The 72,089-nt window shown below is 37.1% G+C and overlaps 1 protein-coding gene and 1 non-coding gene across 2 annotated transcripts; one reads left to right on the forward strand and one right to left on the reverse strand.

Annotated features, from left to right (window-relative positions):
• Positions 1 to 3,699: 3,699 nt before the first annotated feature.
• Positions 3,700 to 41,170, forward strand: LOC131146661 (uncharacterized). Its single transcript, XM_058096395.1, has 3 exons — positions 3,700 to 4,356; positions 38,742 to 40,281; positions 40,803 to 41,170. The coding sequence occupies exons 1-3, from the start codon at positions 3,961 to 3,963 to the stop codon at positions 41,036 to 41,038; spliced, it is 2,172 nt and encodes a 723-aa protein (XP_057952378.1). The 5' UTR covers positions 3,700 to 3,960; the 3' UTR covers positions 41,039 to 41,170.
• LOC131147049 (U6atac minor spliceosomal RNA) lies at positions 29,777 to 29,901 on the reverse strand. Its single transcript, XR_009134579.1, has one exon. It is a non-coding gene; the product is annotated as a U6atac minor spliceosomal RNA (small nuclear RNA).
• Positions 41,171 to 72,089: the final 30,919 nt, after the last annotated feature.

Genomic DNA, 72,089 nt, shown 5'->3' on the forward strand with positions numbered 1-72,089 from the left:
TCATAGCGATTATAAGAAATAATGTAGGTAGGAAAATATTGATGTTTAGTTCTGACAAATATTGGTTTCAGGGTATTTTGTAGGAGGCCCTGCGGGTGTTAGGCTTGTATTCCCTAGAGGCTTTCCACTAGTTAGGTAAGAGAAATATGTTATGCTAGGTATTTTTATAAACCTTAGACAGTCTATTTAAGTACGAAAACTATGTATTTATGTATAGTGTGGCATGTGATATGAATATGGTATGGGTATACGTTTTACGAATGCTAGTTTCATGATTTTATGAATTTCAGAATCATGATTTTGCAGATTTACGTATTATGATTATGTGAACTTCATTACCCTAATTATACGAATTTCAGTACCATGATTATACGAATCTCAGTACCATGATTATACGAATCTCAGTACCATGATTATACGAATTCCAGTATTACGAATATGCAGTTCCATGTTATGATTATTCAAATTTCAGTACGTTATGCAGTATCATGGTTATTTCAGTACTTCAGAATTATGGTAAATCAAATAGACATGTATATAGAAATATATTATACGATATCAAACTCTGTTGGACTTGCAGCACTAGAGCACGGTACCGTTGCTACAGATACTATGTTTCTTTATGAGTGCAACCACCTATCTAGATATACGTGGTATGGTCGACCACTTAGACCTTTAAAGAGGTTAGGCTCCCCATCCAGATATGGGTTGAGGTGGGCAGGTCGACTAATGGAGTTCAGGGATTTATTCCTGATTGGCCAGTTAGGGTAAATCCAGCCTACGTCCGTACAACCTTGTCATGAGGGGCATGTCATGACACAGATAGCCACAGGGAACAGTTTCAGTTAATATTACTTACGTTTTGATTTACAGAAATAGGGATCCTACTTATGCATATTAGAAGTATTTTGAACAATAACCACAATATTGATCTGTTAAGCAATAGGGAAAAAGGGGTGATGTATTTTATTATGGTACTGTACTTGATACTCAGTTATTCATGTTTATATGACACAAATTTCATGATATATATATATATAGTAGCTCATTTGTCACACACTAGTAATAGCATATTTTCTCTTACTGAGCGTTGGCTCATCCCAGTGCTGATATATTTTTCATGTGATCAAGGTAGGCGAGCAGATTAGGCTCAAAAATAGAAGGGTTTCAGTAGTGCCCTGACAGAGAGTGAGTATCATTTTTGGGAGCATTTTTGTATTACCCTAGCTAGATGAGGGAAATTTTAGGGATACAGTTATGTTGTATATATTGTAAAATATTTCAGAACTCTGGTATTGAATGTAATGGTTTAGGTTATGTTTATATGATTCTACTTCTCGCTGCTTAGGTTAATGTTATGGTATCAGAGTATGATAATTATTACAATGGAAAAAAAAATCAGATATTTATGCAGGTCGTTACATTTAATGCAACATTGAGCTTTTTCATGTCAATGGTAGATGATTCCTTCCTTCTGAAGTATTTTAGAATGAAGTATTTTTGTTTGGGAGAGCAAAAAGAATATTCTTTCCAGAATAAGGTCCTTATTCTTAGTAAGTCAATGAGAAATAGTTAACAAGTTTAATAAATATAGTGTTATCATGTCATTTATTTTCTATTTGGAAGATAAGGCCAAAATGAGTTTTGATGCAGCATTGAACTTTTTCATGTCAATGGTAGATGGTTCCCTCCTTTTGAAGTATTTCAGAATGAAGTATTTTTGTTTGTGAGGGCAAAGAGAATATTTTTTTCAGAAGAAGGTCCTTGATCTTGGCAGGTCAATAAGAAATAATTAATGTGTAATAAATATAGTGTTTTCATGTCATTTCTTTTATGTTTGGAAGATAATGGCAAAATGGGTTTTGATGTAGCATTGAACTTTTTCATGTCGATGGTAGATGGTTCCCTCCTTTTGAAGTATTTTAGAATGCAGTATTTTTGTTTGGGAGCGCAAAAAAAAAAAAAAAAAGATTCTCTCCAGAAGAAGGTCATTGTTCTTGGCAGGTCAATGAAAAAAAATTAATGTGTGTAATAAATATAATGTTTTCACTTTTTTATTATTGTTTTTCTTTTCATATTTGAAAGTGATGAAAAGATTTCACAAAGTTTTGAATAATATATAAGAAGGTTTATTTTTCTTCACCCTGTATTTCTCTTTTCCTTTATTTCGCTCAATTGTTTCAAGATGGTGAGAAATGTATGACATTTAATTATCGAGCTAGTTTAGAAATGACATTATTACAACTTTTATTTTACTTATTTTTTGTTTTATGAGATATTCACTTGAAATTAAATTTTTAACTACTATCCAAATCAGAGATGTCATCGATATGGAAGAAAATTACAATACTAACTAGGGTAGGATTGTTAATTTGAGGTACTGTAATTTTTTTCACTGTAAATTATCTATATCACATTTTGGAATGTGACAGTTGTACCACAATACAACTATAATAGTAAAAAACATTATAGATATATGTGACATGTTATGTTATGTTGATATGATATTAATATAGTTGTCCATTATATGTGGCAACTTTTAATGTTGGAGTTTAGGATTTTTATTATATAAGTTTCAAATTTTAAGTTTGGGAAGGAGTATAAGAGATTGAAGAAGCATGTGATGGGAGTTGAATTATGTCACGTTGTATAGCACAGGTTTGACGACTGAAAAAAGAGATGCATTGATATGAAGTAAGACAAATCAAAGGCACTTGTTTGATTTAATATACAACGTACTAATGCTTAAAAAGTTGGTACATTAATAAATTTATGATTTGCATCTCTCATCATGTAACCTAAATCTGGGCTTTTAATTGATCAAAAGAAATAACCAAATATAAAATGTAGAAGAACAATGAAATGACATTATTTACTACATAAAAATTTGGTAGATCAATAAATTTATGACTTGAAAAATTTCTTTAACCTTTTCAAGATGACTTGAAAATAAAAAGAAGTCAATAGGGATTTCGATCTTGGTCTTGCAATGAATTCATCAATTCCAATCCTCTTTATTAAAATGGGAGGAATAATTAAAAGTCTACACAAGGTTCCATCTTTCACATTATTTAAGGCAAAGAAGCATTATTATTACATAATTATTTGTATTGTTTATCATTAAGAGACATAATAACTATTTCCTTTCGGCATTAATACTCAATTTCTCACTATGTTATAAAAACATATCATTTATCTATTTGTGTTCATGCACTTTTCACTTTTGCCATTATAATTTTTAACACATTGAATTTGATTTTTTGTCACATCAAATATCATGGTTCTATTAAAAATAATTAATTAATAAACTTTCATGTGAGTGTATGTTTGTAAGTAGTGTTATATATTAATTTAAGAGTAAAAAACATTGACATTCATTGAGTTTTGAGAAAAAAATCACTTTCTACTGCTTAAGTTTTAAAAATTTTTAGGAGCTCTTATTAGATTTCAAGAATTTAATAAACCTCCATTGATGTTTGCTTAAAATAAAAAAATCTTTCCTTATATTTTATAAAGGGATAAACTTTTTGAGAGGCGGAATGGTTAAGAAAATTAAATGTTAAAAAGGAAGATTTGTGAATTTTTAAAATGTCAAAAGATAAAATTTCAAGAAGGCAATGGTTTTTTGTCAAAAAAAAAAAAAAAAAAAAAAAACACACACACACACACACTAGATGGTGGATTACCCTTTCTCTCTTTAATTGTGGGGGGTCAGGGCTCGTATGGTGCCGTCCTACAAGTTTTAGCCCCAAAGCTTAGATGGTTTCCTTCCTGCTCTCCCTTGTCTTCTACAGATCCATTTAGGGATCTTGTGGAAATGGGAAGCTGAATCTTGCGCTTTAGCCGGTGCACGAGGCCTCTTTCAATTGCAGGGTGCCATACAAAAATTTGCGAGCTTTGGACTCAATCGCGTAAACCCCAAATTCAGTGGACTCTGTCAGGCGTGGCCATTCAGGATTCATGGCGGGTAACTCAGGCTCATCTCCGTCTCCTAGCAAACTCCTCAAATCCCAAACCCTAGCCCTACCCTTGTCTTCCACGTTTTTCTCCAAAGGCAAGGACAAGCTCCAAGAACCCAAAGACGATCCTTTAAAAGAGGAAGAAGAAGAAGTAGAAGAGGAAGAACGTGGGGAGGAATTGATGCGATGTGGGGTTTGTTTATCGGAAGAAGGGAAGACCATCAGAGGGTGGATCGACAGCTGTGACCATTACTTCTGCTTCGTCTGCATCATGGAGTGGGCCAAGGTTGAGTCTCGCTGCCCCATGTGCAAGCGGCGCTTCTCCTCCATTCGCAGGCCGCCCAAGGAGGGGGTGTTTGCTTGTGAACGGATTGTCGATGTTCCTGTTCGTGATCAGGTGAGGAATATGTGGCTCTTATTGAGATTTTTTTGGTAGTTTACTGTGATCGATGGTGCTAGGGTGACTGAAAATGATAATTTATTTAAATGTTTTAAATTTCTTCGAAATGCTTTGATATAGGCATCGATTTTTGCTTCCATTTTGGAATTAATATTCTTGCTTCTGAAAGCAAAATTAACTTCGAGCGACTAGTTGTGAAAGAGAAAGTTCTTGGTAAGGGGCTTTTTGGTTCGTCGATCCTTCTTTATTTTAGGTGCCTATGAAAAAAATTAGGTCAACATGGTCCTTTCATTAACCCTCGAAAATACTCCAAATAGTGAGTCTCTTGTGGTAGTATCCACATATAATTTAATGGGATTCATTATTTGAAGTATTTTAATTGGATGAGAAGGCTTGATGAGAAGATCATATTGGTTCGTTCAGAGGACTTAATTTTCTCCGACTCAATATTTTCGACGACATCTCACTCGCCACCGACACATCCAAAGCCTCCAACCTCCCATCAATTTGGTTCACCTTTTGCACCGAAAAATTTCTATAATATTCCAAAACTCCATTCAGCTTCTTCAGAAGGCTCTCTTGCCCATTCAATGCAATTGTCAAACCATAGTTCAAGAAATCTTCACTCTCGCGCTCAATGACAATCTCGTCATTGTTGCCGGAGCATGCGCCGTTCGGCGACAGAACTTGGAGAGTGAAGAAGTAGTGAGAGCTCACTATTATTGTCGGTGGCTTCGAATCTGGTTCCCTTGCTCCTCAGTCCGCAAACATTGCTGAGGGGGAGTGATTATTATGAGGGTCACTGTTTGTAAAAGAACTCCAATCATCATCCTTGACCCATTTTGATTATTATAGGGTAAAAGTTCCTCAACAACTGCACACCCTCCCTTTATGGCTGATACAGACTCCCATACCGATAAATCTCCGCCTTCCTCCATCCTAGTTGAGTTGACCACAAAAATGATTGAAGTTTTGAGCAAAACTTCAGCCCGAACCCAGACCACTGATACTGCCACTACACCGATTGGTATCAAGTTGGATGACACAAACTATGCTCTTTGGTCCCTAGTTGTTGAGATGTATATCTCGGGCAATGACAAACTGGGGTATATAAACGGCGATCTCCCTCAACCTCCTCAGACGAACTCTACCTTTAGACGATGGAGCACAGACAACGCTATTGTTAAAGGTTTGTTGATTAATTCCATGGACTCTTTCCTTATCAGTAACTTCATTCGATTTTTGACAGCCAAGATGGTCTGAGATGCAATTACTATTATGCATTTTGATGGCAGCGACACCTCTCAGGTGTATGATCTTCAGCGACGTGTGACTTGCCTTAAATAGGCCGGCGACTCTCTTGAAAAATTCTACAATAATCTCCAAGGCCTATGACGTGAAATAGGCTTCCGCCGCACAAATCTGATGGAATGCCAACCGATGTTCAGCACTATAATACTCTAGTTCAAGAAGATCGGGTATATGTGTTCTTGGATGGTCTCGATGACCGCCTAGACCATATCTGAAGTGCTCTCCTGTAGATAAAACCATTCCCAACAGTGGAGCAAGCCTATGCACACATCTGTAAGGAAGCTCTTTATCAAACAATGATGACGACTGGTAGTCCTGATGATACACCAGGAGCGGTTTTGGCATGCAAGAGCTTCAAATATGACTCGCATCCTCCAGCACCCTCCAAATCTCTCTCTCTGCATGGTGGCAAATCCGATTCCAAATCCCGAGCCACCCCTGATGGAGCTAAGTGCTCTCATTGCGGGAATACAAAGCATACCCGTGAGACATGTTTCAAGCTACATGGGTATCCCGATTGGTGGCACGACCTCCAGGCTTGGAAGCGCTGTGATGCTGTTGGGAATGATGAAGGCACCGGCAAGGTTGCAGTGGTTGTAGGCTTGTAGCTGAACCACATCTTTCTCTCATTTCAGCCGATAGTTCAAATTCTAACCCAGGTAATACTCTCCTTAGTTCTAATAAAGAAGCTAATTGCAGTGCTTGGATACTTGATTTCGGAGCAACGAACCATATGACGTTTGATGCAAATGATTTTTCTTAGTACTCCCCTCCTCGGTGAACTAGCATCGCCAATGCTAATGGAGTCATCTCTTTGGTAACTGGGGCTAGGACTGTGATGTTGTCACCGACCCTACCACTATCTAATACTTTACTCGTGCCTTCTCTTTCTCACAAGTTACTATTTGTGAGTCTAGTCACCAAAAACCTGAATTGTGTTGTGCTCATTTATCCTGTGTTTTGTCTTATTCAGGGTATTCTCATCAAGGAGATCATTGGGTGTGGTACTAAGAGGGGGGGCTCTATTACACGGAAGATTTCAGTGTGGGCCGAGCACATCACATGCACCCGAGCACATCACATGCACCGCCTGAGTAACCTCAAATTAGAACATATTAGGCTTTGGCACTGTCGATTAGGCCATCCTTCGTTTGGTTATCAACGTATGTTTCTTGATTTATTTTCGAATTTGTCAATTTTGGACTTTAAATGTGAGGCTTGCATTTTAGCTAAAAGTCATCGAGTCACATATCTATTAAGTATCTGTTAGGTTGACAAGGCCTGTAGTGGAGTCTTAAACTCAAGAACTTTGGAGGGCATGCGGTTAATGAGATGGACGACCGTGGCAACAGTAGCATCCCAGTGGTGGTTAGGCACGTGAGCTCCAAGTAAAAGAGCTCAAATAGTTTCAAGGATGTGGCGATTTTTGCGCTCCGCAATTCCATTTTGCTGAGAGGTCTGGGGGCATAAGGTCTCATGAATCAAGCTATGGTGTTGGATATAATCGCGGAATTGTTGATTCACATATTCTGCCCCATTATCGGATCGAATGATTCGAATCTTAGTGGAGAACTGAGTTTGAATCATTTTGTGAAAGGATTGAAATACATGGAAGACTTCATCTTTATGTTTCAACAAGTAAATCCAAGTCATTTGAGTGCAATCATCAACAAATATCACAAACCAGCGGAAACCAGACATAGTAGATTTTGGGGAAGGACCCCATACATCAGAGTGAATCAAAGCAAAAGGAACGTCACTCTTATTCATACTTAACGGATACGTGACTCGATAACTTTTAGCTACAATGCAAGCCTCAAATTTAAAGTCCAAAATTGACAAATCCAAAAATAAATCAGGAAACACATGCTTCAGATAACCAAACGAAGGATGGCCTAGCCGATGGTGCCAGGGCCAAATCTGTTCTACTCGGAGGTTACTCAGGTGGTGCATGCGATGTACTCGGTTTACACTGAAATCTTCCATGTAATTGAGCCCCCCCTCTTAGTACCACGCCCAATGATCTCCTTGGTAAGAATATCCTGAATAAGACAAAACGTAGGATAAATGAGTACATCACAATTCAGGTCTTCAGTAACTTGACTCACGGATAGTAACTTGTGAGAAAGAGAAGACACGAGTAAAGTATTAGATAGTGGTAGGGCCGGTGACAACATCACAGTCCCAGCCCCGGTTACCGAAGAGACGACTCCATTAGCATTGGCGATGCTAGTTCGCCGAGGAGGGGAGTGCTGAGAAAAGTCATTTGCATTAAACGTCATATGGTCCGTTGCTTCGGAATCAAGTATCCAAGTGCTGCAATTAGCTTCTTTATTAGAATCGAGGAGCATGGTTTGAAATCGCAGTTGCGGGTAACGTCGCATGACAGTCGCGGGTGTTACGTAACGGGAAGCGGGCGTAACAGTCATGAATTTTTTTCACGCATGCACAATCATGCCAAAATTGAAAAATAAGCATGAAATCCATTAATGCATGATTTTTAATAAATTTTGATGGCTTTTATTCAACCTACAAATGCTTTTTAATAGGTAATATAATTTTTATATAAATTTTAATGCGCTGTTTACAAAAAAGGGTATATTTTTTTATAGTTTGCATTACTTTAATGGGTAAAAAGATGTAGAAATATAATTAAAATGAATAATTAATTAATTAAAGAGATAAAGTTACTAAAAATGAGTCAATACTTAATATACACATACATGAATTTGAAAAATGATTTGTCTCAAATATCAATAGTTGAATAACTGAATACAATTTTACAAATTTATAACATAGCACTTGTCACCACCAAAATGAATGACGTGGAGGGTCTTCATAATTTGCATCTCTATCTTGAGATTGGGATTGAAAATTATCTCTCCACCATTGTGGAAATACAAAGATGAAGAAACTAAGGTTTACGTCATTTTGTTGTTGCTCATGAAAATATACTAGTGGTGAAGAAGATTTAACAGATATAGGAGGTGCATAATCTCCTCCTTGACCATATCCTGAATAATATCCATAAGTTGGGGCTAGAGCTGGAGCTGGAGCTGGAGCTGGCTCTGGGTAGTGTGTAGAAGTTGACTCACTAGATCCTGAGATTTTTGATCCATTAGGATAAAAACGTGAGTTACGAGATGCATAATGTTGATATGCTGGATGAGATCCATATGATTGTGATGATGAACCATATAAACCAAAGTCGCCAAAACTACGAACCACACCATATGAATCTTTTGAAGAATTACTAGGGTTTCCACTAGCACTCCTTTTCCTGGGCCGTGAAGATTGGTTCCCTGGAGGAATACCCAAGTCATAATTTTCAGGTATATCATGTAGTTTATAACGATTAGAAGGATATATATCCCTTACAAATGATGTCCCTGTGTCATATCCGTAATCATAATCTACACTGTCGCCGCCACCACCATCACCACCACTGCCACCTGCCTTAACCCCAGCTCCAGCACCACTACCACCATCATCATCACTTGGTGGGCTCAAACCAAGATTGTCATCACTTTGTATATGTTCAAGGCTTGAACTTGAATCATCATGCACGTTTATTGGTGGTCGATCACCTCCTTCTGCAGTACCATTAAATTCTTCATTTAATCAATTTGAATTGTCTTGGCCGTCGAGTAGTGGTCTCTCTCTCTCCTCTAACCATTGACTCAAAGGATCATCTTTTTCGAAAATTTAGGCCAAATTGATAGGATTGAACATCTTCAATTTCCTGTTGGCTTCTTCTCATTGTACGTCTTAACTTTAACCTTACGTTGTAATGTATGAAAACAAGTTTTTGTAGTCTTATGTACTTTAATCTATTTCTTGTTTTCATATGGACAAGGCTAAAGGTGCTGATGCAGGACGGGAAAGGGTGGCCTAGTCCTATGGTTCAACCCTTACAATTACATACACTCAATATACTTTAAATTAAGAATTTAATTATCCGAACATAAACACAATAAACCAGAGGACATATCACATGTTTTGGGATTTTTAAAGGGTGTATGATGCTGTTCACAAATAAGTCCTAATTGGTTCTTTCACAAAGGAAACAAGTTGAAATTGTAGTAAAGATGTTATTTCAATATTTCAAGAAATAAGTTCTGTATTTCGGACAACAGTATTCCACAATTGTTTTAGACTAGTAAGCAGTAATATTGAAAGTCTAAGGCTTCAAATATGCTAATTAAGTTTTGGAATTCAGAATTTCAGGCAAAGGGTTTATCAAATATGAAAGTGCAGAATTTGAAACTAAGGTTTTAGTAATAGCAGGGGCTGTAAGATATAATGGGGGTTCAAACAGAAACTGATGTTACCATGAGAATCTATGGATGCTTGACATTGTTCAACAAGCAGTGGGATCACACCTGGAGTCCTTGGTACAAGCTTGTGATATACCAATTGAATGCAGCAATACAAAGGATTGATGGTGGTCGTGTGGTGATATGAAAGTGCTGGCCGTGTCAATGTAACTTTGGTGGTGGCCGTGTGAGTGATGGAGGGGAAATCGTGAAAGTGAGATAGGGATGGAGTCGCTGGATAGGTAGTCGTCTTTCATCACCTGATCTTCGGGAAGAATGATGTAGCCTCGCACTACACAATCACAAGGATTAGACAAAGCTAACAAGCTTCAACAAAGGAATTTCCTTTCAATATTTCAATATTCAAATTTCAACTTTCATGTCTTTGTTTTTACAATGAAAAGACTATTTATAGGCATAGCCTAGGAGACAAAATATTAAACACTTTCAACAACTCTCAACAACTCTTAGCAACTCTCAACAACTCTTGACAACTCTCAATAACTTACTAAGACATGCACATGCAAGCAAACAAATTGTCTTGCAAGATTACAAATTAAATATAAAACAAAAGTCAAAGAGAGGCCCAATTACGCGTGGGGCCCAATGGAGCCGTGTGGGGCCCACAAGATCGTGTGGGTCCCACACGGGTCTTCTTGCTTTAATACTTCACTTGGATCTTTTCGTATCTTGAAATATGATTTTCCAATAATCCCATGGGTTCCTTCAAAACAGTTATGAACTAAAGTGGACATTTGGAGGCCTTCCACGTGTTACCATGTCGGCGAAGGAAAGGGGTAAGGCCTGTTGATCCCCTTCATCTCTCCCCGGCCCAAAAGAATTCTTCTTTGAAGAATTAAAAGTGAAGTACTGGGAGTACAATTCCGGGTTAATACGAAGGAGGTCTTTTTTCACAATCCAGCTACCCTCCGAAAGTGGTTTACCCCTCCACTTGACCAAGAACTTTTGGAATGAACCTGCTCATGTGAATGTTGTCTTGTAATCCAAGATTTTTTCAATTTCATCACGGTTCTTGGGTATGGGTAAAGGTGGGGGCAAAGGTAATTTAGGGGTTTCGGGTTTATGATGAGTGGAGAATGGGGTGGGATCACCTGCAAGGTTAGAACTGGAGGGATCCACAAAAGAAGATGCTTCAAGAAATGGGTTAGATCCTCAACATTAAAAACATTGCTTATGTCAAAATTAACAGTGATATCAAGATTAACAGTGATATCAAGCATGTAAGCATTAGAACTTATTTTCTTTAAAATTTTGAAAGGGCCCATCTTTTTAGCATGTAACTTTCTTACCTTTCCTACAGGAATCCGTTCGAGACGAATACGGATCATAACCATATCACCCTTTGAAAAATCTTGTAACCTGCGATGAATATCAACACTAGATTTATAATGTTCATTGTTTAGATTAATCTTCATTCTTATTTCAGAGTGTAGGTCATGTATGTGCTTAGCAAAAGCATCGGCTTGTTCACTTTAGTTCATAACTGTTTTGAAGGAACCCATAAGATTAATGGGTTATCATACAGTTCATACTTGAAGACTTTTGGCACGCGAAAATCCAAGTGAAGTATTAAAGTAAGAAGACCCATGTGGGTCCCACATGATCTTGTAGGCCCCACACGGCTCCATTGGGCCCCACACAAAATTGGGTCTCCCTTTGACTTTTGTTTTATATTTAATTTGTAATCTTGCAAGACAACTTGTTTGCTTGCATGTGCATGTCTTAGTAAGTTGTTGAGAGTTGTTGGAAGTGTTTAATGCTTTGTCTCCCAAGCTATGTTTATAAATAGCCTTCTCATTGTAAGAACAAAGACATGAAAGTTGAAATTTGAATATTGAAATATTGAAAGGAAATTCCTTTGTTGAAGCTTGTTAGCTTTGTCCAATCCTTGTGATTGTGTAGTGTGAGGCTACGTCGTTCTTCCCAGAGATTAGGTGATGATAGACCACTACCTATTTAGTGACTCCATTCCTATCCCACTTTCACGATTTCCCCTCCATCACTCACACGACCACCACCAATGTTACATCCACACGGCCAGCACTTTCATATCACCACACGGCCACCAACAATCCTTTGTATTGCTGTGTTCAATTGGTATATCACAAGCTTGTACCAAGGACTCTAGGTGTGATCCCATTGCTTGTTGAACAATGTCAAGCATGCATAGATTCTCGTGGTAACTTCAGATTCTGTGAAATGTCAAAACATGTGAAATGTCTTCTGGCTTATTGCGTTTATGTTCGGATAATTAAATTCTTAATTTAAAGTGTATTGAGTTTATGTTCTTGTGAGGGTTGAATCGTAGGATTAGGCCACCCTTTCCTGTCCTTCATCAAGTGCTCCAATTACGCTCACAGTTAGAAGCTGATGTGGTCTGGCTAAGAACTCTGATTGCTATTTTTTGGATCTCAGGAGCATACAAGCCATAGTGAATCCACCATTGGGCTGCATGAATAATTAAAGAGAGTTTTATGTCAGTATAGCGTATTTTTCAAAAGTCAAATTTGAACATAAAGAGAGAAAATAAAGCCATTCATCTATTATTTAGCTATATTTATCAGGATTTATTTGTTTCACTGCTCTTTGAGCCAACGGGGTTCCAAATGTCTCCTGCCTCGATATAACAACTACAAAAGGATGATTGTGAAATATAATTAATTAATTAAATGTATTAATAATTATTCTAGAAAGTATTACAAAATACTAAAACAATTCATTATTCAATTTAATGGAACCAATACTTGATTAATTGCTTGAATTTGAGTATCTATATCGTGTACCAATTTGGTTATCACTTTTTTAACCCGATCCATGACTTCTCTAACAACTTCAGGAAAGGGTTGGGCACCATAAAAAAATTGTGGGTTCAAAAAAAATCTTAAAATTAAATTTAGAAACATATTAATCAATAGTTTTTTAATGCAACTATGCATAATTTAAAAGTTAAAATAATAAGAAATTATATTTGATTCACATTTACCAGCAGCATGCAAATCTTAGTACAATTGAAAACTCCATCGGTTGTCAATAATTTTCCAATAGTCTTTGTAGAACCGAGAATCTTTTTGAATGACTAACTCCGTCCTATCAATTGCCTCGTATATGAAACCCATGGTTGGTTTTTCATCACCATCAACCAATTTAAGAACTTTCACAAAGGGTTCCTACACTTTAATTATATTAGAGGCCTTTTGCTAAAACTCTTTGCCTAAGATAATCTTTTTCGAATCATATGCTGGACCTGATTTTGCCATCCCAAACTTTGAGTTTTTTCAAGCATCAGATGTAAACATTTCTCTCAATGCTTGTTTATGCTTGACAATAGTCTGCAAAGCAATGAAGTTAGTGGCAAATCAAGTGATGGCAAGTGAAGTAACTCTTTATTATTTGTGAATTTCTTCCTGAAATTCACTGTTCATGTGTGGTCGTAAATAAAGGAGGTTATTGTTCTTGCATCTTCGAAGACCTTTTTCATGTTACTTTTCTTACCAATATTTTCAAGAATAAGGTCTATGCAATGAGTTGCACATGCTGTGTAATATAGATTAGGCCTCTTTTGCATTAATAATTTTTCTCTTGCCTTCATTGCAACTTCATTATCAGTCACTACTTGGATAACATTCTCCTCTCCAATTTCTTCAACCACCTCGTCCATTAATCTGATATGAAATTATAGATTCAATAATTACTACTACTTAGTTAAAAACATACAAATTCATAATACTATTTGCATATACAATTAAAATGAGAAAATTACTTGAAATAATATTCAACTGTTCTGCTTAACACATCAGAGGTATCGACTGACTTATGAAACAAGGCGCCTCTATTGCAATAAATTAAAAAGTTTATAATGTGTTTTCTAATTGGTCATGACCAACCATCACACATAAGGGTTATACCTCTCTCCTTCCAAATTCCAAAAAAAGAAATATAATTTTTCATTTCTCGATACTCTTGTTACAAATAAATTTCAGATACCTTAAAGGGCGATGGACACTTCACCTCCTTTCTAACATCTGCAGCAATATCAAACATAGGCTGCATAAATGGAGAGTCAGTTACATTTGCTGGAATTCGATTATAAATGAGGAATTTTCCAATTGCTTTTCCTAATTTATTTCTTAAACCTTTCAGTAACTTAGTGTTGATTTTTGGTTGTTTTGCACTTTTGCTTCTTTCTAAAATAGGATTGCCTTTAGTCTAGCTTTAAGGGTATCAAGATTGATCCATTGTCGTCTACTACCTTTAGCTTCTCGACCACGATAAGATCGAGCTCCTGCTCTACTGAAACCATTGGTAGCACCACTGCCAGAGCCACCTCCCTCTTCATAAATATTACCCCTTCTAGTTGTTCCCGCTCGAAATCTTTGTCTCTCTTCCCATTGTTGCTGTGATCGTATGCTTTCTTGGCAAGCAAATCTCATACTTTCTTCTTCCAAGATTTCTTTATCGCTCAAATTCTCAAAATCTCCTCTGATTTGGGCTTCTACTTCATCTTGCCTTTTTTGTTTCTCTTTTCTTTTTAGCATACTATTGTAGATGTTTCATCATTTGTTCTCTTACTTGTGTGGTCACATTTGAGCATCTAGCTTCTTGACCTTTTTTACGTGCCAAGTGTTGTTTCAAGCATGTAATGCCTCCTTTAATTATCTTTCCATACAACTTACTCATAATAACATGTCTGTTACCGTCCACCGCAGTACCAAAATGCCATCCAATATCCTCACTAGATAAGTTCTCATTTCCTTTTTCACGTGACATCTTGATAGACTTGATTTGATGATCTCTACACAAAACACAGAGAAAATACAAAGTTACAACCTTTATAAAAAAATGATAGGTATAGTATAATTAGTAATTTAGTAAATATTAAATAGTCCTTCTAATTTTAATTACTTATTATGTAAAAATAAAATATAATATTTGATTAAAAATAATAAGTAATGTTTATTTAAAATATTTAAATAAACAAAATTATAAAATATTAGATATTTTATTTATTAGTAAAATAAGAGTGTTTATGCATATATTTAAGGGATGTATCTTTAAATTGTGTAATTACCGAAAGACATATTCCTTTATCTTTAAAAAGATATTTTCATTTTTTTCTATAATTTGATTTTATTTTCATTTATAACTATAAGAAATAAACATTGCAATTTTAAAGGTGAAAAATGACTTTTGCTCTACTTTCATATATATCACTAATAGAGATCCATACTATACAAATTGACTATTTAACTTTTTAAGCATTTTCTCAGTATATGGATTAAAATAATTTTTTTCTAGAAATTCTAGTTGTAAAAATCAGAATTATTAATGTATTAACTATTAAGTTAAAATTTTGTTTATTAAGTTATCAATTTTTACTTTATTTGATAACTAAAAACAAAAAATAGATCATGTAAATATATATATTTTTACCTAATTTCAAATTTAATGTCAAAATGTTGTTTTAAAACTTAAAAAATATTAAGAAAAAAGAAATATGTGATGGTACTAGATTTTCATAATTACTTTTCAAAAAAATAAGTCAATTAAAATATTCATAAATTAAGAAAAAAATATTTTGCATATGATTATTATTGATCTCTAATTTTTTACTCTATTAAATTACCTTTTTTTTTAAATTCAATTTAACATACATGATACAAGTTACAATTACAACAAAGTATAATTTTTTTAAAAGAAAAATATAATGAAACGTTTAAGTGGCCAGTGGGTCTTGACTCTTAAACTTACTCTCATACGTGCGCTGGAGAGTGGAGAAGTTGAGATTGGAATGCTGAGTTGAGACTAAGAGAGGAGCCTCGAAGGAGTCGAAGCATGAACGGCCGATGACTCCAAACTTTGAAGTCGAAATCGAAGGCTGGCAGTTGGCGAGTGGCGACGACTGGCGAAGGGAGCTGCTGAAGGGCTATCGGCGACTTGTAGAGGCGGCGGAGCTGCTGCAGGGCTGTCACCGGTGACTCGCGAAGCTACTACAATTTTGCAACTCTTGCAAGGCTTCGAATGTAGCTGCTTGAGGAGGTAGATGAGTAGATCTGATCTTACTCTTAGGCTTCAAAGTGAAACCTTTTATTTAGTTTCATCCAACAAAAGTTCAAGGTACGATTTTTATTTTCCTCTTTGAATGTTAGATTGAATGGCAGATCTGCCAAGGATGGGTGGTTAGGAGAGGGTGAAAGTAGCGGAAAGCTTGGATTTAGGGAATTAGGAATCGTCCTTTGACTGACAAGTTGTCGGCCAGTGTAACGGTCCATAATGGATTGTTATGAATTGTAACGTTGGGTAATGGCTGTTACGGTTGTGAATTTTTTCCGCTCCGCAATATCGTCCTGTATCGGTTTCGAGGACTTCAATTTTCGTTACGTAACGGCCGTTATTTAAAACCATGCTGAGGAGAGCATTACCTAGATTAGAATTTGAACTATCTGTTGATATGAGAGAAAAATGTGGTTCGGCTGCAGCCACAACACCCTTGCTTGTGCCTTCATCATTCCCAACTACATCATGGCGCTTCTGAGGCTGGAGGTCACGCCACCAATCGGGATACCCGTGTAGCTTGAAGCATGTCTCATGAGTATGCTTTGTATTCCTGCAATGAGAGCACTTAGCTCCATCGGGGGTAGCTTAGGATTTGGAACCAGATTTGCCACCATGTAGAGAGTGAGACTTGGAGGGTGCTGGAGGATGTGAGCCATGTTTGAAGTTGTTGGACGCCAAAACCACTCTTGGTGTATCATCGGGACTACCAGTTGTCATCACTACTTGACCAAGAGCTTCCCTACGGATGTGTGCATAGGCTTGCTCCACTGTTGGGAATGGTTTTATCTGCAGGACAACACTTAGTATATGATTTAGGCGGTCATCGAGACCATTCAAGAACATATATACTTGATCTTCTTGAACTAGAGTATTGTAGTGTTGAATATCGGTTAGGCGTTCCATCGGGGTTGGGCGGCGGAAGTCTATTTTACGCCAGAGGCCTTGGAGATCATTGTAGAATTTTTCAAGAGAGCTGCCAGCCTGTTTGAGGCGGGTCACGCGTCGCCAAAGATCATACACTTGGGAGGTGTCGCTGTCATCAAAATACGTAGTATCAATTGCCTCCCAAACCATCTTGGTTGTCGGAAATCGAATGAAGTTGCTAATAAGGAGTCCATGGAATTAAGAAACCAACCTTTAACAATAGCGTTGTCTGTGCGCCATTATCTAAAGGTAGAGTCTGTTTGAGGAGGTTAAGGGAGATCGCCGTTCATATACCCAGTTTGTCTTTTCCCGAGACATATATCTCGACAACCTGGGACCAAAGAGCATAGTTGGTGCCATCCAAATCGATACCGATCGGTGCAGTAGCAGTATCGGTGGTCTGGGTCGGGACTGAAGTTTTGCTCAAAGCTTTAGTCATTTTTGTGGTCAACTCGGCTAGGTTTGAGGAAGGCGGAGATTCATCGGTATGGGAGTCTGTATCGGCCATGGAGGGAGGATGTGCAGTTGTTGTGGAACTTTTACCTTATAATAATAAACATGGGTCAGGGATGATGGTTGAAGTTCTTTTACAAACAGTGACCCTTATAATAATCACTCCCCCTCAACAATGTTTGCATACTGAGGAGCAGGGGAACCAAAGCTAGAGCCACCGACAGCAATGGCGAGCTCTCACTACTTCTTCACTCTCCGCGTTCTGTTGCCAAGCGGCGCGCGCTCAGACAACGATGACGAGATTGTCATTAAGTGCGAGAGTGAAGATTTCTTGAACTATGGTCTGACGATTGCGTCGAAGGGGCAAGAGAGCCTTTTGAAGGAGTTGGATTGATTTTTGGAATATTACAGTAATTTTTTGATGCAGAAGGTGAACCAAATTGGTGGGAGGTCGGAGGCTTTGGATGGGTCGGTGGCGAGCGAGATGTCGTTGGAATATATGGAGTCGGAGAAGATGAAGGAGTTGATGGAAGAGACTTTGGCAGTGTACTGGACGACGTCGGCTCCATACGTGGAGGATTATAGCCGGTCTGTTGCGAGGATGATTGGAGCTGGTACGGTGTAGTTGATCAAGGGGATATTGTAGGTGTAGTAGTGTGCGCCGATAGAATTTTGTGGATGAGAAGCAAAAGCTAATCTCTCTTATTCTGCAATTGTGTGTGGAAGCCGTGAAGGATGAAATTGTGGGGTCGAAGAGGCTTATCAGCACGGAACCGGCTCTGATACCATGACAGAATATTGCAAAATTTTGTATATTCAATTTCTTCTTACAAGGATGAATGGGTATATATAACAAAAAAATTTATCTTTAATTAACTATCCATATATCAAGGCTAAATTGAAAGCTGTCCCTATAATTGAGGGATGATTCTATAATTGAGGGATGACTATCCACAATCACGCCAACACTCCCTTCCCCCCCAAGTTGGTGCATATATATTTGTAATGCCCAACTTGCAAAGTGAGTAGTAGAAGCTCTTGCAGCGTATAACTTTTGTAAGTATATATGCGAACTGATCTTCGGACTTAACGAATGGAAATCAAATTGTCTTGGCCTCAAGATTTTGTTTGATGAAGTGTTGATCAACCACCACATGTTTGGTCCATTCATGTTGGACTGAATTTTGAGAAATGTCAATAGTAGCCTTGTTATCATAGAAGGTCGTTAAATCAATGTCGGTAAGGGACAATCCAATTCCATTGGTTCCTCACCATAAGAAGAATACAATCAATAGGGATAATGTAGAAGGTATAATCATTACATGAGATGATCCATAAGAAAAAGCAAGACTTCAAAAGCAATTGGCGACATAATTCGGGATGAAAAATCTAGGAGGATTCACATATTTTCTGGGAATTGAAGTTGCTAGGTCTAAGCAAGGAATATTCCTTTCCCAACGAAAATATATCCTAGATTTATTATCAGAAGTTGGATTACAAGATTGTAAGCTTGCAGATTCACCAATAATCCAAAATCACAAGCTTGGAGAATATGCAGACCAAGTGCCAACAGACAAAGGAAGGTACCAGAGATTGGTTGGGAAACTTATTTATCTCTCCCAGACATGACCTGACATCACCTATGCAGTGGGTGTAGTAAGCCAATTCATGCATTGTCCAAGTGAAGATCATATGAATGCAGTGATTCGGATTCTCTGATACCTAAATTCCTTCCTTGGAAAAGGACTTATGTTCTCAAGAAACAACCACTTGAGGGTTGAAGGTTATATAGATGCTGACTGGGTAGGGAATATTTTAGATAGAAAATCCACCTCAAGCTATTTCACGTTAGTTGGAGGGAACCTGGTTACATGGAGAAGTAAGAAGCAAAGGGTGGTAGCATTATCAAGTGCCGAAGCTGACTTTCGTGGGGATGGCTAAGGGTTTGTGTGAGCTTCTCTAGCTTCGAAGACTATTAACTGAAATTGGCTTTGCTGCAAGCTACGAGATGGACTTATTCTGTGATAACATGACTGCTATTGACATTTCTCATAATCTAGTTCGGCATGATCGGACTAAACATGTGGAAGTAGATCGACACTTCATCAAGCAAAATATTGAGGCCAAGACAATTCGATATTCATTTGTTAAGTCTGAAAACCAGTTGACAAATATACTTACAAAAGCTGTATGCAAGAAAAGCTTCTACAACTCACTTGGCAAGTTGGGCATTAGATATATATATATATACACCAACTTGAGGGTGAGTGTTGGCATGATTGTAGGAAGGAATTGTGGATAGTCATCCCTCAATTATAGGGACAACCTTCAATTTAGCCTTGATATATGGATAGCTAATTATGGATAAATTTCTCTGTTATATATACCCATTCATACTTGTAAGAAAGAATTGAATATACGGAATTTTTCTATATTCTATCAAGACATTGACCTCCCTTGAGATTTGGCTGCCTTGAGATTTGGCGAAAAGACAAAGACTTGCTTGAGGTTTCAAAAATCTTACATACCTCTCTTGACATTTGATATTTGGAACATTTATACCCCTAAATTAATTGTATTTTTTGCCAAATATAAGGAGAGGTATGTGGAATTTTTGAAAATTTAGAGGAGGTTCCTGGAATTTTTAAAACCTCAGGGAAGATCCTTGTCTTTTTGCCAAGCCTCAGGAGAGGCTAGTGTCTTTTACCCTTTATGTTATAATATTTTATCACACACTATTATGATTTATACCGCTGTAAACTGTTATAATGCTTAAAAAATGTAAAGCAATATCATATTATTTTATATAATATGATAATATTCTTATACTAAAATATGATAACATGAGCGGTGCTATACCATATCATATTATAACACTAAAGTATTATAAAATAATTTACTTTGATATGATAATATGAAAATATGACTATTCTTCAGATATTATTAGATAGGCAGGTCAGTGATATTCTAATAATATTAATTAAATGTCTCACAAGATTCCATGTTGAACCAAACACAAATATCGGCGTCTTGTGTACGTTCTTTGGAGTCTTATAATGTTAACCAAGAAAAAATATTCTTGAATTTTTCTCGGAAGGAGAATGTTGGCCATCACGGGCCCGTGACATCATGGACCCACGTGGCAGAAAAAGAGAGGAAGATAGAAGCTTGTGGGCTCTTGTGCCTTTCTCTTTTTTGCCACGTGGGCCTGTGATGATCACTGGTCCATCATGAATAACATTACTCTTTTTGGAATAACTCAGCAATATTACTAGAAACTGGGATATGACCCAACTGCGTAGGTTCTTTGGAGTCTTATAATGTGAACCAAGCAAAAATATTTCTAAAATCTCATTCTTGGGATTTGGATTTGTGGGAATGTCATTCTAAGTGCATTTTGACTTCTTGCGAGCCAAGTGCTCCCTAAAAGCAGATTTTGGATGTATTAGCCTACTTTGAAGGTAAAGTTGCTCTTTACTTGTGCTTTTAAAAGCACGAAAAGCTGCTTTTGAAATGCTAGAATCAAATGGTGCATGCAGCATAAGAGAGTGTTATGAGTTTCAATTGCTTATTGTGTGGGTTAGAGGCTCTATTTGGTTTGCATGATAATAACACGGGAAGTAAACTTTTTTAGTTTTTTCTGCTTTTTTTTAATATAAGGTTCGAGTCTCTTTTAGAATGGAAACAAATTAGGTTTATGCAGGCTAGGATGGACACTGATATATGACATAATACCTACACAGCAATACCGAAATTTTAGAGAAATTGAACAACCGCGATACCTCGGCTAATGTGTGTGTGTGTGTGTGCAGTTCTTGTTTTTTCCCCTTTTGTACGTAAATATTCAAGTAAAATAAATTGAAGATGAATTTAGGAATTATTCTCATACACATTTTACAAATAAACATCATCCACGCCCATTGAGTGCTTTTATTTTTTGTAATTTCACGTTTCACGTTCATAAAAATACAATTAGATTTATAAAATCTAACACAAAAGATCTTGTGAAACATCAAAAGCATTGTTCCAACAATAAATTCAAACCCGAGAACAAATGGCATGAGAAACTGGAAAGATTGATAGTATGGAAATGTTTGAGATGTGTCTTTTAAAAAAATAAATTTATTATTTTCTGAAATAGGTTGAATATCTGTCCCACTGTATTGATAGCAACTTAAACTTAAGGGGTTTTGGAGTGTCATTGCTTCCTGGGGATGCAGTAAAGGAGGTTGATAATCTAATGCTTCAACTGGAATGTGCAACTGCTGGGTGATGGCGCATGTATATGTCCCTCTACTACCCCACTCCCCCCAAAAATGAGGAAAGTGCAACTTATTATTATTATTTTTTAAAATGAACATAAAATATTTATGAACATCAGAAAAGAGAGAAGATACCATTCGGAGGATATGACGTCATCCAAATAACCAAAAACAAAAGCTGCAGAAAATGAAATTACTAAGCAAAGCTCTCCAATCTCTCAGCATGTCACTTCAAATAACTTCTCTAAAATGTCATGTGTAGAGCACCAGAGTGGAGTGAGAAAGACCACCCTACACCATATAAAACAACAGGAGTACCAAGTCCCAACGCCTGTAAAAGTTCTAGCATTGAAACGTAATGTCATGTAGAAAATGTGATGTAGTAACAATAGTAAGGGTACTACCTAGAGGGTAAGTAGGGAGATAAATAGATGGAAGAAGAAGAAGAAGAGGAGGAGGAAAAAGGATGAAGGGATAAGGAAGAAGATACAAATAGAGGGTGGGGGGGTACCCAGCTTCACTTCACCTTTCAAACTCACTAAAAACTGCTCTTACAAGCTTTGACACCCTATTTACTAGAAAGCCTAAATTTTAAGAAATTATGAATAAACCCCTAAAGATACAAGAAATTATAAATAAACCCCTAAAATCATTGTATCATGAACAATCCCCCAAAAACACAAAAGCCTTCTACACATTGAACTTTGGCGAGGATCAGAGGATGTGATGATAGCTTCGTACACGTAAGCAGCTCCCTCTGAAAACAAGGCTAAATTGGTGAATTGTGAAATTCAAGAATTTTGAAATGTTGAAGACTTGATGAAACTAAAAGTTAGTACCGACCTTGTTTGTTATGATTATCATATTTTGACATATTTTGTTTGTTATAGAAGCTATCCAGGGTTTTCCTTTGATTTGAGACTTATCTTGGTTTTTAATGTTTTAGTTATGAATGTAATGCGTTTACAGCATATAATTTTAATTTTTTGTTTATCTTTATTTTGAAAATATTATAAAAATATTTAATTAGATTATTATGATCCACTGGTTGGACCACTGATCCGGTGACCCAGTCCCTTCACTGGGGCAATGGCTGGGCTGGGTTTAATGACATTGGCTGGTAGTGATGGATCCCTCAAAATGTGTGCCAAACTCAGACAATCCATTTTATCAAACAACTTCAAGATATCTTGAAGAAAACCAAAATTTTGTAGCCTTAACCATACTTGCAATTCTGGAAGTTGCAGAAGAAGAGATGAATCACTCCACATGGACGTCCCAGTGCGGTTGGGTGTGTGCACCACCAGCAATTGTCTCTCCAGGAATGGCCTTGGGGTTGCTGATGATTAAGGGTTGGTGAATCTGTTTGTGGTGATGATGTCAAGAAATTTTTTTAGGTGTGCGGGAGCTCTTCATTTATCGGATGACAACGAAACTTTGGTGAAGGGCCTTTCGGGGGTCTCTGTCTCCAATGGTGGTGGAGATGTTACAAGAATACTCTAGTAATGTGGTGTTCGAAAGTGAGGGGAACTGACTGTAATTTGTCTGAAAGTTGCAGGATGATGAACAGTGACATGATATGTTTGTGAGTGCCTAGTATGCCTTTGCAACTGTAAATTTCACTAATCTGGGACAATGTGGTGGCAATGTATACTCTGATTGTGGTTTGAGTTTGAGATTGGGATGAGTCTTCTATGGAGATTGCTCTGGGTGGATGATTGCAATTTTCTCTAATGCCAAATGATGCCATAACAGCTGTTAAGGGAGTTGGCCAGAGGGAAAATAGGGAGATAAATAGAAAGAGGAGGATGGAAGAAGAGGGAGGGAAGAGGAAGAAGGGTGGAATGGGGGCTCATGTTTAACCTGCACTTGAAATTCACATATGAAGTTGCTCCTCATGTGGTTGTCAAGAAAAACTCAAAGTTCTATTTCAGATGCATAATTTCTGTTATTTGGAAGAGGAACGCCTTATCATGGTATTTGCATACTCTCTTTAATGGTTCTTGCACTATAAACTGAATTATTAATTTCTATATTATGATCCTACCTGACATTCAGAATAAGAATGTTTTTTGTGTGTGGAATAATTATAGAATCTTTGAGATGAAGATGTAAAACAAAATAAAGGAGAATGAGGTGCTAAAAATCTGAATTGATGAGCAAATGAAATCATAGCAATGATAGAATGGAACCTCACTGCATGGTTGGTGCAGAGAAGCAGTAAGGGAATGATGTGGAGCAGCAGTAACGGGAACTGCTGGAGGAAAAATAGTCAGAGAAATAGAAATAGTGGGACAGGAGGAGAAGAAGAAGAAGAAGGAATAGGAAGAAGAGAGAAGGAAGATGGATATAAAGGTGGGGGTAAAGTACTTGCGTTAACTTCGTAATTTAAATTCACATTTACATGGATTTCACACCCTATTTATAAGAGAGCCTAAAGTTCAATAAAATTGCAAACACCGAAAGATTGAAGAAATTACAAGTAGACTCCTAAAGAAAGATCTATTACAGAATCACTCCCAGGACACAAGCCAACTATAAATTCAGCTAAAATGTGTTATAACTACTAATTAACCAAACTCATTTGGGTTTTTAGGACCCAACAATACTTCAATCATATTCTTTGGAATTGGTATCCAAATTAAGTCAAATTGATCCACCCAATGACCTGCTTTCCATCCTACATCAATTCCCTTTAGGAGAGAACTTGACTCTGTCGAGTTGGGGGAAAGCAATAAGTATCCATCTCCAGGAGAAGAGTTATGTAACTTCATAAGAAAGAAACAACTGGTGCCCATCAATTTGGTGAGTTGAAGAGCTTGAGATGACATCAACTTTTACTTCTTCTTGCTAATGGAGTAGATATCAAAATTTTCATTTGCTTCATGCTTAACCCTCTGGTCAACCAACTATGGATGCGCCAAATGGATATTGTAAATCTTGAGAGGAAGAATACCACATTTCACTGTCTCCATAGTTAGGCCAATCTTGAAGGTAAGCAAGCAATGATTATGGATTTTCAAGTTGGTATTGTTCACACAAGCAGTATTCTATGTGGATTTAGATGTGGTTGAACCTTCAAATTTAACTTTCTTTGATCTTAGAAACTACAATTGTACGTCTATCATAATCAATAACCTAAGAAAATATTTTCTTATGGTTAATCATTTGAGTTTGAAAGATATTGGTTTGTTTCCTGTCTTCAACCTTGTGGGAGGAGAGGGTAGGTCGAAGTACTAAAGCATCTTTCATGTTGCGATCTTCATCTAAGTCACTTAGGAATTCTATCCCTGCTTTATTATTTGGATTGCTTCATCATCATCGTCGTCATCATCTTCTTCTTTTTCTTTCTTTCTTTCTTCTTCTTGTTCTTCTTTTGATGCAATTGCCATGACTTGGTTAGGACGTTGAGCTTGATGCCCAAAATCTTATGAAACACTTGATTGCTGGATGGACCTCAAAAGTTGTTTTGGAGTGCTCAGGAGTCTTCCACCGGATAGCAGTCTGAGCTCCTTTGCCCAACTGCTACACTGACTTCTTGCACACAACTGTGCTAGTAGACATCTCAATCCAAAGGGCCGATGTAGCCCTAGGAAGACTACACTGCATATCGTTTTCTATTTTATTGGCAATGTCACTTACATTGCCAATTGTAAGGAGATGACATGCAGCAAGCTTGGAGGCAATAGTTGGCTTCAACCCTTTCCTGTACCAATCATCACATCCTTTTTTATTGTATTATTACTTCAAAGTCAGAATTTTTAGTTTGTTGGCACATGTAGCCAAATGATAGGGCCTACTAGTGTAATCTGCCACTGTCTTGTCATCTTGCTTCAAATCAAAGAGTTGTAGATGAACATGTTACTGGTAATTGGAATGTACAAATTGCTCGTGCATAGCTCACTTCATCTCACCCCGTTTTTAAATTTCCCCATATCTCCTCCTTTTGAAGATCTCTGTAGGTTTAACCACCAAATTCAAGTAGTTCCTTTTTATTTTCATTCAGTCAAATACTACTTTTGAGCCTCATTCATGTCATACCATCGGAAATAGTAGTCCAAAGAATACATTAGTCATCAAATTCATTAAGACCATCATTGTTAAAATTTGAAACTTCCTATTTAGTTCCCTTGTTAAAATGACCATTTGGTCTTAACAAAACACAAATCACAGTTATATCATTTGGTAGGAAAATTAGTGGGCATCTTTCTCAAGTGTTTTAAAAGGATCACTTGTGGCCATAGTAGTCTTTTAGGCACGACGCATAGAGGGGCGATGAGGCTAGCGCCTCACCAGGATTGAGGTGAGGCGACCTTCAAGAGGCGCAGCAAGGCGTAGTGACGCGCACCGAGGCTCAAGGTGCAACAAGTCATATCATTTGGTAGGAAAATTAATGGGCATCTTACTCAAGTTTTTATAAAGGATCAATTGAGGCCATAGTAGTCTCTTAGGCGCGAGGTGCAGAGGGGTGACGAGGCTAGAGCCTCACCAGGATTAAGGGGAGGTGACCTTCAAGAGACGCAGTAAGGTGCAGTGAGGCTAAAGGTGCAGTGAGTCGCACCTTTAGATATCTGACATTTTAACTTCATTTTTTAAACCTTTCAGAAAGAAAACGCAGGGCTTTCAACAGATGTAGCCAGAGCTAGATCTAGAGCCTTCGAACGAGCCCTAGCCCTAGCCAGAGGCTTTTACTCGAACTAGCAGGTCTAAACTCCGTCTTCGAGCCTTTGAAGCAACACGAAGCACCTTCGTCTTCACGTTTTCGAGTCTTCAAGCCTTCGCTAGCAAGAGAGCTTTCGCAAAGGCCCTTCGTCTTCAAAATTTGAGCCTTCAAACCAGTACAACCTTTGTCTTCGAGCCTTTGAACTAGCACAAAACACCTTCGTCTTCAAGTATTTGAGTCTTCGAGCCTTCTCCATCAAAAGAGTCTTCGCAAGGGCCCTTTGTCTTCGAGGTTCGAGCCTACGAACTAGCACGACCTTCATCTTCGAGTCTTTGAGCCTTCCGCTAGGAAGAAAGCCTTCGCCAAAGCCTTTGAACAAGCAAAGTGGCTTCGAGCTAGTGAGTCGTCATCGCTAGTCTTCGTAAGTCATTAGGCTGCTTCAAACTAGTAAGTCGTCATCTTTGAGTCTTCAAGTTTTAAGCTAGCAAGAGAGCCTTTGAACATGCAAAGAGGCTTCAAGCTTGTGAGTTGTCATCGCCAGTCTTCGTGAGTCGTCAGGTTGCTTCAAACTAGTAAGTTGTCATCTTTGAGTCTTCGAGCCTTCCATTGGCAAGAGAGCCTCCGCCAAAGCCTTCGAACAAGCAAAGAAGCTTCAAGCTAGTGAGTCGTCATTGCCAGTCTTTGTCAGCCTCAGGCTGCTTGAAACTAGTAAGTCGTCTTCTTCAAGGCTAATGCATTACATGTTGAGGCTCACACATTTGTACAAGAGGCACGCATTTGTACAAAAGGCACGCATTCTTGGTGTGTGATTCTCAACTTTTGCTGCATGTTTGTATAGAAGGATCATCTTAATATAAGTTGATCTCTCAAACTCTTGAACCTGAACCTTTCCAAAATTATTGAGTTGTATCTTAGATCATGAAAATAGTTTGAACTTGTAATATTATTATAGCTATCTCTTGTCATGATTTACGTCATGAATTTAAGTTAGCAGTTTTTGAAGACTTACAAGTAGTTTCCATAGTATATCTATTTTAATAGTTTGACATTATATTTTTGATTTTATTAATTTTTTAAAATATATATAATATTTTTACTCATTTTTATCTAAAAATAATATTCTCAAAAGGTTTATGTCCGAACGCCTTTAGGCGTACGCCTTGCCTCTTAAGGGTTAAAATCCCTCAGCTTACGCCTTTTAAAACATTGATTTTACTGAAGGTTGTGGCTTCACTTGTTAGCCTGGGCAGACTTTAAAGCATTAGTAATAGTCTTGGTTTAAATAGTGGTTGAGGGTAATGTCGTGGGTTTAATGAGAAGTGGGGGTACCAGATGCTACACAGCAGGGTGTAGCTGGAGTGGCGATGAATTTTTTTCAAGCACGCACAACCATGCCTAATTGAAGAATAAACATATGATTTTTAAAATATGATTTTTTAATGATTTTGTATCACTTGATTCTACCTACGAACACTATTTAGTTGGGAAAAATAACTTCAATATTAATTTCATCGCACTGTTTGTAAATATATATATATATATATATATATATATTTCACTTTTCAGTACTTTAATGACCAAATAACCAAAGTGTTCAGAAATATCGAAGTTGAATAGTAATTAGGAAAAGGACACAAGTAAATTAAAATATATTAAAATTTTAAATTGCAAAATTATATAAGTTGTTTAAGTACACTAATAGAATTGAAATGTAAAAAAAACTATGTACATCATTATCAGGTATTACTTAATATTTAATCACTTTTTGACTCCCTCATTCTCTCATCTGCTGAGCAGCATGAAGAGTTGAAAAGTGAAGACCCCCATGACTCATCGAGCAAGCCTTTCTCCTCGACTCTCTCTCTCTCTCTCTCTCTCACACACACACACACACACACATGCAATTGCATCAAGTTTCAAGCCGTGCGCAGAGATGATGCATTGCCGTTTGGCTGCAGTGATGAGGTGACAATTATAAGACCCATGACTCATCTCTATCTCTCTGTTGCCTTGTTTTAGACAATCTCTCTCCATCTTCTCTGTAATAGAAAAAGATGTGGGGCTTCCATTGTAGTGGTTGTTGCGGCTTGTGACAGAACAGTAGCAGCCATTACAGCCTGTTAAGGTGACAAATCTGCCATTACAGCCGTGATTTCTACTGTCACTGCTAAAGTGGTATCGAAGGGCCAATTTTCCATATGTAATGGGTGTTATGCTATGTAACGTATGCTATTTAAAACTATGGTAACAATATCTAATGCATTCTCCATGTTTTGTATCTTATCAGACAATAGCTCCACTTTTGCAGACAATTCAACTTTAGTTGTCATGTTGCTGATTTTAAAAAATTTTTTTACATACACAGTAACTTTATGTACAAAAGACCCTCAACACAATTTGCCAACAATTCCCAATCTGTTCATGCAATTTCTCAAACTTAACTCCAATATCTTCAAGGGCAGCCAGGTGCACAAAGTTCCTGCATGTGCGGGGTCTGGGGAAGGGGCAGACCATGATGGTCTATAGTATGCAGCCGCCTTACCTTGCATTTTTGCAAGGGGCTGTTTTCATGCATTGAACCGCAGACCACAATGATCACACAGCAACAACTTTACCCTTGAACCTAGTCTCTCCTTCAATTCACCTTTAATCTTGAGTGTCATGCAGAAATTAAACAAGTCCATGTAGAAAACTGACAAAATGCAGCAACGGTGTCTGATTCTTTATGCTGATTGTACCAATGGATCCTCAATACACGTAGCAAACTTGAAACAATCAGTTTTTTATCAAACAAGATTCAAAATCTCAAGAAGAAAGCCGAATTTTTGTGGCTGGAACCAATTTCTCGCTATTATTGAAGTTGCATATAAGGGGGACATTTGCACATGCCATTGCTAATGTGTGTGCTGCTGGTGAGGGTCCTCCAGCCATGCTCTTTTGGCTGGTGTGGATTTAGGGGTGGCAGTGTACAACAACAAAAAAATCAAGCCTCAAGTCCCACTAGGTGGGGTTGGCTACATGAATCCCTTTTTGCCTATTTATGTGATTATGTACAATTTATTTTGACAAATTTAGGGCCATTGAATCCTTACTATCTCATTCCAAGTTATTTTAGGGCTACCTTACCCTTCATATTGTCCCTCACAGTAACTCACTCTTCCTCACTGGGGCACTATGTGACCTATGTTGCAAGTGCCAAAATCATCTGAGTCATCTTTCTCCTATCTTTTATGGGAGCCACCCCTAACTTACCGTGAATATGTTCGTTCTTTAATTTATCTTTCAATCTTAAGATTCATATCATAGTGATCTGACCAATCGTACACCGGCTGTCAGCGACCTAACGCAACCCTCCCCTACCTGGGCTTGGGACTGGCTGCTGTGTGTGAAAAGATTAGAACACAGGTGGAATTAAAAAATTGGGTAAGATCTGCTGAAGTTGGTAGCCTTAAAAGCATGTGTTGGTAACAGGTTAGCCCAAAGGCTGTTCCTGTCCTTGTCAGGGGAGATGCCAACCGTATCTCCTTTCCATGAATGTGGAAATATTTATTTGGGGTGGCAGTGTGCCCAAATAAATCTGTCGAATGTGGATAGATGAAGAGATGGTGGCAGTTAGAATTCCAGTTGATGCATGTGGATTATATGTTCATCAGATCATGAAAAACATTTGGGGAACAAGCGGTTCTATTTTTTATGGTGGTGGAGATGTCATGATAATCTTTGGGCATTTAATTTCTTGAAAATCTACAGTACTGCAGTGCTTTTGTCTGCCTCTGCAATTTCAGCTATGAATGATGGCTTGATCAAAGAGGGAAGGACTAGGTGTGATTAGATAGGAAGAGGGGGAATGATTTAGTGGAGAAATTGGGGCCTAAAACATAAGAATGGATATTGTGATTGGGCTCAGATATCAAATGATGCAGAGTAGTAGCAAGGAAATGATGCATAGCAGCAGTAAGGGGCTTCGCTGGAGGGAGAATAGGGATAGAAATAGAAAGAATGGGAGTAGAAGGAAGAAGAGAGAAGAGAGAAGTGAGAGGGAGATACATTTGGTGGGGAAAACCCGCTTTAACTTTTCTGTTCAGATTCACATTAACTTCTATTACATGGTTTTCACACCCTATTTATAATAAATTACATGAAAATTGAAGGATTTTTTAGAGGAAGAATAACCTTATTGAATTTCAAGAGTCACAATTACAAGATAAATAGTAGAGGAAGGCCACCAAATTAGGAAGGCCACAAAATCAGAAAATAAAATCAGCAGATCTCTAGGTTAAAAAACATGAAACTGAAACTACTAGAAACGGAAATAGTAATTTCAGATTTAAAAAAAATATAATTTCCTAATTTATTCCCTAGAAATCCGACACCCCCCCCCCTCTCAAGTTGGAGCATAGATATCTATCATGCCTAACTTGCTTACAAAGAGCTCAAAACTAGGTCTGAAAAGTCCTTTGGTGAAGATAGCGGCTATTTGTTTAGTAGGAACAAAAAGGCATGCAAACAGATCCACTATCAATCTTCTCTTTTATGAAGTATTTGTCAATCTCTACATGCTTCGTGCGGTCATGTTGTATTGGATTTTGAGCAATACTTATGGCAGCTTTGTTGTCACAAAACAACTTCATTGGCATGTTCATCGGCATCCGCAGCTCTTCAAGAATTCTCTTCAGTCATAGCATCTCACAAACTTCGCTAGCCATAGCCCTATATTTTGCCTCAGCATTGCTCCTTGCAACCACATTCTGTTTCTTGCTTCGCCATGTGACCATATTTCCCCAGACATAAGTATAGTATCCTGACGTGGATCTCTTGTCAATAATTGAGCCTGCCCAATCTGCATCAGTGTATGCTTCTATGTTCTGCTGTGTGGTCTTCTGGAAGAGTAAACCCTTGCCTGGTGTACTTTTCAAGTATCTAAGAATCTGATAAATTGCTTCAAGATGTTTCTCGTAGGGTGAATGCATAAACTGGCTTACCAAACTCACACCAAGGCAATATCGAGTCGTGCATGTGATAAGTAAATTAACTTCCGCACCAACTTTTGATACCGAGCTGTATTTACTGGATCACCTTCCTTGTCATCTCCAAGTTTCTAATTGGGATCTATTGTAGTGTCTGCTGGCCTACAACCGCTCATCCCGGTCTCCTTAAGGAGGTCAAGGACATACTTCCGTTGGGAGACAATAATCCCTTTCTTCGACTGAGCAACCTCCATTCCAAGGAAATACCTCAGAGATACTAAGTCCTTGATCCCAAATGTTGATGAGAGGGAAGTCTTCAATCGGTTCATCTCAAGTACGTCATCTCCATTGAGAATTATATCGTCTACATACTCAATCAGTATCGCTATCTTCCCATCTTGTGAATGTCTTATAAACATCATATGATCACCTTGCCCTTGAGTATACCTGTGACTTTTAAGAAAATTAGTGAATTTCTCAAACCAGGCTCTTGGTGACTGTTTTAACCCATATAAGGACTTCTTTTGTTTACACACCTTTGTGCCAAACTTTTCACCAATTCTTGGAGGTGCATTCGTGTACACTTCTTCCTCTTGGTCTCCATTAAGAAATGCATTTTTTACGTCCAACAGTTGCAGAGGCTAGTCACGATTAGCTGTAGGTGACAAAAGAACTCTTACAGAGTTTAGTTTTGAGACTAGGCAAATGTTTTCAAGTAATCAATGCCATAGGTCTGAGTGAATCCCTTGGCGACCAATCGAGCTTTATACCGTTCTAGAGAGCCATCTGATTTATACTTGACTGTAAACACACATTTGCACCCTATAATTGTCTTTCCTCTTGGTAGATCAACTAACTCCCACTTGCCATTTTTTTCAAGAGCTTTCATCTCCTTGAAGATAGCCTCCTTCCACTCAGGAACTTTCTGAGCATCTGACACAGTATTAGGAATGGTGAGAGATTTTCATATGACACATAATTGGACAATGGATGTTGGGTGCAAGACCTCACACCCTTCTGGACAGCAATGGGAAGTTCAGAATCATTGAACTCAGGTTTGGAACCAAACTTGGGTTTAGAACTAGAGGACTCAGAACTCGAAGATGAAATGGACTGAACATGAGGTAAAGGCTCGGTGAGGACATTACCTGGAGGGTTTATAGATTTTGGACAATGTAAAGGATTGGAAGACCCTTTCTTTCAAGTTGTCCTCTATCGCGAGTAGACAATGTCAAATGGTACCAACACTGTGGTGTTTTTTTTCTGTTTCTCCTTTGTTAGTCATTTTAAGATCATGAGCACAATGAGATGGCATTGTAGGAAGACCTGTCTTTTCAGTATCTTAAAAACTCGACTCACTTTCTCTTGGTATAATAAAGCTTGGGTTTTCAGGTTGAATAATGAAAGTTGGAGAAGGATCATTTTGTGAGTCTCTAGTTTGGAAAAAATCATGAAACACAGTCGAATCTTTGTTTTGGTTCCCCCCTGAAGATGAGACATAAAATAGGGATGTAATTCAAATAATGTAACATCCATGGTAACAAACATTTTTTTGGAAATGGGTTCAAAACATTTAACCCATTTTGAGTAGGAGCATTACCAACAATCACACATTTTGTGGTTCGAGGTTCAAGTTTTCCTCGATTATGACTATGAATATGAACAAAAGCGGTACAACCAAATATCTTTAGTGGTAAAGAAGAAGACAGCCGATTTGTTGGATAAAACTTATGAAAAGCATCAAAAGGTGTTTCAAAGCTTAAAACTTTATTAGGCGTTCTATTTATGAGATATGTAGCAGTAAGAGCGGTTTCACCCCACAGATATTTAGGTACCTGATTGGTAAAAAGCAATGCTAGAGCTACTTCCAATAAGTGTTTGTTTTTTCTTTTAGCCAAACCATTTTGTTGTGGAGTGTTGAGACAAGAGCTTTGATGAACAGTTCCTTTTTCAAGAAAAAAATGGCCCAAAATGTTTTTGAAATATTCTCAACCATTATCACTCTGCAATATTTGAATATTTTTTTGAATTGTGTTTGTACCATGGTGTAAAAATTTTTGAAAATTGTTTCCACTTCAGATTTTTCCTTTATCAAATAAACCCAACTTAATCTCGTGTGATCATCAATAAAGATCGCAAACCATTTTTTGCCAGAATACGTAGATGTTCTACATGGGCCCCAAATATCACTATGAATCACAATAAATGGTGTAGTTGTTTTGTAGGGTTGGGTGGAAAAGGATGCACAATGATGTTTAGCAAATTGACATACTTCATATGGAGAAGAAGATGGACTTTTAATCCGAAATAAGTTGAGAAACAAGTATTTTAAATATTGAAAACTAGGGTGGCCTAACCTATAATGCTATAACATGGTATCATTATCTTTGAAAACAGAAACATAATTTAAGCAAGTACTTTGACATTGTCTACTCGAGTTAGGTCCATCGTCAAAATAACAGAGTCCATCTTTTTCCTTAGCACTGCCAATCATCCTCCTAGTGGTCAATTCCCGAAACTCTCAATAAGAAGAATAGAAATTAGCTTGGCATTGATGATTAGAGGTAATTTTACTGATGGACAACAAATTGCAAGACTAACTTGGAACGTGGAGCACATCATGGAGAGTTAACAACGAAGTGAGTTTGATAGTTCCTATCCCGGCAATTACTGAGAGTGAACCATCTGCAATTTTGACCTGTTTATTGCTTGCACACGGACTATAGAATGAGAACAACTTGGAGCAACCGGTCTTATGATCAGTTGCGCTAGAATCAATTATCCAAGAATGAATAGAATCAGGAATAACCGAATAACACCTAAAAACGCAGTAGCAAGAGAGTTCTATACCGAAGAATAAGATGGAGTTAAGGACAATTTTGGAGATTGAAACAATTTGTACAGGTGCTCTAATTGCTCCTTGGTAAAAGGGATTGCATCCGAGTTGGTAGAAGGCTCTTGAGTGTCTTTTTAGCAGTGGCTTGGTAGGCGTGACTATCACGTTTGGATTTTGGTTTCCAATTTGCTAGTTTACCATGAAGCTTCCAACACGTCTCCTTCGTATGCCACGATTTTTTGCAATGCTCGCACCATGGTTTCTTACGCCCATTGAGTTTTGTAACCGTGAGATAATCGGCTGAATTCTGGGAATAGTAATCAGCAAAGCCGGTAGGATTTCTTTGGGCTCCGGTCATTGCCGACTTATACGACATCATTAGAAGAAAAGAGCTCGAGGCTCTGATACCATGAAGGATTTTTTAGAGGAAGAATAACCATTCTTATTGAATTTCAAGAGACACAATTACGAGATAAATATTAGAGGAAGGCCACCAAGTTAGGAAGGCCACAAAATCAGCAAATCAAATCACCACAAAATCAGTAATTCAAATCAGCAGATCTTTAGGCTAGAAAGACACAATTACGAGATAAATAGTAGAGGAAGGCCACCAAGTTAGGAAGGCCACAAAATCAGCAAATCAAATCACCACAAAATCAGTAATTCAAATCAGCAGATCTCTAGGCTAGAAAATAGGAAACTGAAACTACTTGAAACTGAAATAGTAATTTCAGATTTAAAAAAATATAATTCCCTAATTTATTCCCTAGAAATCCAACAAATTACAAATAAACCCTTAAAGATACTAGAAAGTACAAATAAAACCAAAATACAAATAAACCCCTAAAGATACATCTATGACAAACAAATCCAAACATACATAAGCCTGTTGCAAATTATACACACATAATAACTACTAATCAACTAAACGCATTTGTGTTTAGGATCCAATCATAGTTGCCTGGAATGCGGGTTGTGTTTCTGGTTGGGGTATGGGTATTGGGTATGCTACTTAAGAGGTATGGAGTTCTCGCTCACCTCCCCTGGGGTTGGGGGAGTGGGAAGGGGTAGGAGGAGGGGGGCTTAGTCAGTAAGCTATTTTGGGTGGTGGTATGTTTGAACCACTATTTTGAACCCTAGTATGTTTTGATTATTTACTTATCATCAATGATTTTCATATCTTAATAAATATAAGACCTAACTAACAATTAGAATTTTATTTTTTTAACAGAATTTCAATGAGAGAAATATAATTATATCACTATTATTCTTACATAAACTATAATTAACTAATAAATTAACTTACTTCTTTTTATACTAACTTTATACTACTAAAACAGATTTTCTGGATTTTTTAAATAAACAAATTTACATACAAAATTAAAATTAATAGTTTTCAGTTGTACAACTTTCAAGGGTGAATGTTTGGCATTCCACGACTAGGGTTAAAAGTCAAAACATCTGCTTTTCTCTTTCGGGACTGAAACAGCATGCACGCTTGAAAATTAGCAACAACTCTCTCTCTCTCTCTCTCTCATGGGATCCATCCACCATTGCAGCAGGAAGTCAGAGCCTTTTCTACGTGTCACCATGGTTTTAAATTGTGGTAGTGGGTAGCGTAACGTAACAGTAATGGGTGTAACGGGAAGCAAGAGTAGCGGATGTTACATAACGGGAAGTGGGTATAACGGCCGTGAATTTTTTTGAAACACGCACAACCTTGTGCATATTAGCGTACTTACATATTTTAAGCGTTTAGCCCGTCTTAGAAAGAGTTTTAGTGTATTTTGGATCCTTTAGTTCGAGTAACTAAGTTATTTGGTAAGGGCAATAAGTTTACATTTGTTTTAAACCACCATTGATAGAGAAATTACGTGTGTGTGTATTTATACTTCTCATTGTTCTTATCTGTGATAAATTCATGTGTGCTTAATTAATTAATAAAACAAAATACATTATACACTCCTTTAATCTATTAGACGCATAAGACATACGAATAATACAAATATAAAATAGCTAGAAAATAAAGAAGGTTGAAGTTGAAAAATATAGAACATAAATATCACATTACTAATATTATCACAATAAAATATTTTCCTAACAAGTTAGTATTTTCAAATTGTTTATTAATGCATCTATTGTGAGTAGTTAAAGAAATAGTAAATTTTGTATCATTGTCATCCTCATTATAATCTTTTCCCCCTCTTGCTACTTGGTATATTGAGAATGATATATGAAAGAGAGGGAAAAAGTGAGAAGAAAAAATAAAAAATAAAATAATTTTTTGGTGTAACAGTCCTGTAGCAGTTACGTAACAGCCGTAGCGACCTTTATGTAACGGTCGCTTCGGCTGTGATTTTTCTTCCCACCGATTTTGTGGTAACTGTATCGGTAACCCAAAAAACTGTTACGTACCGGTGTTACGTAACGGTCGCGGCCTTTATTTAAAACCATGCGTGTCACACATTCAGAGCAGAAGGAAGTCTTCTGTTTCTCACCATTGCACGCTTTGCAGCAGTTTGTGGCAGCAATTTTACCCCTGTTCTATGGTTCCACTTTCAAGGTTCCAGCACAGCTCGATTTTCAACTTTCTGAATATTTTCATATGATTTTTATCTGAAAATGATTAATTAATTTGGGATGCGATTGACCCCTGAACTTTATGTTCAATCCAGGTTGCGGTTCCAGGGGGCCAGCAGCCCAGGTAACTGTGGACCCAACAGTCCTTTGACCATATTCCTTGAAGTTGGTCTCCAAATTGGATCGAAGTGATCCATCCAATTACTTGCTTCCCTCCTATGTCAATAATGTTTGGCATTTGGTTAAAGTTCATCCAACCTCACATGGACCATCTAACCAAGTGATTGGAGCCTCTTTGATTTCTAGAAACAGGAGTTTTGCTGTGAGCACATTATTTACAGAAAAAAAAAAAAAAAACACACAATTGCATGAGGCTCCCAGGCCACTTTGGGTTTTTGGAGCATGATGTACACAACCTTACATCCACATTTGAAGAGGTTGATTCTATAGTGACATTCAGGCTTCAGTGCAACACTCCTATTATTGAGTCAAGGGTTGTCCTCTACCACAGGGGCACCTCATAATTAAGGTAGCCTTTCGTGGATTTTCATTTAATAAGTGGCACTTTGAATTGAATAAAAGAGGATTCCTTCTATATTTCAAATGGCTTAATTGTTGTTTCTTTTTATGTTTCAAATGGATAAATTACCTAGTCAAAAGTTTTTGGCTCTGTGAGTGAACTCCACTTTATTCTATAATGATGTTCAGAAATGCATTAATTGTTATAAATATGAAACATGAAGCATGACAAGAATGCAATAATGTTCTATTTTTTAATGGTTACAAGAGTTGAAGAATAGCAGAACTTTCACTGTGGAGCTGCATATAGTCAATGTACTATACCTGTGAATCAATGAACTTTATGTATGGCTGCACATTCATATGCTGTATTATTATTTATTCTTTTTGGAAGGTAATCGATAGTGACATTATTTTTCAATTTTGCTAAGGTTGGTCTTACCTAAACATCTAGTTGCATTGTGGGCTTTGGAGGTCCAAATGCTTGTTCTTATCAGCACTGGTTACTTGTCTTGGAATCTCTGCAGTTATTGTATCTCTTATTGCCTTGACTATTAGGTTCCCTCATACATTTTCTGTGGATCATGTTTGTTTAACATTTTTGATATATTTTATGTTTATGACTAGGAAATGCTATCAAATTTACAGTGGTGTGGATTGCTCTTAAGTTCACGCAATTCCCACAATTCTTACTTTGTCAATGGATTGGGATGTGTCTCCACACGTTTTCCTTTAGGTTACAATTGGTTCATGGAATCGATTCCTTGGGACAGAATGGTCATTGTGTAGGGATTTGATAGTTTTTAAAAGAAAGAGTACTGTCATCACGAAGCAAATGACGATGCAAAAATTTTTATTAATCCATTTTATTAACATGGAATGGATAGTGAATGGTCATTTCCAAATTTCACTTTGGGAACGTTTATTCTTATCCTATTCTCACGTCCCTTTTTTTTTTTTTCCCATTTTTTTTGACCTAATTTTTATTTGAAAAATTTTCAATCTCCACCATTTAATTGTAAAATTTGGATTGGGCATCTTCAAAAATTTTCTTCTATCTTATTATTTTTGGGGTATGCCTCTATTTATTTATTTATTTTTGGGGATGGGTGGGGTGGGGGGCAAAAATTAATTGTGCCAGCTTCCTTTACTTTTTGTGTTTTCATCAACTACAACACACTTGTGTAACAGTAAGAGGTTTATACAGGTGGCTTATGTGTAGGACAGTTGTGATTCTTTAGACCAATGTTTTAATTAATTAGCAGGCTTTGTGAACCCTTAAACTTAGGCTGGGGCTTGAGCCTTTCAGCCTGAATGTAAAAAAAGCCTTAAACTCTAGCTCTAGCACCTCAATCTGTGAATTGTGCGTGGTTTTGGTGTTAGTTGATGATGTATGCCTGAATTATTTTGTCAGATGCATTTTGAAATGGACAGAACTTAACTGGACACTTTCTTTCTCTTGTGATTGTTTTGCAGGTTTTCCATCCTCTTGGAAACACAACAATTGGACCTTTTGATCTCTATGCGCAAGTCCAATGTAGTGTTTGCCATGGTATGGCAGATGAAAGCCTTCTATTACTTTGTGATTTATGTGATTCAGCTGCTCATACTTATTGTGTTGGCCTGGGTGCCACTGTGCCAGAGGGTGATTGGTTTTGTCATGATTGTTCTGCTTCTAGGGCTGAACATGCCAATGGTGACACAAACACTGATTGCAACAATCAATACGATTTGAGGATCAATTCTGTAAGGCGATCAGCTGGCTCACATGTTTCCGTGTTTGATATTGTGCGAGAATCCAATATACCAGAGATAGAGGAATCCCATTTAGTATCTTCTCAGGCAAACCAGGCGTCCTCTCCTATGGTTCCTAGCACAGGAATAAGGGTCGCAAATAATGTGTCAGAGGTTGCTACAAACACATCAGGAGATGATGTGGATAAAACAGCTGAGTCAGGTGCAAGAACATTGCATCGTTGCCGCAATGTGCACAATCATATTCGAACATTACGTGAAAATTGGAATGCCTTGCGAAGTGGTTCCTTGAGTTTCTCTTCCCGCTTAATTGATTCTGATGGCCGAAGTAGTCAGAAACGCAATGTTCGTGATGGACCTAGCAACAGATCAGGCAAAGCACATTTATCTTCCACAAGTTGTCCGCAGTTGACAGCTCAGGATGATTTTCCTAGTCGTTCTTCCAATAGTAGAGGCTCAAGCAATGTCGATAAAGCTTGGAAGATGATGCACAGGTCTATGATACAAGCTTACGAAAGGCCAACCATTAGTCAAGGGGCCTCTAATGAATCTAAACAGCTGTTTTGCAATAGAACTGTCCAAAGAAAACTAACAAGCTCAAACGCAACTCTTCCGGCATCAAAAAGCCTGACCTTTGAAAGAGGCTTGGGCAGTATTAGGTCAAAAAGGCATAACAATCACGATGTTCACGAGAAAATGAGTAAAAAGCAGAGACCACAAAAGTTTGGTAATCTGACTGATAGTAGGGTTATTACAAAGGAGATCTCTAAGTTCAATGAGGTTTCTACAGATGCTTGCATGCCTAGATATTTTGAATTGGCATCTTCTATGAAACACAAGACTTTGGATCATGTTGGCGTTTGTCGTGAAAGTGGGGAAAATTTATTGCGGAAGAATTTACATGAAGCCTTACCTTCCTCTATAAAGGCCCAGACTTCAGTAGAAGTTGACATCTGTGACAAGAATGGGGGAAAGTTCTTACAAAATAATTTATGTGAAACTTCTTCAAATGTTGTTAAGGAGCACCCTGGACAATCTTGCTTGTTTTCTCCAGTTGGGCCAGTGCTGGGAACGTCAGAATTCTCTCATTCTAATCCAGATCTCAGCACATCTGCCTCCTGTGAAGTAGGTTTTTCACGGGGACAAGGTGTGGTAGAGAGACGTGCTAAAAGCAAACCAAGTAAAGGTGATGATGCCAAAAGTGAGATCCGATCTCTCGTCAAGCTCAACCTAAAGCTTTTAAATAGGGAGAAATCTTTAGGTATGATCATGCTACTGACCAGTAGTTTTGCACTAATTTCTTTTTTTTTTTACAGTGGATGATCAACGTATATAAGATTCTTTTTTTTCCCTGCTTTAATACCTTTAAATGAATCATTAATTTATTCTTGTTGGATGTTTGCCTACCAAAAAGATCCCCATGTAAAATGTCAGTACAAAAAAGGGGTTATGGGTAAATAACTCTTTAGGGACAAAGCTATTTGGCAACCTGCTATTGCGTACAATGTGCATTTGGGCTACATGGGAATTCTTGTACCTTGAGTAAGCAAACACATGTTGATTTTGTCTTGTAATTGCATTGGCCTGTTGTCTCTCTCATTGTCTCAGTTTTTCCCCAACATTCTAGCAGTTACATGGAGGAATGATATTGCCTTGCATTGCATCTTGTATGAATTTTACTTGGCACTGGAGCTTGTACTTGGCTTTAGCATGATCATTGACATCCCAACTGAATGAAAGCCAAATTTTTTTACAGAAAAGTGAATGTTTTATTGTGTGCAGGAGCAGATGCATTTAAGGAAGTTGCAAGACGAGCCACGCATACCATCTTGGCTGCATGTGGTTTGGAGCACCGGAAGTCTGGTGTTTACTTCCCGACTTCAGTTTGTCGCCATGCTGAACAAATTCAGCGGCTCCAGAAGTCCACTCTTATGCCTACATCTTGTAGAGAATGCTTCTATGCTTTTGTAAAGGATGTTGTCAACTCTGTTATGTTAGAAAAAGTGGGATTGTCCTGAATTGTCAGGATTTTTCCCATATGGGTCAGTGTTGCCAACTTCTCAAGCTATTCATTAATGGAAAATTGTCTTCCCGTTCCTCTCCGTTGGAGTATGGATTCACTTGGAAGCAAAATAAATTTTTGTTATTGACATAGTAGGCTTGCTTGAATTTGAAGTGTTAGGGCTTGTATTGTTATGTATGCATTTGTATTTTTACTTACTAAGTATTGCATGTGTTTAGAAGCTTGTTGAATTGAAAGATCATAAGATGATTCTGGTTGGGTTTGCCCTCCATTACTCCATCCCCCGGGAACTTGCGATGCCCAAAATGACAGAATATTGATGCATGCAAGACTTGAATCGTCAATAAGAGTTTGCTTATATGTCGAGGCAATTTGTTAAGATGATGAAGGACCTGATGCTTATTTATTTATTTATTTTTTCTTCCTTTCACGTGTTTTTATAGAAATGATGTCGTTTGAATTTGACAAAAACACATTTGAATCTCTCTGGATCCTGGTTTTTGAAGAAGCAATAATGGCACAAAATAAATATTTTGGTGGCAACAACAAAGTGAGAAAAATTGGATGGAATAAAAACTATATGTGAATATGTAAAATTATGAAAGTTAAGTTAATTCTATTCAATCCATTTTGCGTACCAAACAATTCATGAGAAGTTGGAATAGGAAAAAGGGAAAAATATATAATATATATATATATATATATATATATATATATATATTTTTATTATATAAATTTTCATGTTTGATTATCATGAGAAAAATTAATGAACATCAATTTAACTTTACATGAAATTTTTTAATAAAAATTTGACTCAAAAAATAAAAGATCAGCATTTAAGGAATAAACAAGACATTCTTTTGTTGCCGCATTATTCTCTTATTCCAAGTCGGGGAGTGAGATATTGATTTCCCAACTGATGTGCCTATGTGAGTATGAATTTCATGCATTATATTTAAATTTATATGAATTGGAATAAAATTTAAAATAATATTGTGTAATATTTATTTTAAATTCAAAATTCAAATTCTATTCTCCCAAAGCATGGAATTGAGGTTGATATATATATATTTGAAAAAATAACATGAGACTTCCAATTTGGGTCAATACCGAATGGGAAAAGACCCTCCACTCGTGAAAAAAGTCTTTCATCTCTTCTCTAACTTTCATTTATCAGTGAGACGAACATGAAAAAGATTTAGGCGCCATGGGTACGACATTGTTCCAAAAAAATGTGTCACATTTGCTTCTACAAGGTCAAACTACTTATGTGGCACAATTTTATTGGAGGGAGGATGATACCTTGTCACATACAAGTCTTTCTTCGTAAATAGTGTGCCATTTTCTATTACCCTGTGTTTTAAAATATTTAAATTATTAATTACAATTATCTTGTTCTCTAGTTTTGTCATTGATTGCTCCTAATAAAATCCCCCTCTCTTATCTTGTTCTCTATTGTTGCCATCAATTGCTCTTAATAATAGTAACCCCCTCTCTCCCTTCTTGGTTTGTGAACAATTTGAAGGTGCATGGGAGCACCAAACCTGAAAAGACTTATGAGCCATGGGGTATCATGCCCTATACATTAGAGCTATGTTACACACGAATGTGCGAAAAGGACTTATGTTTTACGGCATATCGTGTTCCTTTCATTAAGTATGCCATTGTCTACCCATACGAACTTACACGATATAACTTTAATGAAAGGGTATAGTTTCTTGGTGACACCTAAATTTGTTTCTCCACATATAAATAGTCACAATGACACCCACTTTATTTTTTATTTGGAATTGGGAAACATGTACAAAATTATTAAATAAATCATAGAACTAGCAACATAGTCTTTTTGGTGCCATCTTTTCTTTCTTTTTAAACTTATAAAAGTTTCTTTTTGGGGCAAAAGATCCCTTCATAAGGTTTCAAAAATTTGGCCAATCTTTTCAGGGCATTTGTACATATTCTATCAATTACCATTAACTAGCCAAATAAAATCTTTAAAAAATAAATTATTTTACTCTTTGTTGCCCTCGACACATGTAAAATGAAATTAAAATGACTTCATTGAGGGGGGAGGTGTGATAATTTCATTTTTTTTTTGATATTTTAATAGTATTTTTTGGTCATTTTATGTCTCAAGGGCAAGGAAAGGCAAAACAATCATTAAAAAAAAAAGTTTCTTTGCTATTTGATAATAAAATGATGGAGGATATATAAATATCTCAAAAGTTAAATATTAAGAGAGATTTATCTACGCTTAGTTCCAATATGTTAATAACTTTTCCCTTTTTATTGGAGGCAGTAAGTTACACCCTTTTGCATGTCCCCAAAAACAATTCTTGGACAACTATTCCTTTGGGGAGATGCTGTTAAAACTTTAGAAAACATTATTAGCACTCCACATTCATTTCATATGCATTAAAATGACAATTTTACTCTTAATTTTTACCTTTTCAAGTTAAAAATGAAAAAAGAGGAAAAAATTGTCACTTCATTATGAAAATCAAGGGATAAAATAATTATTCACTATATAAAAAAATAAATATAGAGTGTTGGCAGTTAGGGTTGCAAATGAACCCAACCGCACACAATTGGCTCAGGAGCTCAGATTAATAATAGCTCGTTGAGGCTCATTCGTTATATAAATGAGTATTCTCCAAGTCCAAATTTGGGGCTTGTTTAATAAACAAGCCAAACTTGAACATGAACAGGTTTGACTCGTTTCGACTTGTGAGCAACTTGATTATAGACTTAGTTGGGTTTTTTTAAAAAGCTTGGATTAGGTTCAACTAGTCTTAATAAATTGTAGTATGCTTAAAATAAGGGTTGTTTAGGAGTGATTTTATAGAGACTTGGAAAATAATAATAATAGTAAAAGGGGAATCTGGTTTGGTATATGACCAAATTGTCGACGGTTTGGTGGAGCTCAAGAAAACCGTCAACGGTTTTGAGTTACCGGGGGGGGGGGGGGGGAGGTGGTATAGGTAAAACGGTAAAAATCGGCTTGGTTAAAACCTAAAACCATCGACGGTTTTGTCCGGGCCAGCATACCTATAAGTAAACATAAGCTCATATTTTTTTAAGAAAAATTTCTCTCTCTAAGGCTGCGAAATGCTCTCTGCTCTCTGCTCTTTGCTCTCTCTCTCTCTCTCTCTCTCTCTTCATTTTCTCCCCAAATTATAGTCAAAATTGAAGAATAAACACTGTTTCTACGTCCTAACTTCAATCCTCAACATATTAACCGGAGTGGATTCGTAGTTTGAACATTCTAGGCACCAATCCAGGGATAAGGTAAGGGGAATAAATTATGTCAGCTTATTTTTTTAAATTAACTGATTAAAACTAAGATTCTGGGTACATAAATGTCGTATATGATTTTTTTGAATAATTTAGGCACATGGAACTGGATTATTGTTTATGGATTTGGGAAAAACTCAGTGAGTGGGGAAATCATCTCATTTTTATGAAAAATATATATTATGAGTTTAAGTAAAATTGTGGAGATGGTCATACCCTTGTTTTCAATGAATATATTTTTTTTCACGGGCAGTTACATTGATTATTTATGCAGGTAAAATCCATAAGGAAAGTTTATGTGTTTAAGTATGAGAATATAGTGTATTTCAAAGTTTCTTAGTTAATTGTGTTATGACTTTGGGATTCTAAAATTAGTTCACCTATCCTCTTCAGGATGAGCTCCAAAGATAAGAATGTGGTTTCTGGGGGAAATAGCAGTTTGAGGGCTTCTAGCAATGAAGACATTGACACATCTCTCGTGTTGTGACGTTTAGCCTGTCAGGTTATGGCGGAGATTAGACAGGATTCTAGGGGGCAAAATTACCCACTTGCAGACCAGCGATGCACCATCGAAAAATTTACCTGAATGAGTCCCCCAACTTTTGCGGGAGGAATTGATCTGATTCAGGAAGAGAACTGAGTTCAAGAGATGGAGGAGCTGCTAGCAGTCCGGCACTGCACAGAGAAATAGAAAGTTCAGTATGCTACCTTTAAATTGGTCGGGGAGGCCAAGCGATGGTGGAGATTAGTAAAGTTGATTGAGGAGCAGAGACTAGAACTCACAGCTATGACTTGGAACCATTTTAAGGAAATTTTATTTGAAAGATACTTCCTCGCTACCACTAGGGATGTTAACGCGAAAAAGTTCATGAATTTGACCTAGGGGCATTTGACGATACAACAATATGTGGCCAGGTTTGTTAAGCTGTCCCGCTTTGCCCCTTATATGATTCCAGATGAGGCGAGGAAGGCGAGAAGGTTTGAGAAAGGCTAGACACAGGAAATCTATGAGTAGGTAGTGGCTTTTCAAGTACATAATTTCTTAGAACTGGTAGATAAAGCCACGATATTGGAAACTAGTTTGCAGAGCAGTGTGGAGATGTCTAATCAGAGGAAGAGGCCCATGCCTCTTAGTTTTCAAGCCGGTACGAGTCAGAGTACATGGAGAAGAAATAGAAATAATGTGGGCTAGAGATCTGGAATGGGGAATCATCAGGGCAGAGTAATTCATTTCGCCCTCCTTGTCCCAGGTGTAGGAGGAGACATTCGGGGGAATGCCGGGCTGGGAAAAACATCTATTTTTAGTGCACTTGGCCCGGTTACATTGCACGAGACTGTCATGTGTCACCGATCAATGCACCCCTTATTAGTCAATTATGGGGAGACATTCAGGTATCTCGAGGCGGTCATCAGAGGAACACCGCCCTAGCATGGGTCTATTCTCTTACACCGGGAGAAGCAGAAAATGCAAGTGACATGGTGTTAGCTTTGGTGTATTCCTAAGAGTGGGGGGGGGGGTGAATTGGGTATTTAAAAAATTTATCCCTAGGTTTAACTAACCTAGCAGCAGCATTACACAAACCTAGGGTCTTTCTATTTAATTATAAACTCAATCAACACATGTACTACATATAATGAATCAAGCATACAACATACATGTGCTAAAAATAAAAATGCAGAAAATAAACTTATGGAAATATAAAGAACACGCATGATATATTATCGGGGTTCGGCCAACTGTGCCTACGTCCCAGCCTTTAGTTCGCAAGCCTGAGGATTCCACTAATGCTCACTTAACGGGTGGAGCAACACCGGTTACATTCAGGTCAATTCAAGGGGCTAACTTCAACCAACACGCCTTACCAGGATGGCACACCTAGCTTTCCTAACCGGGTCTAAGCCAATCTGGGACTATTCATCAGGGCTAGTCTCCCTTTTCAAGCCCACGTTTGGAATACAACAAATATGAATTTACATGGAAATGTGCTTCTCAACTAAGCAGGTATGTACTACAATACACACAGTATACTCAATCAACCACACATCAACAATCTAGGAAATGTAAGCTCAGTGATGTGATTTTGTGCAAGCAACACTCAACAAGGTATTATCACTAATATGATCAAGAGTGTTCTAATCAAGCTATTTCTTTGAAATAGTTTATATCAAATCTCAATAATAAATCAGGGTTTCAAAGATGTTGCAAATATTCAGAACAACTCAAAATATTTTCTTCAATGTAATATGCTTAGGTGTTGTTTGAAAGAACAATATAGCTTCTATAAAAATGTTTTTGCACAACAAAATCAAATTATAGGAATCTTTACAATGACAATGCAAAGATCCTTAAGCTAATAAGGTTTTCCCAACACTAGATTTGTCAAATAAAAATCTGTGGGAAAATTCTTGCTTGACTCCCCAAAAACAATGCCAATCAATCAAGAAAAACAATGAGAGTATAAACAACCTCTAATAAGCACTAGCCCACTCAATAAGCTCTCACAATGCTAATATGTATCAATGGAATAAGTATTTGGGAGTATTTTGGGCAATATTAGTTTTTGAAAAAGAGAGGATTTTCCACTAATGATTTTTTGCTAATCATCTCTTAATTTTGCAAATGAGCCTTGTTTAACTATTTTTAACTTCAATAAAAATTAATTTAACTTGCGTGATTCGGGTGCTTGACTCAAGGCTCGGTCTCCCAAATAGACTCAACCAAAAAAATGCTATTTTGAAGTTCAGGTGCCCAAGTCTGGGATCCGTTGGTTGAACAAAAGAGAAAATGTTTTTGTCCACGGTTCAGGTGCCCGAAGTTAAGTTTGATAGCCTGAACTTGCCAATTCAATCGCCCGAGGCATATTTGAATGTAATGTTTGGGCGCCTGGATTGGTGAAAAGGTGTCAGGTCAGGGATTCGGTTGCCCGAGGAAGATATGGTCAAAATGTGTTCGGTCGCCCAAAGCATGGTCAAACTGTTGACTTCTCAATAGTTCGGGCACCCGAGGTGAAATGAACCCCTAGGTTTCAGTCGCCCAAACTCTCTCAATTTTCCCTAATTCAATTTTATTCATTTGTAACACTCCTAAATTTTGTATGATATATATGCATGAGTGTTGGGACCTAGAGTCATACTAGGGTCTATGAGAACACCGAAAAAATTTGGCGTCGGTCGACCGAGGGTGCCGTAAGTTCATTTAGTCTATATGGTTGATCGACGACTTTTCTGAGCTTATAGATCCTATATGCATGATATGCATATAATTATTACAAACCTTATATCCTAATTACTATTACAGACCCATATTACATAAAATTAATTACGACATGGAACTAATCTTCGGGGTCTTCATGCTTTGCTTTCATGTGCCATTACTTAATCTGCTAAAATGAACCTGCACATACACTTGAAAGCCATCAAATACCTGAGTATTTGTCATTATCAAAACTAGGTGTGACCTATAAGGTCAACACGTGGTGACAAGTAATGTTTTATTTTTATCAAATAAAGCTATTGTATTATTTGATTCAGGCGCAATACACTCATTTATATCTTGGGAGTATATCAAATTACTTGGGATAAAAGCTCAGTTGTTAGATACGGACTTATCAGTGGTCACACCAACGGGGACCCTGGTGGTGTGTAGAAGGGTTTTCAAGGACTATCCAATTAGTATTTAGGGGAGGATGCTACCTGCTAATCTAGTGGTTTTTGATATGCATAGATTTGATGTGATTCTGGGGATGGACTTATTGGCCTTACTAGGCTTTTCAATCTTGTTTTGATGATAACAAATGAAGGATATATTAACATGTGTTGTTAAGTGATAATGTTTCAGGATTGAACAAAGTTATCATGGAAGGAAGCTTAGAAATTAAAGCTAATCAAATGAAAGCTTATCAGAGTATAGAAGCAATACATGTCAAACTTAAAAATTAAAGGCAATTGGGATTTGAAGTCAATTTGAACCTCAAGAGATGGACAAAAAGATTGAAGACTTAGTGCTTAAAGAGTTTATGTTTAGAAAGTCGTTTGTAAGTACTTCAGTTCAAATATAATTTAGAATTATGAAGCTCATTAGGATACATCATAGACTTAGAGACCTATTTTTAAAACCTTGGAAAATGATTTTGAAAAATTACATTTGAGTCTTTCAAATAACAAGGGTTTAAAAATAAAACAAATGAAAGTTTTTCAGAAAATTGACTGGTCAGCCGATTGACCAGAATACACTGATTTTTCTCTGCCGATTGACAAACATACCTGTTGAATATCTGCCCAGCCAACTGACCATTTTGAACTGAGATCAGTCAGTCGATTGATAAGCCTAACCGACTGACTCTTTTTGAATTGTGTTCAGTCAACCGACTGACAATTTCCTAGAATTTATTTCTGGTAGACCGAAAGGTCTCAACCTCCTGTCCAGCCGACTGACCCTATAAAATTACCTACCCAGTTGCTTGTTCAGCTGACTGACTCTACGGGATTTTAAAATTTTGAACTTTAACGGAAAAATTTTAAAAATTAGTTTTTCAAATATGAACGTTATAAATACTTGGTGAACACTCCAAGTAACTTGGGAAACAAGGAAAATTATCCTAAAAAGTCTATAAATACTTTTTTAAACCCAAGAAATCATATATCCAAATAATCACATAGCATTCAAGCATTCAACTCTCAATCTCTCACAAAGCTCTTTCTTGCTCACACTCCATTTGGGAGAATTCATCTGAATTGCTGCTGATTCATAAACCTACGGTTTTAACACTAAGTATTCTCAATCATTAAAGAACTCTTGATGATCTCTAAACTTGAGCTTCATACTCTCTATCTTTATATTTGATTGAAGTATATTTAAGAGCTCTAACTTGTACAAATTTGCTCTGCTTTGAGAGTTATCTTGTACACAGAATCTTGTATCTTTCTTGTTGTACTTTGATGGTTCAAAGTTGATTTGGGTCACTGAACCAAGCGTGGGCTGATCGTTTGGAGAGGTTTCTCTTCCTAAAAAAGAGGAATTGTTGTAAAAGGTTTGCTCCACCTGAAAAGGAGCGTTCATAGTGGAATCCTTTGGCGGTATTGGCCAAAGGCGAGGACGTAGGCTAGGGATAAGCCGAACCTCGTAAAAACGTGGTGTTATTCTTTTCCTATTCTTTTAAATTTCAGTATTTCATATATTGTGTGTATGTGCTAAGTGCAGGTTGCAAGGCTTAAATGTTGATTTAAAAAGAAAACTCTTAATTTAACGAAAGTACGTTTCAATTAAACATTTGTGAAAACCCATAAGGGAGTATGTTGGTTAATTTGCGGAAATCTTAATTAAGAGAACGCAATAAAATCAATTATAGGGCTGCTTACAAAAGCAAAAAGTTGAAATCCCACAAAGGTCTTCAAATTGTGATTGGTTTGGTATTTGTGGTTGGTTACTCTTAAATTAATTGGTTGGTTAAGTTTTCAGTCAATTTGTGAATTTTTTGAGTTTTGATTGTGAACTGATTGGTTTACTTAAGTTTTGTTGTGTGTATTAAAAAAGTAAGTAAAAATTTGTAAAAGGAGCTTAAAGATTTTAATAACCCAATTCACCCCTCCTCTTGGGACACTATTCCACTTTCAAGATTGGCTAGCCTCCAGTTATGCTAGTATTGACTATTATAAGAAGGAAGTGGTGTTCAGACCTCCAGGGGAGTAGGAGTGCAGATTTATTGGGTCGTGTGTGCACACCTCGCCACAAATACTGTCAGCCATGCAGACAAAAAGGCTACTCCTGGATGGTTGTCAGGGATACTTAGCTTGTGCGAAAGAGGCACTAGAGGGAGAAGTAAAGTTCGAGGATATTCCAACAGTAAGGGATTTTCGTGGTGTTTTTCTTTAGGACTTACCTAGGTTGCCTCCTGACCGCGGAATTGAAATTGCCATTGATCTACTTCCAGGAATGACATCAATCTCTAAGACTCCCTACAGAATGGCTCCAGTTAAATTAAAGGAATTAAAGGAACAATTGCAAGAATGACTGGACAAGGTATTTATTAGAACCAGCGTGTCACCTTGGGTAGCACCAGTACTTTTCGTGAAAAAGAAAGACGGGTCAATGAGGATGTGTATCGACTACCGAGAGATAAACAAAGTGACTGTTAAGAACAAGTATCCCCTTCCTCGTATATATGATTTGCTTGACCAGTTTCAGGGAGCACGAGTTTTCTTTAAGATTGATCTCTGATCCGGGTACCATTAGGTGAAGGTTAAGGAAGAGGATGTTTTGAAGACGACATTTGGAACTAGGTATGGCCATTATGAATTCTTGGTTATGCCATTCGGATTGACCAATGCCCCTGTTGCATTTATGGATCTTATGCGTAGGGTGTTTCATGAATATATGGATTGGTTTGTGGTGGCATTCATTGATGACATTCTAGTTTATTCAAAGAGTCTTGAGGAGCATGAAAATCATTTGAGGATGGTACTTCAGGTGTTGAGGGAAAGGAGGTTGTATGCTAAATTTAAGAAATGTAAATTCTAATTAGAAAAAGTTGCATTCCTCAGACATAAGGTATCCAAGGGTGGTATTTCTGTGGACCCAAGTAAGATAGAGGTGGTGGTAAGCTGAGCGAGCCCGAAGAATGTTCATGAGGTCAAAATTTTTTTAGGCCTGGTAGGATATTACCGCAGATTTGTGGAAAGCTTTTCTAAATTATCAGGTCCACTAACAAAATTGACAAGAAATAATGTAAAATATGAGTGGACAGATGAAAGTGAACAAAGCTTCCAGGATGTTGACCTAATAGGTTATACCTGGTTTTGATAATGACAAATACTCTTGGTATTTGATGACTTTTGAGTTTATGTGTAGGTATATAATTAGCAGATCAACTAATGGCACATGAAGACTCAAAGTCTAAAGACCCCGAAGACTTCTTTTGTTGTAATTTATATTTGTTCTATTCGAGTTTGTAATAATAAATAAGAAAAAGGTCTGTAATAGTCTGCATTGCATGCATGTAGGAACTATAAAGCTCAAGACCTTAGAGACCTTAGGGATCAGAACGCCAGGTTTTTTGGCGTTTTTAAAATGGCCTTAGAAAGATCCTAGGTCCCAGCACTTGCACGTTAGAAAGTACCCATTTTCACTTGCTCAATTAGGGGATCGAATTGAAATTAAGTTGAACATAATAGGAAAATATGTGAGAGGTCGGGCGACTGAACCCTTGGAGTTCAAAACTCCTCAAGCACCCGAACTGCTGGAAAGTCAGCAGTTTGACCAGGATTCGGGCGACCGAACCTGTATTGACCCTATCACGGGTGACTGAACCCATATCAAGATGCTTTTCACCAACTTGGGCACTTGAACCTTCGTGTTCAGAAAGCCCTCAAGCGACCGAATTGCTTGGTTCGGTTAACCGAATGTTGCACCGGGCACCCAAATTGCGCGCCAAAGGCTACTGACTTTGATTCAGCCACTCGAGCATATTTTCGGGTACCTGAACCTTTTTATAATCATTTTGTGACTGAGTCTGTTCGGGCACCCGAACCTCAAGCCGGGCACCAGAACCTCAGGCCGAGCACTTGAACCTCGCGGGTTAAAATATTTTTACTAATTATTTTAAAGAGGTAAATGGGGTTAATTTTTGTAAACCTATTTTAAACTTTTTTTAATTATTTCCATTGGGTCTCCAATGATAAAAAATCCTTCCTTGCCTATAAATACATATTCATTTGTCATAATTAGTAAGGGACTAGCAAATTGATTAGGGCCAAAATTCTATCAAAATCAAAAACCCCTTTTTAGCCTATAATACTCCCACACACTTCAAAACTTCATTTTCCTTGATCCTTCAAGTGTTGTGAGTATATTTTGCGTGCTTGTGCTTCATTTATACTTGCTAATACTCTCATTAGATTACATTGATTGTTTGATTTTGTTAGTCTAAACAAGACCTTCTCCTCTTGTTTTGATGGTAACAAATGAAGGACAGGTTTGATGATATTGTGTGTTCAAGTAATGATGTTTTCAGGCAACTTAGAAAGCCAAAACCAACAAAGCTCCAAAAGATCACCAACAAGCTTAAAAGTACGTGATGTGTCATGAAGTGATCAAAAAGGGAAGCTTAAAGACATCTGAAGATGAAATGAACTCAAAGCTTCAAGATGACCATGAAGTTTTCAAAGAACAAGAAATGTTTAATTTGTTAGGAAATCTTCATGTAAGTACTTCAAAGGTAAAAATATCATTATGAATGAAATGAAACTCATTAGGGGATATAAATGGACTTAGAGACTTTATTTTAAAACCCCGGAAGATTTCTTTCAAAGTAAGAAAGCAAGGAAACTAAATATCTTTGAAAAAGAAGAAGGAAACTGATTTTTTTACTGTCTAGGCGACCGAGGTGAAATCCTTAGGCGACCAAAGATTTTTGCTGAAGAAAATTAAAATAGGCAGTGTGTCTTTAGACGCCTGACCCTGTATCGTTAGGCTCCTAAACTCACTTCAGGTGACCGAGGTTGCACTTCAGGCAACTGAAGTATGACAACAGATAGATTTTTTAAACTTTTAATTTTCAAATCTAATTGACTTGCGCCACAATCTTTTTAGAAACTTGGAGGGCACTCTAAGCAAACTTGGGCAGCACGAATGTGAATGTTTTTCAAGCCTATAAATACATGTTTTATGATCTTCACCTTCACATCAAGCATTGAACATTCTTTCAAAATCTCTCTCACTCAAAGCTCTTGCTATCTGCTCTAAGTGCTGAATTTCTGCGAATTTCTTGGGAAATTTCTGAGCTTTTACATCTTCTTTGAAGTATTTGATTTAAGTTCTTGATCCTCATTAAAGAGAAGTAAACCGGTGATATTTACATTAAGCTTCTTACTTCATTCTTTTGGTATTTTGAATTGAAGTATATTAGTTTCTAAATTGTACTAATCAGCTCTTTGTGTGAGCATTACTTGTACATGTCTATTTGATTTATATCTTGTAGATTGACGATTCCAATGATTGTTTGGATCGTTGGCTAAGCATGGGGATATTACTTAGAGAGGCGGGCTCTAGCCTATGTAAGGGGTGACCGAACGAGGGAATATCGTTTGGAGAAGGAGGGCTCTAGCCTTAACCAAGGAGTGTTGTAAAGGTTTGTTCCGCCCGTTAAAGGAATAGGTTTAGTGAATCGTTTGGTGGTTTGCCAAAGGCGAGGACGTAGGCTAGGTATAAGACGAACCTTGTAAAAATCTTGTCTCACTCTCTCTTTCCCTTACTCTTTTTATTTCCAGTACATACACAACTACGTGGATGTTTTAAATGTCTAAATCATACAAATTACGTAATTTGGAAGTTAAATAAACTTAAGGTTTAATTTTGATTTGGGATTGTGGAAACTGAAAGAGATTATGTTGGTTGATTAAACCCTTGCAGAAACCTCAAAAGGAAGTATATTGGTTGGTTAACACCTAAAGAAAAATTAACCAAGAGGTTATTTAAATTTCTGAAGTTGTTTGGGATTTGAGTTGTGGATTGCATTGAAGAAACCATTTAATATATACATGGCTTGATTCAAATTTATATATCCAGGGCTGACAACAAAAGCTAAAAATTGAATCTAATATATTGTTGTTGAATGGTTTAAAGTTTGATATTGAGTGGTTTGTGTTTATATTCCAAAGAGTGTTGAATCTTCCATTAATCAAATAGTGCTGCAATTAACTTATACTTGACAAATCATTTGGTTGTTTGGTTTAAAAATTTTGCTTGATTGGTTTGGTTGAATGATTGATTACTTGTTTGGCTAAGCAATAGTGTTATTGATTGGATAAAAGAATCTAAGTTCTTCTGTGCTTAAAGAGTTAGACAAAGAAGTCAAGAATTGTTTAAAAGAAATAAAAAAAGTTTAAGAATTTTTAAAAGGAATTAAGAGAAAGTTTTAAAACCTAATTCACCCCCCCTTTTGGGACTACACCTTGCTTTTCAATTGGTATCAGAGCAGGGTTATAGAAAATCTTAAATAGTAGCTATAAAAATATCTAAATGGCTCAATTAGGCATAGCTCCCATTGGAGAGGGACAATCTTCAACTAGACCACCAATATTTTGTGGACACAACTATACATTTTGGAAAAAGAGAATGCAAATATACCTTCAAACCATGGATTGGAAATCTTTGGAGGTTGTCACAGATGGTGCTCTAATTCCTATCTCATTAGTAGATGGTAGACAAATACCTAAGGAAAAGAAAGACATGACTAAAAGAGATTATAAAATGTTGCAAATAAACTCTAGTGCCATGAATGCTCTATATTGTGCTTTAGATGCCAATGAATTTAATAGAGTAATGGCTTGCAAATTAGGTAAGAAAATATGGGACAAGCTAGAAGTCACTTACGAAGGCACTATAGATGTTAGGGATAATAGGATCGATATGCTTATAAGTGAATATTAAGCTTTTAAGATGAACCCGGATGAATCCATAACTAATATGTTCACTATGTTCACTCACATAATAAATTTCCTAAATGCGCTAGGAAAAACCTACACTACTTATGAGATGATTAGGAAAATTCTTAGAGGGCTGCCACAAAAATGGGAACCAAAAGCCACTGCCATAATTGAAGGAAGAAATCTGAAAACTACTTCGTTAGATGAGCTTATAGGTTCTATACTTACATATGAAATGACAATGAATGAAAAGAATGGAAAAACCAAAGCCCAAGAATCAATAGCCTTCAAAGCCTTAAAAGACAACTCAAGTAGTGAAGAAGAAATGGATGAAGATGAAGTAGCCTTCATATCTAAAAAGATAGCAAGGATACTAAGAAGGAGAAACAAATTCAAGAGAAGAAAATCCAAATCTGAATCAGATGATGAAGAAGAAGAAGGTAGCATGAAATCAAAGAATAAAACTCCTACGTGCTACAATTGCATTAAAGTTGGACATATAAAACCAGAATGTCCACTACTAATAAAGAAAGAGTCTAAGAAGAAAAATAAAAAGGCCATGAAAGCCACTACTTGGGACATGATGAGTACAAGTAGTTCGAAAAATGAATCAAGTGACCAAGAGGTTGCTTATACATGCTTTATGGCTTAGGACGATAAGGAAAGCTCATCATCTAAATCTTCAAATAATTCTTGTAGTGATGAATCCAATGATGAAAGCATACTATCTTATGTGCATAAGATGTTATTTAAAGTAACCAAATAAAATAATTCATTGAAAAATAAGAATGAAGGTATAATGAAAGAATTAGAATCTCTTAGAATTGCTGAAAGAGAAAAGGATTCAAGAATCAAGAAAATGGAAAGTAAGAATGAAGTTATGGCAAAGGAGTTAGAATCCAAAAATCTTACTAAAAAAGAAAAAGATTTAAAAATTAAAGAATTAGAAAGCAAGAATGAAAAAATGATAGAAGACCTACGATCCCTATTCTCTATAGAATATAAGAAAGATATATATATTTTTTGAATTAGAGGAAAAAGTAAGAAAATTATCTCTAGAATTAGAGAAATCACTAAAGAAAGTTGATTGCAGGAAAGACATAGAGATAAATGATCTCAAAAGTAAAATTGAAGATAAAGAAAAGATCATCTATAACTTTACAAAAGGAAAAACAAACTTTGAAAAAATGATAGGCTCACAAAGGATGACTTTAAATAAAGAAGGCATTGGTTTTAATGGAATTGAAACTATAAGGAAAAAGAATCTTTATATGGGTTATTTTTCAAAAGAATCCAAAGACTATGCTACCACATCTAGTAATGCCTACACTAATACAATATGCTATCAATGTAAGAAAAAGGGGCATATCAAGTTTGAATGTAAGTTTAAGAGAAAGGGTGTGAAGAATAAATAGGTATGGAAAATAAAAGAAACATCCCTTGACAAATCAACTGGACCCAAGAAAATATGGGTACCAAAAATGAAATAACTTCATACAAATATAAAATAGAAAGTAGTAGGATACATAAAGGTTGGATGTTCAAAATAAAACAAAAAGAAAATCTAAAAGCTGATAACATAAGTGTTGTTAAAATAAAGGTATACATCAATAAAAAGAGAAAACTTGAACCATTACACACTAAGGGAAATAAGTTAGAAAGGTTCAAAACAAGGAAATAAGGAAATTTCAGAAGTTGAAGAACTTCGGTTGACTGAGCTGATAACTTCAAGCTTCTACATGTACTTCAGGCACCTGAGCTCCAGACCTCAGGCGGCCAAACAACTATTGCCTGCTGAATTTTATCCCAGAAAATTCTTCAGGCGCTTGCACTAATTCTTTAGGCGCCTGAAGTCGCGGATCCCCTTAATATTTAACGCGAGAAACCCTATTTTTTCTTAAACTTCAGGTTCCTAAACCCTAGTATTTCGCTCACCTTAGTTTCCAACACCAGAAATCCTTTAATCTCCTACTCTAAAACCTTCGAATCCAAGCTTCTCAGCTCAATCATATGTAAACTAGGGTTTGAAAGAAGCCATCTATTGCTCTAAGAACCTTCCTAATGCCACGAACAAAGCAAACATCAAATCGTGGTTCGTCCTCTGGTAGAGATGATCCAAATATTGAATGATGGCTTGTATCCTCTCAATCTAAACATCTTTATAGGACTCGACTCCTTACAGTTGAACCAATATTTGGTAAGGTACTTGACCTCCAGTTCTTCAATACCGAATTCCCTGAGATTTTACCTTTGTTCAAAAACATTGGATAGAAAAATTTTATTGAGTATCAAGCCAAAGGGATCTTTCCTAACCTGATAAAAATTTTCTATGCAAATATGACCCTTGGGGAAAATTCCTTATCAACTGATGTGAAGTGTAAGAAAATAGTGCTTTCACCTCAATCCTTAGCATCCATTTTGAATATTTCTCCTAGAAATTTTGAATGCCCAGCATTAGGACAATCATGGATACTCCAACAAGACTTTACACTTGAGGAATTTTTGTCATTAGTCATGGAGAATCAACTAACTTACTTTAGGCACCCACCATTGTATAAGCAACTAAACTTGAAAGCTCAAATCCTCTAAAAAATTATCACCAATAACATTCTACCACAAACTGGATCCTACGACCATCTTTCATATGCCAATTGCTTTGTTATGTGGTGTTTGTTAAAAGAAAAGAAACTTGACTTAGCTAGCCTTATCATAAAATGGATGTGGGCTAAGCTTGACGCATCTCAAATAACTTTTCCTTACGGTGGAGCTCTCAACCTTATTTTTTCAAAACTAAGTATTGCTTCACTGATGGACTTATTCATCAATAAAACTAGATATGAACTCTTTACTTCAACCACTCTAAACAAATGAGATATGAAAAACGAAATCAGGAGTGGTTCTTAAAAGGAGCTAGACAATGGAGGGCAGTTGCTGCACCTTCTCCTCTACCTCAAGCTCAGTCACAAGGTTCAGCAACTGAAGCTCCCTCGTGGTTCATACCATTCTATAATGAATTCACCTCTTTCAATCGAGATATGCACGATGGTCTTAAAACTTTACAGGATAACTACTCTTCATTAGATCAGTGTCTTACGCGTATTGGGTATATTCATGGTAGTTCCTCACACGGTGATCCTACGGACACTAGCTCCGTACCCCGTAGCAATGATTCATCGGCTAAAGCATCTAAAGAAGAGAAAGAAGGAGATAAAGAAGAAGAAGCAGATGCTGGTAATGAGGAAACTGAAAGTAATGGTGATGATGAGAATGACGGTGAAAAAGAGGAAGAAGATGATGAAACTATTGATGATGCTGAAGGAGATGATGATTAAGTTTTCTTAGCTCTAAAATGTAAACTTAAAAACAGCTATTTTTGTGATGCACTGAACTGATGTAGGTCACGTCTTAGTGATGTGTTTTTTGATCTGTACAACTTCTGACTTTTTATCTTAATGCGTATCTTATGGTTCTATGCTCTTTGTATTAAAATTGTGTATCCCTTTTTGTATGATGTCAAAGGGGGAGAGATGGTTTAGAAAGCAAAAATATATGAATGAAAAATGATGCAGCTGAGCTAAGCTGAATGTGTTGAATGTTAAATTATGCTGAACTGAATGTTAAGAATGTAGTTGAGTGTTAAAAATGTAGCTAAAGTTGAATGTAATGCTGAACTGAATATATGAAATTTATTGGTTTAGAGAAATGCTATATGTTGACCATATGAAATGTTGAGCTGAATATTGAAAATATGAATGTTGGCTTTGCAAAACCTTGTGGAGTTTTTGGATTACTTTAACATTAGTTTTGGCTTACTTTAAACATTACTTGAATCTATGCTTATTGTAAGGGGGAGTGTTCTACAAGTGTTTCTAAATTTTTTATCCTTATTTGTCATCATCAAAAAGGGGGAGATTGTTCGCCTAAACAAGATTTTCACCTCTTGTTTTGATGGTAACAAATGAAGGAAAGGTTTGATGACATTGTGTGTTCAAGTAATGATGTTTTCAGGCAACATAGAAAGCCAAAACCAACAAAGTTTCGAAAGATCACCAACAAGCTTAAAAATATGTGATGTGTCATGAAGTGATCAAAAAGGGAAGCTCAAAGAAATCTGAAGATGAAATGAACTCAAAGCTTCAAGATGACCATGAAGTTTTCAAAGAAAAAGAAATGTTTAATTTGTTAGGAAATCTTCATGTAAGTACTTCAAAAGTAAAAATATCATTATGAATGAAATGAAACTCATTAGGGGATATAAATGGACTTAGATACTTTATTTTAAAACCCCGAAAAATTTCTTTCAAAAGTAAGAAAGCAAGGAAACCAAATATCTTTGAAAAAGAAAGAAGGAAACTAAAATGTTTAATTTGTTAGGAAATCTTCATGTAAGTACTTCAAAGGTAAAAATATCATTATGAATGAAATGAAACTCATTAGGGAATATAAATGGATTTAGAGACTTTATTTTAAAACCCCGGAAAATTTCTTTCAAAAGTAGGAAAGCAAGGAAACCAAATATCTTTGAAAAAGAAAGAAGGAAACTGATTTTTTTACTGTCTAGGCGAGTGAGGTGAAATCCTCAGTTGACCGAGGATTTTTGTTGATGAAAATTAAAATTGGCAGTGTGTCTTCAGGCACCTGACCCTGTATCTTCAGGCTCCTGAACTCACTTCAGGCGATTACTTCAGGCAACCGAGGTTGCACTTCAGGCAACCGAAGTACGGCAACATACATATTTTTTAAACTTCTAATTTTCAATTCTAATTGACTTGCGCCCCAATATTTTTAAAAACTTGGAGGGCACTCTAAGTAAACTTGGGCAACATGGATGTGAATGTTTTCAAGCCTATAAATACATGTTTTATGATCTTCACATTCACACCAAGCATTGAACATTCTTTCAAAATCTTTCTCACTCAAAGCTCTTGCTATTTGCTTTAAGTGCTGAATTGCTGCGAATTTCTTGGGAAATTTCTGAGCTTTTACATCTTCTCTGAAGTATCTGATTTAAGTTCTTGATCCTCATCAAAGAGAAGTAAACTAGTGATATTTACATTGAGCTTCTTACTTCATTCTTTTGGTATTTTGAATTGAAGTATATTAGTTTCTAAATTGTACTAATCAGCTCTTTGTGTGAGCATTACTTGTACATGTCTATTTGATTTATATCTTGTAGATTGACGATTCCAACGATTGTTTGGATTGTTGGCTAAGTAAGGGGATATTACTTAGAGAGGCGGGCTCTAGCCTATGTAAGGGGTGACTGAATGAGGGAATATCGTTTGGAGAAGATGAGCTCTAGCCTTAACCAAGGAGTGTTGTAAAGGTTTGTTCCACCCGTTAAAGTAATAGGGATTACGTTGGTTGATCAAACCCTTGCGGAAACCTCAAAAAGAAGTACATTGGTTGGCTAACACCTGAAGAAAAATTAACCAAGAGGTTATTCAAATTTTTGAAGTTGTTTGGGATTTGAGTTGTGGATTGCATTGAAGAAATCATTTAATATATACATGGCTTAATTCAAATTTATATATCTAGGGCAGACAACGAAAGCTAAAAATTGAATCTAATATATTGTTGTTGAATGGTTTAAAGTTTGATATTGAGTGATTTGTGTTTATATTCCAAAGAGTGTTGAACTTTCCATTAATCAAATAGTGCTGCAGTTAACTTATACTTGACAAATCATTTGGTTGTTCGGTTTAAAAATTGTGCTTGATTGATTTGGTTGAATGATTGATTACTTGTTTGGCTAAGCAATAGTGTTGTTGATTGGATAAAAGAATCTAAGTTCTTTTGTGATTAAAAAGTTAGACAAACAAGTCAAGAATTGTTTAAAAGAAATAAAAAAAGTTTAAGAATTTTTAAAAGGAATTAAGAGAAAGTTTTAAAACCTAATTCACCCCCCCTCTTGGGACTACACCTTGCTTTTCAGATTTTATTGAGAGTAGAAGCATCAAGTTCTTCCACTGATTTAACTTGATAAATCTTGTATGGGAAGACTTGGAAGGTTGTGGTTCTTGCATTTTCATTGCAAGTCACCTAAGCCTATACTTTTGTGTGCAAAAATCATTTTCAAAACTTGTTTTCAAACAACTCTTGTGCTTGCTATATTGAAGAAAATATTTTTGAGTTTGTTTGAATATTATTGCTAACATCTTTGAAACCCTAATATGAGATTGAAATATAGTTTATCTGGTTTTTAAAGAATAGCTTGTTTGATATACACTTTTGTGCTTGATTAGATAAAGTCAATATTCTGAGTTTTGGTTGCACACGTTGAGCATCGAGCTTATAGTTCATACATCATTAAGGTATATTGATTATATTGCACGTATTTGGGTATGTATTTGCTTTACATGAAAGCATAATCACTGTACCATTTGAGTGAATATATTGTTGTATTCCCAGGCATGGCCTGAGAGGGCGGTAATCCAACCCGGTAAGGATTGTGTAAAGGTTGGGGTTAGCCCTGTGAATTTGACCTAGGGCCTTCTCCGTCCTGCAAGGAGAGTTTGTAAAGGTTGAAGTTAGCCCTGTGCTAATTGACCTGATTGTATTAGGTGCCGCTCCACCCCTTAAGTGAGCATTAGTGGAATCCTTGTGCTGGTGTGGCCAAGGTGGGGACGTAGGCACAGTTGGCTGAACCCCGATAACATATCGTGTGTGTTCTTTATATTTTCGTAAATTTATTTTCCGCACTTTTTTTTTTCCAGCACATGTATGTTGTATGCTTGATTCATTATATGTAGTACATGTGTTGATTGAGTTTATAATTAAATAGAAAGACCCTAGGACTGCGTAATACTACTGATCTAGTTTAACCTAGGAAGTAAGTTTTAAATACCCAATTCACCCCACTCTTGGGAATACACCAAAGCTAACACAGGAGTTAAAACAGCGACTCATCACTGCGCTAGTATTGACAATTCTTTCAGGAGAAGGAGGTTTTGTGATTTACAGTGATGCGTCTAGGAAAGGGCTTGGGTGCGTACTTATGCAATGGGGAAAAGTTATTGCATACGCTTCTCGGCAACTCAAGGAGTATGAGAAGAATTACTCGACACATGATGTGGAATTAGCAACAGTAGTTTTCGCACTGAAAATTTGGAGACACTACTTGTATGGTGAGAGGTATAAGATTTATACAGATCATAAAAGTCTTAAGTACTTCTTCACACAAAAGGAGTTGAATACAAGACATAGGAGGTGACTAGAACTGATAAAATATTATGATTGTAAAATTAACTACCACCCAAGGAAAGCAAATGTGGTAGCTGATGCGTTAAGTTGGATACCAGGGAATGCAGCGGTCTCGGTAGTTGTAGTTCAACATCAAATTAGGATGGATTTGGAACGATTTGGTGTGGAAATAGTGGAAGGGAATCATTAAGCTTTCACTGCTAATTTGGTGATCCAACCGACCTTGCTAGAACGAATTAAGGTCACACAGAAGAATGATGTAGAGTTGGTAAAAGTTATGGATAAAGTATGAAGTGGACCAGGGGCAGATTTTAATATAACAGATGATGGAGTTCTAAGGCTTCATGCCTGATTATGTGTGCCAGATGATACAGAAATCAAAAGAAGAATTCTTAAAGAAGCTCATCGCTCTCTCTATACAGTGCATCAAGGAAGTACTAAAATGTATCAGAATTTGCGAGAATCCTTCTGGTGGATTAATATGAAGAGGGGATTGCTTGGTTCATGGAGTAGTGCCTTACATGTTAGTAGGTAAAAGTTGCACACTAGAGACCAGTAGGGCCATTGCAACCACTCCACATTCTTGAGTGGAAGTGGGAGCACATCTCCATGGATTTCATAATGAGGTTACTGTCAGCATTGTATGGACAAAATACCATCTGGGTAATTGTTGACCATTTGACAAAAACTGTACATTTCATTCCAATTAAAGTCAGTTACTCCATGAATAGACTGGTAGAGCTGTATGTGTACGAGATAGTTAGAATTCATGATGTAGTAGTGTTTATTGTTTCAGATCGAGACCCACAATTTACCTCACAGTTTTGGAAAAGTTTGTAAGGGCCTTGGGATCTCAGTTGACTTTTAGTACAACATTTCACCCCCAGACTGATGGATAGTTAGAGAAAAAAATATCCAAATCTTAGAAGATATGTTATGGGCATGTGTGTTGGATTTTGGAGGAAATTGGATTCAGTATTTGCCGTTAGTAGAATTCGTCTACAACAATAGTTATCAGACCAGTATTGGAATGGTACCATATGAAGCATTGTATGGCCAAAGGTGCCGATCTCCACTGTATTGGGATGAGGTTGGTGAATAGAAGATTTTGGGGCCAGACATTATGCATCAGACTTCGGAAAAGATCAAATTCATACGTGATAGAATTAAAACAACTTAGAGTCGGCAAAAGAGTTATGCTGATACTCGCAGATGAGAATTGGAGTTTGATGTGAGGGATATGATATTTCTGAGGATTTCCCTAATGAAAGGGGTTATGATATTTGGGAAGAAGGGTAAGTTAAGCCCTAGGTATATTGAATCATTCGAGATACTGGAAAAGATTGGTCTAGTTGGCTACAGAATAGCTTTACCCCTAACATTATCTAGGATCCATGACGTGTTTCATGTGTCCATGATGAGGAAATATGTCCTAGATCCTTCACATGTGATAAGCTATGAGTCATTGGAAGTGAGTGACACCTTATCATATGATAAAGTTCCAGTTTAGATCATAGACTGGAAGGAGCAAGAATTGCGTATGAAGAAGATTCTGTTGGTAAAAGTACTTTGGAGAAATGATGCAGTTAAAGAAGTCTCATGGGAATTAGAAGAAAAGATACGCCAGAAGTATCCACAGTTATTTGACGAGGATTGACAGTAGATAGGTTAGTGTAACTGTTCAGGTACGTATTTGGTTATATGCAAGCATGTTTTTGCGGGTTGTCCAGTTGGTTGTATAAGGTTGTAATCTATATGCAATGGTTTTATTTTTGAGTGGTTTTGGGAGAGTTTATATGTGTTTAATTGTAATTTCCCAGAAGTTTTTATGTAACCACGATATTCCTCTGACATAAGTGAGGGTTATTAATAAATTTGGAACGGGGCTGCTATGTGGGTGGTCGTAGGCTCTTTCTAGAGTCGGGTAAGCACTTTAGTAATTTCAGAAGTAGTAACATGTATGGGATAACAAATTTCAATGATGAAATTTTTATAAAGAGGGGAGGATGTAGAGACCCGAAAAATAAAAATAATAATAAAAAGGGGAATCTGGTTTGGTACAAGACCAAATCATCAACAGTTTGGTAGAGCTCAGGAAAATCGTCGACAGTTTTGAGTTACTGGGGGCTAGTAAAGGTAAAACGGCAAAAATCAGTTTGGTTAAAAACCAAACCATCGACGACTTTGTCCGGGCTGGCATACATGTTAGTAAACATAAGCTCATATTTTTTTGAGAAAAATTTCCCCCTCCTCTCTCTCTAGGGCTGCGAAATGCTCTCTCTCTCTCTCTTCATTTTCTCCCCAAATTATAGCCAGAATTGAAGAATAAACATTGTTTCTGGGTCCTAACTTCAATCCTTAACATATTAACCGGAGTGGATTCGTAGTTTGAGCATCCTAGGCACCACTCCTAAGGTAAAAAGAATAAATTAGGTCAGCTTATTTTTGTAATTTAACCGATTAAAACTAAGATTCTGAGTACAGAAATGTCGTATTTGATTTTCTAAATAATTTAGGCATATGAAACTAGAATATTATTTATGTATTTGGGAAAAACTCAGTGAGTGGGTAAATTATCTCATTTAGGCATCTGAAAAATGTATATTATGAGTTTAAGTAAAATTGTGGAGATGATCATACCCTTGTTTTCAACAAATATATTTTTTTTCCCGGGCAGCTCGTCAGATTATGATATAAGCATTTAAAATGTGTGGCATGAGAATAAATGGTCATGGTTACAGAAACAAATTAGTTGGAATGTCTTGTGAGATATAATATAGATAAGATGTGATTGTTTACTGTAATGTGATTTTATGTTGAGATATGATTTTATGCAGACATGTGAAATGATACCGAGTTATGATTATGTGCAAAGTTGAGAATATATATATTGAGATGTAATTATGTACAGAAATGTGATTGTTATACCAAGTTATGATAATGACAATTTGATACTGAGTTATGGATTTGATAGTTTGATACGACTACGTGAATGATTAGAAATTGTGGAAATATTTATGTTGCTAAAGTAATAAGGAAAATGGGGGATGGTGAAACGAAACGGCCCAGTAATTATAGAGGAAGGAAAAGGGGGATGGCGAAATGAAACGCCTTAATAATTATAGAGAAAGGCAAAGGGGGACGGCGACATGAAACCTCCCGATCCTCGGGACTTTTTTCTGAGGGCTTGCTGATTTGAGGGACGGAGATACGAAATGTCTCTCAGCAAGTGCTTGTTATGAATGGCTAGATTGGGGGACGGCGGGATGATACACCTCAATTTCAGCGAATACTAGTTATGTATAGATTATGTGAAGTGTAGATTTATGTGAATGGGGCTTTTGAGCCGAATAATGAACTGAAATGATATATATATATATGTGTGTGTGTGTGTGTGTGTGTGTGTTAGTGTGTGTTATGAATTATATAGGTGTGAACACAGTTTATAAATGCTATCTCATTTAAAGTTAATTAAGGAATGTATAATGTTACATGATAACTCATTTTCAACAAACTGATAATAATTTATTTCATCGTACTGAGAGGTGTTTCACCCCAATAAATAATTTTACTTTTCAGGATCACCAAGAAAGCTAGCCTAGGAGCCCAGGGTCAGGGTGTGGACATTACGGATAGGGTAAGTGCTGATATGGATCATCGTATATAAGGGTTTTTGGTAATTTTGGGTTATAGTTTTGTCTAGGAAAATGATATAGAAATGGTTGTGAGATAGTAGTCTGGTATGTATAGTTTTTTTTAGAAAGGTCTATTTTTGCTTCCACAAGCAGTGGATGGATATAGATGTAATATTCGAAATGTTATGAATATATATGTTTTATAATTATAATGAAAAAAAATGGGGACGTGACAGTATGGTATCAGAGATGTCGCGTGATGATGTTAATATTATATTTATTATTGTTATTATGTTATGAGAATTTTTGGGATGCTACAAGTTTGTTTAGCCAAAATCCATTACTTGAATTTAGTGATAGTGTTAGCCAAGAGCAATAGGTTGGCTTGGTGAAAGTAAAGAAATGTCAAGATAGTATTAGTATGAGTCTTTTTGCACCTTTTCCAAACAAAGAACTAATACCTTTCTGCCTCTTATAGTGAGAGAGTTTAAAAGAACCAAACTATTTGAAAACCATCTCGATAGTTCTACTTGGTAAGGGTTTGTTAGTTTATTTATTTGTATAATAAATAAGTTTGAGAAAGTATTTTAAAGTTCGGTTTGACCTCGAATTCAGTTAATAATTTAAATTAAATATGGAAAAGATCGCCTCAGCTCGATTCATTATAGTCTTGCCAATAATATTTTTATAAGTGACAATGGTGTTTCCCTTTAAGATTTTCACACCTAGTGTAGAAACCTGAACCCAGAAAATAAAAGAAATAAATAAGAAAAGAAGAAAAGGGAAATTTAAAAAGGGCAAAGCAGTAGGGCTCATCGACGAATCGACGAATCGACAAGTGCCCTTTTGTGTCTCTTTGATGAAGAAATCCCGAATGATAGAAAATTTCAGGCTTAAGATTCATCAATGAAACCTTTATTTCGTTGACGAATGTCCTCCTGCAACTTATTGACAAAGACTCCATTTTGTTGATGAATCTGACAGAGTCAACGACCTATAAATAGATTTTTAAGTTACTTCTTGATCAAGAAAACTAAAATATATCTCTCTCTCTCTAACTCGTGCTCCCACCCCTTCTCTCTTCAATTTCTCGCCGTTCGTTGCCCGAATCGACAAATCGAAAGTTACCACGAGGATCTAGGGGCGTTTCTCTACAAGTATAGCGGAGTAGATTTTTGAATTGGGTCTTTCCAGGCATCACTCCAAAGTTAAGGTAAGGGTAGAAATGGGCTATCTATCTAGCATGTAATTAGATAAATGGGGTGTATGGGCCTGGGGATGTTTAATTTTTTCTAATCAGGGATTTGAGTTGATTAAACTGGGAGAAATGTGGTTTTAGGATTTTAGGCTCCGTATCGCCGTAGGGTGGGCTTTAGGAGTGTCGTAGGAACTCTCTTAGTAAATATGTAAAGGGATTAAGTTAGGTTAGGATTTTATTAAAGTTGAACCGATCAAACTGCTTCGTATGTATGTATATTTATGATTTCAGTTGTTATTTTGAAAACTAACCGTTCAAAATGGACATTTTTCAAACCTAGGATATATGATATAGTATTTTGAGTAAAAATGATTGGTGAAAAGTTTGGCTTGACCTTATAAAATAAATATACTGTGTTTCTTGGTTGCCTATGGGCTATGTTCAAAATACTGAAATTGTGTGATAGGTGAATATTATTTTGGGGGTTATTGTATAATTGAGTTTGTGAATGTTTGTGAAATACTGGAACTGTTTGTAAAAATTACAAGGATTTGATATGACAACTATAGGCCAGGTTTTATTTGACGATCGGGGGCCATATTTTATTTGAGGGTCTGAGGTTGGGATTTTGTTTAGCAGCTATAAGCCGAGTTGTATATGACGGCCAGGGGCGGGGTTTTATTTGACGGTTGGGGGCTGGGTTTTATAATATGACAGGTTTTATATGAAATGAGTTTGAACTACAGTTTTTATTTCTTAGATTGCATGATATGCTTTAGGAACCCCAAGGACTAGTTGTATTGTGAGCACGGTACCGTTGCTAGAGATTCAATATTTGGCTATGTGCACCCACACTATTCTGGATAGAAGTATAGGGTGGTTTTAGCTGATTAGCCTATGGAGAGGTGGTACCTTCCCTAGAAGGCCGGACCAGGAAGTGGTAAGGCAATCGGACCCACAACTGGGTTGTGGATGCCTGCAGACGTAGTCAGCAGATGGATGATTTTGACTTTGTCTGGGTTGACTCCGAAGGGCTTTGTCCAGTCTTCGGCCGCACAACCCATCATGGGGGTTAAGCATGTCGTTTGTCCCAGGGAGTGTCTTTTATGCATATCTATAAATTTATGTAAATGATGTTACTTATTTACTGAACTGTTTATACTATGGAAACAAGACGAGTATTTTCAATTGTGTAAAGTGAGTACAATGTAAAATAACTATTTTCGATTAAATGGAGGATGAATGTTTTCTGTAAACACTGAATGCATGTTGACCACACACTGATATTAACTTAATCTTCCTTACTGATAAGTGTCTCACCCCAATATACAAATCATCTTTTCAGGTCCATCTCAAGACCGAGTTTAGCAGGCTCCAGGGTGGGGTGGTAGATAGTTTTGTGTGAGTGTCTGGAAGAACTCTATTGTACGTAAATTATGTCGTAAGTCTCTAAACATGTAATATGGGTGTATGGACTGAGTTAGTTTTTAGTATTGTACTATGGTTTGTATTATGAGCATTGGGAAACTTTTATGTATATCAGTAACATAGAACTCTGGTAATGGATTTTGGAGAATGTTTTATTTACTTCCGCTGCATTTATATAATGAATATGTTATCAGGTACACAAACGTCACTAAAATAGCACCCCGTGCCCGCGTGACGGGTCGGGGCGTTACAGGTGGTATCAGAGCGTAGGTTTGTTAGGTTCTGCAGACTTTGACAATTGATAATTACCAGACTATAGGTTGAGATAAGTTAAGGATAGGAATTGGTAGGTTAGGTTGGGTTTTAGTCTGGAAGCTTAGAGGTAGAGATTCATTGATGGTCTTCTGTCTTTTTCTTGAAATGACGATTTCAAGAAAATCATGGTAAATCCATTGATGGTTTCGTTTTTGGGTTGAGAGACTGGAACTTAGAAATGTAAGTGGAAACGTTAGGTCAGTTGAGTATGTACGTAATGTCATTGTTATGGATAGAGACTGGTACCTTGACGACTTTGTAGCAAAATTGTGTAAATGATCCCTTTAACTGCAAACTCAAATGTTATATTATTTCGTCATTCCATACTTGCATTAACCATGATAAATGTGGAATTTCTAAGTCAATTTCTATCCTATCTTCAAGATGGATTCCAGGGGAAATGATATCATGGCTGGAGGGGATAATCATATAGATACCTCCAGTGAAGATGACGTTGATGTCTTGGCAGTGCTACGTAGTATAGCATGGCAGGCTAGGAAGGAAACCTAGAGGGATTCCCGAGAGCAGGATCAACTATCAACTGATATGGGTTGCACGTTCTAGCAGTTTACCTGGGTGAGTCCGCCAGCGTTTTCAAGAGGAGCGAACCCGATTGTAGCTGAAGATTGGGTTCAGGAGATGGAGGAGTTGTTGGGTGTGCTGAAGTGCATAGAGGAATAGAAGGTGCGGTTTGCCACCTTTAAATTGATGGGGGAAGCAAATAGGTGGTGGAGATCGGCAAAAATGGTGGAGGAACAGCGCGCAGGACATGCATCTATTACCTGAAGCCGTGTCAGGGAGGTTTTCTTCGACAGATACTTCCCTGTTGCCACTCGAGAGGCGAAGACATAGGAGTTCTTGTATCTGACCCAGGGGCTCATAACTGTGTAGCAGTATGTGGCCAAGTTTGTGGAACTATCCCGTTTCGCTCTGCACATGGTCTCAAATGAGCCAAAGAAGGCTCAAATATTTGAGAGAGGTCTGAGGTAGGGTGTACGCGCACAGGTGGTGGCGTACTCAGAGTTTCTCTGAGCTGGTGGATAGGGCCATGGCAGTTGAGGCCAGTATTCAGGAGGAGGAGAGAGTAGCAAACCATAAGAAGATGCCCTTGCCTCAGGGTTTTTGATCTAGCATTAGCCAGGGTTTAGGGAGACGGCCTAGTAATTTCATGGGCCAGTGATAGGAGATGGGATCTTGAGTCCTTCAGCGGAATTCTCAGCATTGTACCTGTCTCAGATGCCGTAAGAGGCATTGGGGCGAGTGTAGGGTTGGATCAGCTAGCTGTTACCGGTGCGGTGGGGTAGGACATCTAGTGCGAGACTATTGCGCGACATTGAATTACGCACCTCCACAACATCAGTATGAGGGAGGTAACCAGGCACCCCGAGGTGGTTACGAGAGGGGCATTGCCCAGGCACGAGTGTACTCACTGACGCTGGGAGATGCGGAGAATGCCGGCGATGTGGTGACAGGTATGATTTCTATTATGTTAAATAGTGCTATTGTGTTATTTAACTCAGGTGCAATGCACTCATTTGTTTCTCAGGGATTTATTAAATTGTGCAGGGTGGAGACCCAGTCGTCAGATGCCGAGTTAGGTGTGATCAGTATACAGTAAGGTGATTAGAGACTACCCAGTGGAGATTCAGGGGAGAAGGTTGCTTGCTAGCATAATCGTCTTTTATATGCATGGATTCAACATTTTTCAAGGGATGGATTGGCTAGCATCCAGCTATGCGAGTATAGACTGCCACAGGAAGGAAGTGGTGTTCAGACCTCCTAGAAAATAGGAGTTTCAATTTTTCGGGTTGTGTGTGCTCTCTACACCACAAATCCTTTCTATGATTCAGGAAAGAAGGTTACTTCTAGAGGGTGGCCAGGGGTACCTTGCATATGTGAAAGAAGCACCAAAGGAAGGACTGAAGTTGGAGGATATCCTAGTGAAAAGGGAGTTCTCAGATGTGTTTCCTGAGGATTTACCGGGATTGCCTCTGGATTGTGAGGTGGAATTTGCCATTGATTTAACTCTAGGGACGACGCCAATTTCCAAGGCTTCATACCAAATGGCTCCGGCTGAATTAAAGGAGCTAAAGGAGCAGCTACATGAACTTCTGGACAAGGGTTTTATCAAACTGAGCGTATCACCCTAGGGAGCATCGGTGTTGTTCGTAAAGAAGAAGGGTGGGTTGATGAGGATGTGCATCGACTACAGGGAGATTAATAAGGTGATAGTGAAGAATAAGTACCCATTACCTCATATTGATGACCCATTTGACTAGCTGAAGGGCACACAAGTTTTCTCTAAGATCGATCTGTGATCCGAGTATCATCAGTTGAAGGTGAAATCAGAAGATGTATCGAAGACAGCTTTTTGAACCCAATATGGCTATCAAGAATTTCTAGTTATGCCATTCGGTTTGACAAATGCGCCTACAACATTTATGAACCTAATGAACAGGGTGTTCCATGAGTACTTAGATCAGTTTGTGGTGGTGTTCATTGATGACATCCTGGTTTTTTCGAGGAGTCGTGCAAAGCATGAAGCTCATTTGAGACTGGTGCTTCAGGTACTCAGAAAGAAGAGGTTATTGGCTAAATTCAAGAAATGCGAGTTTTAGTTAGAACAAGTGGCATTTTTGGGATATGTAGTGTCTAGGGAAGGAATTTCAGTGGACCCGAGAAAAGTAGAGGCGGTAGTTGATTGGGCTAGACCAAAGAATGTGCATGAGATTAGAAGTTTCTTGGGTCTGGCAGGGTACTATTGTCAATTTGTTGAGGTTTTCTCTAGGCTGTCAGATCCTTAGACACAGCTTATGAAAAAGAACAATAGGTTTAAGTGGACTAGTGAGTACGGGCAGAGCTTCTAGGAATTGAAGCAGCGACTAGTCATAGCCTTAGTGTTGACCATTCCATCAGGGGATGGTGGTTTTGTGATTTACAATGACGCATCTCAGAAAAGACTCGAGTGTGTCTTGATGTAATAGGGAAATGTTATCACATATGCTTCTCACCAACACAAGGAGTACATAAAGAATTATCCGACGCACGACTTGGAGTTAGCAACACTAGTGTATGCGTTAAAGATCTGGAGGCACTACCTATACGGTGAAAAGTGCGAGATCTTTACGGATCACAAAAGTCTTAAATAATTTTTCACCTATAAAGAATTGAACATGAGGTAAAGGAAATGGCTTGAGTTGATTAAGGACTATGACTGTACCATTAGTTACCACCCAAGAAAGGCGAATGGGTAGCTGATGCTTTGAGTCGGAAGTCGAATGGGTGCGTCAGTTTTAGAAGTTGTGGCACAACATCAAATCAGAATGGACCTGGAGAATTTGGGTGTAGAGTTAGTAGATGGGGATCCACAGGAGATCATGGCCAATTTGATAATTTAACCAAACTTATAGGAGAAAATTAAAGCCGCTCAGACAAAAGATTGGTTGGGTAAGTAAAGTGTAGGAAGGGTGGATATCACACTACAAGAAAACTGGTTTTTAGTGACGAAGGTATTAGTGACAGTTTGAAATTCATCACTAAAAGTGTAGTAT

Source organism: Malania oleifera, chromosome 13, assembly GCF_029873635.1.
Source record: "Malania oleifera isolate guangnan ecotype guangnan chromosome 13, ASM2987363v1, whole genome shotgun sequence".
NCBI lineage: Eukaryota > Viridiplantae > Streptophyta > Magnoliopsida > Santalales > Ximeniaceae > Malania > Malania oleifera.

Excerpts from the sequence above, each read along its gene's own strand:
- LOC131146661 (XM_058096395.1), top strand. The coding sequence starts at position 3,961 with ATGGCGGGTAACTCAGGCTCATCTCCGTCTCCTAGCAAACTCCTCAAA. Across the intron at positions 4,357-38,741 it reads ATGTTCCTGTTCGTGATCAG|GTTTTCCATCCTCTTGGAAA; the intron begins GTGAGGAATATG and ends ATTGTTTTGCAG. Across the intron at positions 40,282-40,802 it reads AAATAGGGAGAAATCTTTAG|GAGCAGATGCATTTAAGGAA; the intron begins GTATGATCATGC and ends TATTGTGTGCAG.